This window comes from Felis catus, chromosome C2, assembly GCF_018350175.1.
Source record: "Felis catus isolate Fca126 chromosome C2, F.catus_Fca126_mat1.0, whole genome shotgun sequence".
Taxonomy (NCBI): Eukaryota; Metazoa; Chordata; class Mammalia; order Carnivora; family Felidae; genus Felis; species Felis catus.
Genome location: NC_058376.1, coordinates 138,988,336 through 139,060,424, shown reverse-complemented (window position 1 = coordinate 139,060,424; position 72,089 = coordinate 138,988,336). Strand labels below are relative to the sequence as shown.

At 37.4% G+C, this 72,089-nt stretch overlaps 1 long non-coding RNA gene across 1 annotated transcript; it reads left to right on the top strand.

Annotated features, from left to right (window-relative positions):
- Nucleotides 1-28,501: 28,501 nt before the first annotated feature.
- LOC123380150 lies at nucleotides 28,502-68,900 on the top strand. The gene is made up of 4 exons (XR_006585544.1): nucleotides 28,502-28,776; nucleotides 32,119-32,227; nucleotides 57,597-57,650; nucleotides 67,268-68,900. It is a non-coding gene; the product is annotated as an uncharacterized LOC123380150 (long non-coding RNA).
- The last annotated feature ends 3,189 nt before the right edge of the window (nucleotides 68,901-72,089 follow it).

The following is a 72,089-nucleotide window of genomic DNA, read 5'->3' as shown; positions in this document are numbered from 1 at the left end:
CCTTAGAGCACACATTTAAATTCTTCAAGACAGAGAAAAAAACTAGTTGGTTGACCAGTTGCCATCCAGGGAAATGGTCCCTATTTATTCATTTATTCATTTTCGTATTCATTTGCTGGTTTGACACAAGTTTATTGAGTAACTACAGAGAATCTGGCACTATGATAAATGCTAAAGCTACGGTGGTGAACAAAACCAAATGTGATCCTTACCTTCATAGGGTGTAGAGTTTCGTGGGCAGGATTCTAGTATCTGGACCTGTGCCTGAGGCACACACTGTTAAGAAGAAGATTGTGGATGAGGCTCAGGAACTGTAATGTCTCAGACATACCCTTAGCCTCTAGTAGGTGGCTTTTGTGGTCTTTCTATAACAGTGTGATCCTAGATATTTTGTATTGGTTTGGTATTTGCCTCACCCTGTCCCTTTCTCTCAAGTCTTCTTGTATGATTCCAATTTGCTCACTCTTCCCCACCCTCATTCCAGGAAGGATGGATGCTGTGAGTGTTGCCTTTGCTTTGCTTTAAAGCAGGGGTTACAATGTCACAAACCCAGGTAATCCTTCTGGAAGATTTGAAAACAAAACCATAAATAATTACTTTAAATGCACTTTTAGTCACCAAAGGGATAAAATGAGTTTGCATAACTTAGGGCTCTGTAATGGAGTTTTTCATATAATAGAGTTGAAACCAACAAAGAATTTTTTTTAAAGGATCATTATATACTGACAGCTTGGTGTGAAATGTGAATTATGTTAGTGATCGATGATAGAACAGTTGTGTTGTTTATGCTTTTTTTTTTTTTTTTTTTTTTGATAGTGGAGGTAGCCTCTCCATTATATAGCTTTTGGCTGTCTTATCAGTAAAACACACACGCGCACACACACACACACACACACACACACACACACACACGAAAATCAACTCTTACATCTAGAGACTGACTTTTCAGCCCAGTAAATGGATAGCTTGGTTCCTAGATATCTTTTACTAAAAGTTTTCAGTTATTTGTGCTTTAAATTGTGTGTCTACTCTTTTCTCTCAACACCAACATTGTTTACCTTTTTCTATGATTTTTTTTTTTGAGAAGGCGGTGGAGCATCAGAGTATATTCCAAATTTTTAACTAGAGGCATATTATTATGAGGAAACTTTATATTCCACACTTAAGAAAATTCTTCATTAAAATTGTGTTGCTCAGCATGAATGTATTTAATCCATGCTGAAAAGGTAATTTTTTTCTTCAAATTTTTATTTAAATTTTGTTAGTTAACATATAGAGTAATGTTGTTGTTGGGAGTAGAATTTAGTGATTCATCACTTACATGTAACACCCAGTGCTCATCACAATAAGTGCCCTCCTTTATACCCATCACCCATTTAGTCCATCCCTTGCCTACCTCCCTCCATCAACTCTCAGTTTGTTCTCTATCATAAAGAGTATCTTAACTTTGTTGTAAATTTAAAAAAAGTCTCTTAAGTTTGTTTTCCTCTCTCTCTCTCTTATTTTTCCCCTTCCCATATGTTTATCTGTTTTGTTTCTTACAGTCCGCATATGAGTGAAATCATACGGTATTTGTCTTTCTCTCATAATATTTGTCTTTCTCAAATTATAGCTCCATCCACATTGTTGCAAATGACAAGATTTCATTCCTTTTAATGGCTGAGGAATATTCTATTATATATACCACAACTTCTTTTTCCATTCTTCAGTCAATGGACACTTGAGCTCTTTCCATAGTTGGCTATTGTTGACAATGTTGCTATAAATATCAGGGTATATGTGCCCCTTTGAATCTGTATTTTTGTATCTTCTGGGTAAATGCCTAGTAATGTAATTGCTGTATTGTAGGGTATTTCTATATTTAACTTTCTGAGGGGCTTTCATACTAGTTGGCAGAGTGGCTGCACCAGTTTGCATTCCCACCAACAGTACAAGAGGGTTTGAAACGGTAATTCTTCTGAGTGAACTTAATTTGGAACTGGTAAGACAATGAAAGTCATTAATTTAATCTACATTTCAGGAAAAGTGTTTGAGTAAATAATTATCAAATTGTATCCAAATTGTATTCTAAACCAATCAGCAGGGTTTAATAACTGGCATAGCAGAATTTTTTTTTTAACAGAAAGGTGGGTCATACTAAATAGAAATCTTAAACGAATTATTTGTATGTGATACAGGGCACTGTGCATAGTCATGTTTCTAGAGTTTAAGAGAGTTTCCAAGCCAAGTAACTCTTGTTCAGTTTAGATTTCAATATCATTAACTTGGTATCATATTTCATAGTGAAAATGTGATTTAGATTGTTCTTACTAAGCCTAAATGACTAAGTGGTTATGGAACAACCTTTAATTAATCTATGTAAAACTTGCTTTTACTTTATAGGCTCACCTTTTATTAGGGCTGAAGGCTAGTCCTGATAATGCTACAGATCAGTTGTTTGACCTTGGGCAATTATTTTGGTTCTTTTGGGCCTCAGTTTCCCCATATGTCAAATGCATGTGCTGTACAGAGGAGTAGTTTTGAAATTCTGTTGAGAATAAGGATCATCTAGGGAGCTTGTTAGAATGCAGTTTGCTGGGTCCTCCTCCCACAGATCATAATCTACTAGATTTGACGGTATACCTCTGGTTTCTGACTAGTGTCTGTGCCCATAATGCTGCCCCCTCTGCTGAGAGTAGGGATAAACTGCTGGTGCAGCACCAATCCTCCCCTTGCACATGATGTTCTTATTATTTATTATCCACTCAAGGAAAGGGCTCCTGAAATTAAACTTATAACCCTCATGTACCATTATTTTCCCCTCCCTCTCCATACATTGATAGACACAACACACTAATATGTTCTTGTTTCTTGTATCTTAAAACGGTCCCTCCGGATTTCACTACCTTCTCATTACCAAACCATTTCTTTTCTTCCATTTTTTTTCTAATTTTTTGATGTTTTTTTAAAATTTATTATTTTGAGAAAGAGAGACAGAACATGAGTGGGGGAGGGGCAGAGAGAGAGGGAGACACAGAATCCAAAGTAGGCTTCAGGCTCTGAGCTGTCAGCACAGAGCCTGATGTGGTGGTTGAACCCACGAACCGTGAAATCATGACCTGAGCCAAAGTCAGACACTGAATCGACTGAGCCACCCAGTCACCCTGCTTTGCTTTCCTTTACTGCTATAATACATTCATCATAGATACTTCACTTCAGACCGTTTTTATTCTTTTTCTACCTTGAGAACTGCACCAAGAGTAATATTATTATATTTACATCTAATAATGGCAAGAATAGCTAATATGGATTGAGTGCTTGTTAGAGTCCAGGACTTTCTGACTGTCTGCCTCTGGCATTCCTTTAATGCACACAGCACTCTTAGGAAGTTAGTATTTTCCTTTGGCCTTTGACTCTTTAATTATGTCCTCAGGTTAATAGTTTAGTCTTGAAGATCAGCTTAAATACATTTTTTCAAGTTTCAAAATAAAATCCCATTGGAATTTAGACTGAGATTGTGCTAAACTCATTTATGTTGAGAGCAATGGCATCGTTATGATATCAAGTCTTACCACCCAAGAACCTCTATTAACCTAATTCTTATGTCCTTTTTAAAAAAAAAAAGGTTTCATTTTTTTCAAAGTAGTTCTAGGTTTACAGTAAAACTGAGCAGAAGGTACAGCTTCCCACACTATCTACATTAAAATACTACATTTTTTATGAATGATGAACCTATAGTGATACATCATTATCACCCAAAGTTCAGTATACATTAGGGTTTACTCTTGGTGTTTTTATTCTGTAGGTCTTAACAAATCTATAATGACATCTACGCACCATTAAATTATCATATGGAATAGTTTTACTGCCTAAAAAATCTTCTGTGCTCTTCTATTACTCCCTCCTTCCCTCCAGGTCCTGGCAACCACTTACACTTTTGCTGTCTCTGTAATTTGGCCTTTCCCAGAATTTATGTATTTGGAGTCATATGGTATGTAGCCTCTTCAAATAGCTTTCTTTCATTTAATGATAGGTATTTCAGTTTCCTCCATGACTTTTCATGGATTTTATAGTTCATTCCTTTTTAGTGTGGAATTATTTTCCATTGTCGGCATATACCACAGTTTATTTATCCATTCACTTCTGAAGGACATCTCTGTTGCTTCCAAGTTTATGGCAATTACAAATAAAGCTTCTATAAATATGTTTGCATGCTCGTGTGTGGACACATTTTTTCAACTTATTTGAGTATTTCCTTGGTATTTACTAAGGAGAATGATGACTGGATCATGTGGTTAGAATATGTTTAATTTTGTAAGAAACTGCCAAGCTATCTTCCAGAGTGGCTGTACCATCTTGCGTTCTCATGAGCAGTGAATGAGAGGTCCCTTCGCTTCATGTCTTCACCATCATTTGGTGGTGTTAGTTTTCTGGATTTGGCCATTCTAATAGGTGTGTGTAGTGATGCCACATTGTAGTTTTAATTTACAACTCCTTAATGACACATCATGTAGAACGTCTCTTCATACACTTACGAATCCCCATTTAATTACTTTTGTTAAGGCTATGTAGTTTTTTCCATGTTGGCTCTGCATAACTCCTATTATATTTTGTGGTTGACTGTTTTTCCAAAGATGGTTGCAATATTATATATTATACCATATACTTTTGTAAATCTGGCTGTTTCCCCATCAAGAGGTAGAGTCCAGTTTGGGTGGGTTTGTGGCTTACTTGTAACCAACAGAATGCAGTGGCAACGATGCTTGGTGACTTCTAAGGATAATCCATAAGAGGCTTTTCCTTTCCATGAAAGACTAGGCTGTGATGCACCTTTTTTTCCCTTCCTTTTTTTTTAAGCTGGAATACTCACTCGTAAGGCCTTCAGCTGCCTTGAGGCTGCCATTTTGTGACTCCAAAGTAGCATATGGAGAAACTGACTGTAGAAGCCCCCAGACTCTAACAAAAAGGTATCAACCCTCAGCTGCTTCCATGCCCTCATATGTCAGCTCCAGTCACTATCTGACTGCAGACTCAAGCGATATCCTGATTAAAACCTTCCATTTGGGATCTTTTTGAATGCCAGACCCTAAGACATCATGAAACATAGTAAAATAATTGTTCTTTTTGTAGGCCACCAAGTTTCAGGGTGATTTATTACATAGCAGTAGATACCTAGAACAAATTTATTCTTAAATTATTACCTTAAATTTTAAATTGCTATTGTGAAATTTTTAAAAATGAACCTTTCTATTTATTTTTGTCTCTATGGTCATTCTTGTAATTTTGTGTCTCATGCAACATGTGTATTTGTACATTAGAAGATGTAATACCTCCAAACTACTTTTTCATTTGCTGAATTTGGGCTTTCATCTCTCAACTAATGAACACATAATTTAAGCTATTATTTATGGTGACCTGTGTACTAACAGTTACTAGTTGAGTTTTGGTGGTTTGGATACTTTGGTGTCTATATTTGAATATTATTTTTTATAATAAATTTTATGTAAAAATGAATGGAAAAAATGAAAAATAAAAAAGCTAATACTTAAGATAAGAAGCACAGGTCTCCTAAAATTAGTTATAATCGAGGCAAAAGTGGAAATACTCAGTTGTGCCCAAAATCTCAAACAAGCTTCAAATGAGTATTCATTGTCCGTATGCAATTGCATTCAGTTGTGAAGGAAGTATCCAAAATTAAAACACATAAATGAAAGGTTGGAAAATGATATTAAAGATGGTGTTTAAAAGGTGGGTTGTAACTGGAGGTTTTATAATTATCTTATGGCTCTGGGCTCAGTAAAGCCATTATTATATTCATTTCTAACTAGTACTAGGTGAAGTTTTGGTGAAGGTTTTACCAAAGAAGCTTCTGAATCCCTTTGGAAAGAGAGCCCTCACTTGAGATAATGACACAATGATGAGAGAAATTGATGTACAAAAGGAACTAATGAACTTTGACACTGATGAAACCATACAGGAGCCAAGATTTCCTCAGGATCCAGAGGTAATGAGAAAAATAACTCAGGATCCAGAGGTAGTTTCTAGGGGTAACTGTGAAAATGCATGTAAGCGCTTCATTTTTTTTTTTTTAAACTTTATTAATTTTGATAGAGCAGAGCACATGTGTGTGAGTGCGCAAGTTGGGGGTGAGGGGTAGAGAAAGAAAGGGAGAGAGAATACCAAGGAAGCAGTGCACTTTCAGCATGGGTGGAGCCTGATTGGGCTCTAACTTACAACCTGGTAGGTCTTGTGCTGAGTCCAAGCCCGAAGTTTAACTGACTGAGCCATCCAGGCACCCCTAAGGGCTTTATTTAATTGCCTTACTTATAACCTAACTTACTAATGAAACACCTCTACTTACTTAATAGATTCATAAAGATTCTTATGTTCCACGTCTCTCTACTCTAGTGTAGATTCATTGTTTTACATTGGTAGTGTTTTTTAGAAGCACATTATGCAGAACTGTAGGAAAATGTCTGTGAAAGGTATTGATCTTGCATACTAATTTTGTAAACAATTTTTTTAAATTTTTTTTAACATTTATTTATTTTTGAGACAGAGAGAGGCAGAGCATGAACAGGGGAGGGGCAGAGAGAGAGGGAGACACAGAATCTGAAACAGGCTCCAGGCTCTGAGCTATCAGCACAGAGCCTGAAGCAGGGCTCGAACTCACGGACCGTGAGATCATGACCTGAGCCGAAGTCGGATGCTTAACCGACCAAGCCACCCAGGCGCCCCAACAATTTTTTTAAAGATACACCTTAATGTTTTAATTATTTTAAAATAGATAATCTTGGGTTTTCCAAATAAACAATCATATCATTCATAAATTAAAATTTTATTTCTTTGTTTTAATATTTATATTCTTATTTTTTAATTTCCTATCTAAGTGTGTTGGCTAGCATTACCGAAAATGCCAGTGGGGATGATGAGCATCTTTATCTTGTTCCTGATTTCATTTTCTAGGCATTCACAATTAATCATACATTATTTCTTAATTTTGAGAAATTTGAAAGCTGTATTTTACACAATCCTATTATAGAAGTAAACATGTATCCATTAACAAATAATTGAGGACATTGAGAAATGGAAGCTGAGTTTTATCAAATACCTTTTTTGGCATGGCATTGAAGTAGTCACAGTTGCTTTCTTTGAACTATTATGCATCAAGGCTTATATATTAAAGTAAAACAGAGATACAGATGATTTGCTAATTATTTTTTTGCTTTATAATTTTCATACTTGGAATTTAGCAATATTTAGCCATGTGAAATAAAGACTAGGCAGATGGCATTGCTTCATTTGATTGGTGAAGCCTCCTCCGTAGGCTAACACTTGATGGAAGACCCATCGAGTTGCTGCCCTTCCCAAGAATGGCTGTATAGATAAGGAAGGGATAAGGCTTGCAGGTAGGTCAGTATAGTAAAAGAAGCGTGAGCTGCTATTTGTCATTTGATTTTAGCTAATGCCAAGGATTTTAGTGCTCATTTAACAGACCAATGCCCATCATGAAAATATGAATTCCTTTAAAGTACCTTGGAATTTTGTCAAAAGTGGTTATTACGAAAACCCTAAAAAAAGGCAATAAATAAAAATGTGTAAATTATTCTTGATTTCCTCTCTAAGATGTCTGTGGAAGCAGAGTATCAAGGGCTAGGGAAAAAGAATAAATACAATTTGGGATAGGACAGTTGATGTAAGCTCTTAATGATGTGGGAGGAAGTCTGAGATCCAAAGATTCTACCATATTCAACTAAGTACTCTACATGAACTTCCAGGAATAATAATACATCTTTTGATTATGAGGCTAAATTTGTATCAAGACGAACAAAGAAGCGTTATTGAATAGATTTAATGTTGAACAACATAAATCCCAGAGAGGCTATGTTTTCTCTAAAACTGCCTCTAATAAGGATATGTTTGAAAATCTGAGTATAAGTATGCAAATAGATGTGTTTGCATTGTCAAGTGTGAATAACGCTAATGCCGAGGTGTTATCTCTAGCTGTAAAATTAATTGTTTGCAAATGTTAAGCCTATTAAGTGAGGTTTATTTACCTCAAATAATAGTGATTTTAAAAATGATGCAAGATTGCCTGACGGATAAAATGTATAACAGGCTATTTCTTTCCTGAATGAAAATGAATGGCCTTACAAAGTGGAAAGTTAAAAATTTTTAAAGAAAATAATTTCATATAATTTCTTGGAAGTAGACTCCAACAAGCAAAAAAAGAGACTAGAATAAAGTCCTGAGAAAATGATTTTAAAACTTGAGTAGGGAAGGAATGGAAAGTTCTTATAATCCTAAAAATTAAAATAGTCCCCCCCCCCCCATCAGCAGAGGATACATTTCAAGACCCCTAGTGGATGCCTAAAATCACAGAAGTACAGAACTCCTAGATACACTATGATTTTCCATTACATAATACCTGTGATAAAGTTTAATTTATAAATAAGGCACCATAAGAGATAAACAGTAGCTATTAGTAAAATAAAATAATTAAAATAATACCCCATACTAAAAATTACATGGATGTGATCGTTCTCTCAAAATATCTTAATGTACTATACTCTTTGTTTAAATTTTTAAAAAATGTTTGTTTAAATGTTTTTTTAAATGTTAGTTTAAATTTTTGTTTAAATGTTTGTTTATTTTTGAGACAGAGACAGAGCATGAGCATGGGAGGGGCAGAGAGAGAGGGAGACACAGAATCTGAAGCAGGCTCCAGGCTCTGAGCTGTCAACACAGAGCCCGACACGGGGCTTGAACTCAAGCACCGCGAGATCATGACCTGAGCTGAAGTCGGATGCCTAACCGACTGAGCTACCCAGGAGTCCCTGTACTCTTCTTGTAATGATATGAGATAATAAAATGTCTACATGATGAAATGAATTGAGGTAGATGACATAGCTATTGTGACTTAGTGTTAGGCTACAAATGACCTTCCGACTATTGTCTAAAAGAGGATCACCTGCTTCCAGACCACTGTTGACTGCAGGTAACTGAAATCATAAAAATAGAATTGTGGTTAAGGAAAAGCTATTGTACCTCTAAAAAGCTTTCAGGTCATGCTCATGCTCATGATGGGGAGACAGCACATTGAAAACTACTGGCCTGAACAATAAAGATGTTTTAAATTGCATGAAATTCTGGGACAGGGCAGCTCCAGGGATGCAGAATTAAGCAATTCAAAGATTCTCAAGTTAGCCTCACCAAGCAATCTGCTATCATGGTTACAGGATAGCTGCTATGGTACAATGTACTTGACGAAGAATGTTAGGGCGCTTGGGTGGCTCAGTCGTTTAAGTGTTGGACTTCAGCTGAAGACATGATCTCATGATTTGGTTAGTGAGTTCGAGCCCCACATTGAGTTCTCTGCTGTCAGAACAGAGCCTGCTTTGGATCCTCTGTCCCCTTCTCTCTGCCCTCCTGGACTCACTCTCTCAAAGATAAATAAACATTAAGAGAAAAAAAAAGTTAAGAATTCCCAGTGAAAGCAGAGGGACCATCTCTTCTGGTATGCTTTTCTTTTTAATTCATGGGAAAGCTTCCTCAACGTCCCTTGCAGAACACTGTTGACCACAAATGCATCATATATAACCAGCTCTTAGCCAGTCACTAGCAAGGGGAATGGGATTACTATACTAGATTTGGATGAATGAAGATTTAGCTCTGAGTGGAAGATGGGAGCTCATTGCCAAGTGGAGGACCGTGAATAGCCCAAACATAATCATGACTTGGTCAGCAAGGGAGATATGGATAAGGAGTTTGGATTGGCACTGACAGCATCTATTCCACTACACATTTAAGACCTTGTACAGCTTAGCTTCATAACCATGTAAGTGCAGTAACAAGAAATATGACCCTACGTGCTTCTATCTGCTACCTAGTAAGCATCTCAGTTTTGTGGAGTATTCCATCCTGCAGTGGTTCAATGTAAGTAGACTGTTCTTAGAAGGGTGTAACTGGCTCCAAAGAGGTACGTTGCCTTTCCTCAGGTGGAAATGGATCCCATTAGAAATGTTTAAAATGACATCCCGCCTAATTTGTTAGGACTAAGGATTCTAAGTGTTGATTTTCTTGCCAAACGAACGTTACAAGAGGTGCTGCTTGCTTGACAAACTGGGTGACAACACAGCCTTAAGAAGGACTCCTAGAGGCAAGACTGTCTATTCTACATCCTTTCCCCACCCTCTTTGGTTCTTTTCCTTGCCCTCTTTGTGTTTCCAGACATAACAAAAAGACTGTAAATTTGGATGTTAGGATCCGAGGAAATCCCAACCATACTTTGAAGGAGAAAATTAGAGACAAATTCAATATGTCTATTGCAGATCCGTTTGTCCATGAATTCCTACGACTGTCTTTGAGAGATGGGGGAACTGGTTTCCGTCTCTGTGCCAGGTGATGTGAAGCCCATAGTGGACAAAGCAAATAAATTCTGGGCCCTTAGAGATGATACCTTAGCCCTGGTGAATTAGTAAGCTGTAAAGAAATAATTAAGAATTAATGTATATCTATTCCATTATATCGATTACCTCTTTCTAGATAAAATTTAATTGTAAGTTTATATTATTTTTAATATAGGACATTGAACTGGCTCACAAATTTCCTGAGAGTGAGATCCAGCACACCACTGGGTACATGATACACAAGGAGGTAGGCCAGAGGTACAGCATCGACAGGACCTCCACTTGATTCAGGTTTCTGCTGCTGAAACGAGGGAGGGTTCTAAATGTATGTCAGTTCTACTCGCTGGAGCCCATGTCAGAAGGTCTGTTTCTGTCAGACCCCAGGCTGGCCCTGTGCTTCCATGGCTCTGAGTATCCTAAGTGAAATCAACTGTAACGCAAGTTCTAAAATTGCACGACAGGTGACCATATCAAACCCTCCTTAACCCCTCTCCCCAGTGTGTACACACTCCTCTGAGTCGAGGCCACACCACACAGTCTTGTGGTCCCATTTATTGGTCCTCGATCCTTTTCTGATGCAAGCCCAAGCTTCTCTCTTAATGTATGAGTGAAAACAGGAAGAGAAGAGGGATGAAGTCATTGGTTGGGTTGAGGGGCATCAGAGACTGGATATAGAACTACATTTTTTCCCATCCTGATCTCAAAAGAACTTAAAAAAACTATAAGATGCAGTCATTACTGGCAACTAGCTTTAAAAAAAAAAAAGGACTTCAGATTGTATCCCCTGCATCAATTATCATTGTTCTGTCTCTTGAGAGCCAGAGATTGAGAAGACATTTTGAAATTTGGCTTCTCATTATTTGACCTCTAAAGAAAGTCACTATGACTCTTGTCTGCTTCCTGTTGAGTTTCTAAAATGTATAAATTATGCAGGTAACTGGATATCATGGATGCGCTGGAGCACAGACTTGGAGAAGCCAGTGTGAGGTTTGGCAGCAATGCTATATATACATATACACGTATACATCCACATATACATCCACATATACATCCACATATACATCCACATATACATCCACATATACATCCACATATACATCCACATATACGCACACATATACACATATACGCACACATATACGCACACATATACGCACACATATACGCACACATATACGCACACATATACGCACACATACACACACACACACATACACACACACATACACACACACACATATACACACCCACATACACACCCACATACACACACACATACACACACACACATATACACACATATACACACATATACACACATATACACACATATACACACACACATACACACATACACACACACACATACACACACACACATACACACACACACATACACACACACACATACATACACATACACATACACATATATATACACATATATTTACATGCATATGTTATATGTAATATATATTTATATATACCTATATATGTACACCTATAATTTTTGATTTTCTAGTGTGTAGAAGCTTTATGAGGGAGAACTTGAAATGTGCCTTCCTTCACAGTTCAGTCTAATAAGGATTTTCCTAATAGACATTTGAAGAGAGGTAGAAATCCTATTGTAGGGAGGGACACCTCCTTAGCAAAGCACAACCATTGGGTACGGAGGAAATCTGGCATGGGGGCTTACACTGAGCTTTAGGATCTACAGATCAAGAAGGAGCAGTGGTTGTAAGTCGACCTGGCTCTATGGTCCTTTTGCCTCCTGGCTTTGCGAGGAAGAGAGCTGCATGTACTATGACAACAGGGTATCTATCAGACATATCTAAGCTCCTCTGGGAAACAGCTAGAGGTTTGTAGCAGTTGAGAGGCTTGGGAGGGAACAGGGCCCTGCTAATTCCTTGATTCTGGACTTCTGACCTCTGAAACTGAGGGAAAAATTTCCTACTGTGGTAAGCCATGCAGTTACATGATTTGTTAAGTGCTTTGTTACCATAGTCGTGGGAAACTAGTAGAAGGCTGAATGAGAAAATAAAAGGCTCTGCTTTGCTGGGGAGCCACCCAGGTCAGCCTGCGTGTCCTCAAGGGACAAACGTTGTCCACAACTCCTCATAGCTCATTAGACTTACTCTCCGGTGTCTTCTCAAATGTGAGCAAACACTGTTCCACTCCCATGATGCTGAATTTACTGTAGTCTCTCAACCTTCCGTGGTTTTTCTGACCTCCCTACATAAGTGCAAGGAATTCTTTCTGCCTAGAGCATACTTTGCTACCCTATCTCCTTCTTTACTTTGTCTCTTGTCCTTTATTCAGACTCCAAGCCTCGCTTCAAATGATTTCCCCTAATTCTGAGACCTGACTTGGGGTGCTGACACACGCTTTGTTTTGAATCATTTTCATAGCCAGTGTTTACTGAGTGCCTCCTGTGTATAAGGTCCTATACTAGACGCTATATAGGAATAACAAAATTATAAATGCAAAACAAGATCAACCCCCCTCAACCAACCCTTTCTTTGTGTCAACTACAAAAAGGACTGTAAAAAGAGCACAAATAAGTACAAGATTGTCTATGATCTAAGAAGAAGGAGGAGGAGAAACTTTGTGCCAGGGAAGAGGAGGAGGGAATGAGAGGTGCTTCATGGCAGATAACTACTGAGCTGGATCCACAAGTGTAGGAAGGATTTGAACAGAGCAAGTTGCAGGGAGAAGGCAGAGCATGGCAAGCTCATAGAGGCCGGAAGGCTCAGACTGAGTGTTTATTTGTACAACACCAAGCCCCTCAGCAGCTGGAACTTTTCCTGGGAAACCAGGGAACACAAATAATCAAGAAGCTGCTGTTTTTCTGACTTTGGAGACTTTATGGGAGCTGCCATCACCATGGCGGCAAGTGACGCTCTGCAAACATTAAGGTTTTGATGAGTGAGCACCCCATATTCTTTGAATTAGGTTTCAGGCTAAAATCACACAATAAAACTCCTATTTCATAATATGAGTAATCAAAAGTGGCGTCCTGAAAGAGAGAGGAGAAAATGTGCTGTTGTCACCTTGACCATGGTCTGGAAATGTTTTCCCTTTGAGCTCTCATTAGTGGCTTTATCACCCCCTGGTGGGCGCTTGGCATTTTCTGATGTATAGTACCTTTCCATGAGTGTGGAAAAATCCTCCCAGGTAGATTTAACTGCTCCTCTCACTGTGGGACAAAGGCTCTTTCTCAGATCTCTGTGTGTACTTTCTGTTTCCTATAATGCCAAGACCACTTCAATTCTAAGCATTCCAGCTCAAACCACCTAAGAGGACCCGAATCTTGAACAGACACCTCACAGTTCTCTAAGACAAAAAAGAAGGCAGACTGTAGAGAAAAATGGGATTTGTTTCTGGAGGAAGAGCTAGTGGTAAACAGCTGCCAAATTTAAACATCACCTTGAGCTGGGTACCCATAATAGCTCATCCCTGTTTTGTTTATGTTCCACTCTTTCCTGTGCCCTCCCCCAATATGGTAGAACAGTGGGTAGGCCATAATGACTGAAATACAGGGTGTGTGTCCACGAATTAGGGGAGATCAGGCAGAAAAAGCAATTTGTGTAATGTTGTGGAGAGCCTTAAATATAAAATTCAGAAGTCTCAATTTTATTTGGTATGTAACTGGGAGTTGCCCCAAGTTTTTGATAGGAGGAAATTATATTGTCAAAGGGATATATTACCAGGTAGACTGATCTAGAAGCTAATCAATCAGGTATGTTGGAGTTAGGATGGTAGGGCTGAGGAGAAGTTTTAGGAAGGCATTTTCATGATTGTGTGAGAGATAGAAGTCTCCAGAAGGCTAACAGCAGTGAGAAAGGAGAGGAAAGATAAATGAGAATAACTTTTGAAGAAATTATAATCCTTTGGTTAGCCATATTCTCTTTACTTTATCTAGGCTACTGAGGTATTTTAGCATATCAGTATGATTACTTTTTTTTTTTAATTTTTTTTTTCAACGTTTATTTTTGGGACAGAGAGAGACAGAGCATGAACGGGGGAGGGGCAGAGAGAGAGGGAGACACAGAATCGGAAGCAGGCTCCAGGCTCCGAGCCATCAGCCCAGAGCCCGAAGTGGGGCTCGAACTCACGGACCGCGAGATCGTGACCTGGCTGAAGTCGGACGCTTAACCAACTGCGCCACCCAGGCGCCCCTGATTACTTTTTAGAATATGAAAAATAACTCCCATTTATTTTAGTGCTTGTGACCCCCCCCCCTTTTTAAAAAAGATTCTATTCTTTTTTTTTTTTGTTAAATATTTAATCTCTACACCCAATGTCAGGCTTGAACTCACAACCCCAAGATCAAGAGTTGCATGCTCTTCCAACTGAGCCAGCAAAGCACTCTTATTTTAGTACTTCCTATGTGTATGATGATTTACATATATTTGATAACCATCATAAACAAGCTATCGAAGTTAGTCACTATTATTCCCATACTACAGATGAGAAAACTGAGACTCTCTTAAGTAATACACCAAATATTTCATGTTAAGTAAATGATACAGTCAGGAGTTGAACCCATGTCTACCTAACATCAAATCTACATGCTTTTCATAGTACAGAAAGTTGATCTTTCTGTGAACAAAGTATATTGCAACTTTTCCTAAAAGTAGTATTTTGTGGAAGGACTTGAAGATATCCTTTGCTTAAAGAATATGGAGTAAAACAATTTGACTAAGTCTATGCAGATGTTTCTTTTGTCCAATAGTCTGGCACATTTTCTAATTATGGACTACATTGTCCAGATTTTAAGACTAGACAGTATTGTGCACAAATGGAAATTCAAAGGCTGTACCTTCTTTAATGCATGCTTAAGTTCTGGGGTAAATCTTTATATGGTTGGCTAAAATCAAGTGAATGCTTAAATAGTTTTATTCTACTAACTTCTTTACAAATAAGATTTCTAATACAGCATGTCTGCTTAAATCAAGACGTTGGTACTAAAATAGAGTCAATTTCATTGGGACAGTATATCTTTAAGTGAATATTTGTAGGATTGCTCATTGCCAGCACTGAGATTCATTTTACAGTATTGTCTAGATGTTAAAGGCAAACTTTTGATCATAAACATAATGTAGTAAGAAAGCTGATTAAAAAGGGTTGCATCTTTGCATCAACCACATGATGATTTTTCTTATTAAGTTTCAAGGAAAAAAAATCAATACAGGGAACACATTGGAAAATTCTGTTTAAATGTTTTCAGGAGACTGGGTTTGGAGAGACTGTAAATAAGGTTCTCCATATTAATTAGAATGCAGTGTCCTGAGTCCTTGATAGGAATACAATCCTAGTATTTCCTTATTTTCTTTTCCTTTTTTGTTTTGTTTGTGTTTTTGTTTGGAGGGCATTAGAATAATGGGAGTGCATTGTCAATCTTGAATGGTGATGGATATAATTGGCCCACATTCCCTAATCCTTTATTATGGTTCCTGGGGGCCAACCTCCCACAGATGTGACCCTGAAGTCCCCTGGTAACACAGTAGATAACAGAGATCATTTGACGAGAAATATCTCTGTATATTTTCTGGACACGTGAGGTGCATTGTGTTTTGGGCATCAGCCAATTCCCTGTCTCTTCCTGGCTCCTAAATTTAATGAAACCCTACATCTTCTCCTAATTTGCATTTCACTTAATCCTTCTAATGTTACTGTATGGGACAGATGGAGACTCTTTATGATCCCTTCTGGCCCAGGGGTCATGACTAAGCTCAGTAGCCTATTTCATAGTGAAAATACTAAATTGTTTAAATTTTGCAGACTACTTCAAGGAATTGTATATATATATATATATATATATATATATATATATATATACACACACACATATATATATGTATATATGTATGTATATGTATGTATGTATGTATATGTATATATATATACATATATATATATGTGTGTATGTATATGTATATATATATACATATATATATGTGTGTATATATATATTTTTTACTTTGCTCAGTCATTTCTTGGCTCACCAAGTGTTATAACCAATCCCAAGTAGAGAAGCTCCCAGATCATAACAGTGCTGTTCTAACTAACCCAATTAGCCAAGACAACAAAACAGAGAAACAATGGCAACAACTAAGAAAAAAATGCCGTTGAGCACCTCACTTTTATGTTTCTATAATTTACTTATTTAGAAGATTTTTATTGAGAGCCTTCTGTGTTTCAGGAACTATTTTAGGCACTTGGGATGCAGCAGTGATAGAAATCTCTGCCTTTGTGAGTTTCCATTCTAACAGGCAGTCAAGGGTAGGAGATTTGAGAGTTTTAAGTCCTAAGTGTGGTGGCTAAAAAAATAAAAGCAAAGGGACTCAAGACAAAGGGGGGATCTGGAGTCTGAGGATAATTGCAATTTTAAATAGGTGTTCAGAGTAGGTCTCAGCAAGAAGTGAGAACTGATCTGATTTCAAGTGGCTAAGGGAGGAAGCCATGGGGATATTGAAGGCAAGTGTTACAGCAGCGGGTAAAGCCAGCTCAAAGGGTCCAAAGCAGGAACAGGCCTTGTGTGTGTGTGTGTGTTTGAAGAAGTGTATACAGACTAGGGTGACTCTAGCAAGGTGAGCAAAGGGGAAATAGAAGGTGATGCGCAAGGGATACAGAGGACTAGAGTTAAGTAGGCCCTCGTACGGCACACTAAGGTCTTCATTCAGATGTTATCCCAAGTGAAATGGGATCCATCGCAGGTTTTGGGCAAAGGAGTAGCAAGATCTGTTTCATGTTTAAAATGATCACTGTGGCTGCTGACTTGAGAAATAACTTGAAACAGGGAGACCATTATTGTAGTAATCCAGGTGAGAGATGATGGTGTAGCTCAGGAGGTGGCTGCCTGTGGAAGTGGTAAGAAGTGGTTGGATTCTAGATTCCTTTTGAGAGTGGAGCAAGGAGGAATTAGAAACAGATTGGAGAGGAATTTTGAGAGAAAAAGTAGAGTCAAGGATGATAAAAACTTTTTGAGTTTGCATTTTTCACTGTAGGAACACCTTTATCTATTTCACAACGTTATTGTGACAATCAGATAACTATGCATGCATAAACACTTGGTAAAAGGCAAATTTACAATTTTTTTTGTCGATGTACTGTCTTTCGATTTCTAAATCACATTTTAACATTTTTAAAGTGAACAGAACATAGAAAAAGTTCAACTAACTGGAACCCTCTCAGTGGCAGTCACTTCTACATTTGATTTTAACTGGAAGAGGCAAATAGAAAATAAACTAAGATCAGAGGTTTGGTAACCATATAGTAGATTCCAGGAGAGGAGTTTGGATTGTTTTTATGCCTAAGAAATAACACTATGATAATTGACATTCATAGTGGTGACTTCAAATATATATTCACTCCAAGGGCTGTATATAATAATCTAGTACCTGGAAGGGATTTATATTCAAACCTAAGGCCATCAGAAATTTAATAAAGCAGAACACTCCCTGACTGAGACAATCCAGTTATTGAGGTCTTTTGGTTCTTGTGTGCAGTTTTTACTCAAATTTATTCATTACTAGGAGTTCACAAAAAGCAATGATGCTTGGTCACAAGTCTTTTCTTACTATTCTAGTGCTTGCAAATATTTTAAGGTAAATCATCTTGGGAATTTACTCAAAGAAGGAAACCACAAAAATTTGATATTTACTTACTTTGTTATTAGCAATTTCTCCCCCTTTTTTATATACCAACTACAGCAATCCTGACTTTTTTAAGAATTCACTTTTTTAAAGTTTATTTTTGAGAGAGAGAGAGAGAGAGAGAGAGAGAGAGAGAGAGAGAGAGAGAGAACGAGCAGGGGAGGGGCAGAGAGAGAAGGAAAGGGAGAGAATCCCAAGTAGGCTCCATGCTGCCAGTGCAGAACCCGACATGGCGCTCGATCCCACCAACCATGAGATCACGACCTGAGCCAAAACCAAGACTCAGCCCCTTAAATGACTGAGCCACTGCCGGAAGCCAAGCTATCCAACCAGCCTGATGACAGGGCCTAGGCGGTGGACAGATTGGGACTATGTGGCAACCCACCTACAGTGAAACTTCTTGTACTTCTGCTTTTATGTAATTTGTCCTTAGCGTTGGTTGGGGCAGCCCCCCTACCAGTGAAAGTACCTGGGGAATTGTCTGCTGGGGAACTGCCCACGACAGACCCCTGGGAAAAGAACCACTGGGGAAAGAAGGAAGATTCTGCAGAGAAATTATGCGGCCCTACCTCCAGCCCTTGCCACCCCCCTGTAAAGACTCCTCTACCTAAAGGAAAGATAGCCCCATATATTTCCCAGCTGAGGAGGGGACAAATGGGTTTGAAAGCCCCACTCCAGCAACAAAGGAATGTATCTATACATTGCAATGTTGCAACTATAGGTACAAGTTACTCCAACCCCTAGGCCCGCTTGGCCCCCAGGAGTCATTCCAGATGATGATTGCGCCTGGTAGGTTAAGGTACAGAATAGTTCATTAGTTCCTAGGTACACATTGTCTCTCTGGGAATGCATAAGGCATGTGTTCCGAGAGCTCTCTTGGCTCCCTCCCAGCACCCCAGACCAAAGGGAATATTTTTGTTCCTTATACCGCAAATGGTTCAAAGAAACAATTAAGAAGTCATGTCCCTGTAAACGTTCCACTTGAGTTGTTGAGAGATAGATGACCTTTCAAGAAAATAGCAAAGCAAATGCTTTATAGACTATAGACAAACGTAGATACATAATGAAAATAATATGAAGAAATTAATCAACAAGCAAAAGGGCAGGAGGGAAAGTTACAAGAAAATAACTATATTGTTCCTTAATGGGTGATTACACAAAGGAACGTTTTTAGAATTGGTAATGCCGAGAAACATAGATGATGCACTCTACAAGGAAATTGCTAACAAATATAATGCCATGCTTGCCACAATAAAGTGGCTAGTCTAACACACTGCTGTTGTCTGTGTCCATTTGTTACTTTTTAAAAAAAATTTTTTTAACGTTTATTTATTTTTAAGACAGAGAGAGACAGAGCATGAATGGGGGAGGGTTAGAGAGAGAGGGAGACACAGAATCGGAAGCAGGCTCCAGGCTCTGAGCCATCAGCCCAGAGCCGGACGCGGGGCTCGAACTCACGGATCGTGAGATCGTGACCTGAGCTAAAGTTGGATGCTTAACCGACTGAGCCACCCAGGTGCCCCTCCGTTTGTTACTTTTTGCCGATGTCATTCATCCTTTGGGAACCCCTGGACCTGCTGGGGCTGGACCCCAACAAGCCACCCGGGTGCCCCAAGTATTCACTTTTAACATACTCTCCAAAAAGAATCGTTGACAATGATAGATGCTTGAGTGTCCTTGTAGTCAGTTATCTCTTCTTGGTATTAGATTTCACTTTTCCATGTGTAACATATTCACAGGTAACTAGCTGCATAGATATTCTCTGAGGGCAAGTGCTGATTTAGCAAATTCTTGATAATTTTTTTGTTTTTGTAGGCAAAAATTCTCAATAAAGCAATTTTTTGAGGTTCCATACTCTCCACAGAGCAAGTCAATAGATAACAGTAAACTATTAAGCCTCCACTTCTCTTGATGATAACGGCATTTCATGTTACCTGTGGCATTTTGGACAAGCCATGATGGACTTCCTCTCATAGATGAGAGGAACCATGAAGACTGCACGTGCCTAAAAGCAGGAGCCTGGGGTATTCCCCGTGGGCCTAGTGATTGTGTGTCTTGAGTATTTTCTTCAGAGTTGACTGCTATGATCAACACTGTCTTTTCTTATGAAACAGCATAATAAATTGATGAGTCTGGACATAATAATAGAAATGTCCCATCTGCTGTTATGTGCCCTTTTTACTTTATTTTTCATCATCAACAAAATGCTGTAACAGCATTGCCAACTGGGAAGAATGACTCTTGAAAAAATTCTCTTCTTTGCATTTCCCTTCAAGAATGCATTTTACATCTGTATCTTTTACTTGCTCTTCTTGGGCTCATCAAGTTTCAGCATTAAGTATTTTATCAACTCTGATCTGAATTTCTAATTCATAGATACTGGAGCCCTCCTTGGTTTATATTTTAAGGATCAGTGCCAGCAAATAGTCTTTCCTCTTTCCTTAATGAATAACTTAATACATTCACCTCCAATCTATGTAGATTACTTGGGAGAATAATCATGTACTGTTTTATTCAAAGAGCAGTCCTTAGTCACTTGTTAAACTTTCTTTAACAAGTTATCTTTCTGAACTGTGCAAATTTTGAGAAAATAGATTGTGATGCTATTTCATTATGAATAATTTTATAATAACTATTGGCCCAGAGTAATATATATACATATATACGTGTATATATATATATGTATATGTGTATATATATACACATATATGTATATGTATACATATATATACACATATATGTATATATATACACATATATGTATATATATACACATATACGTATATATATACACATATACACATATATATACACATATACACATATATATACACATATACACATATATATACACATATACACATATATATACACATATATATACACATATATATACACATATACATACACATATATACACATATATGTGTATATATATACACATATTATTTTATAGTGAGAATTGTAGAGAATTCAAAGCTGTTGATGTACTTTTTGCTTGAAGATAATTCCTGGTTATTTGAAAGGTTATTTTTTTTTTTAATTTTTTTTTCAACATTCTTTATTTATTTTTGGGACAGAGAGAGACAGAGCATGAATGGGGGAGGGGCAGAGAGAGAGGGAGACACAGAATCAGAAACAGGCTCCAGGCTCCGAGCCATCAGCCCAGAGCCTGACGCGGGGCTGGAACTCAGGGACCGCGAGATCGTGACCTGGCTGAAGTCGGACGCTTAACCGACTGTGCCACCCAGGCGCCCCTGAAAGGTTATTTTAAAATAGCTTCTTTGAGTTAATTTGTAGACACAAGTTCAATATAAAAATTGAAAAACAAATAAGGAAAATAGATTTTTTTTTTTTTTACTAATCACTTGAAGGCAAAACTGACAATTGATGTGCTTTGAGATGCTACATTTTACTGGGAAAAGCAGTAATAAGAAGACCTAATGTGTTCAGCTCCACATTGGCAACAGTTTCATGACCACACCAATGCACTTAACTGTTGTGGGCTTCATTGTCACCAAAAGTCTTTCTGGGTGGAAGTCTGTTCTTTTATTCACTGGTTTTTGTTGTTGTTCTTTTTTTTTTTTTTTTTTCAGCTCACAGTTTTTTATTACTGTGAGATTTACTCAACATTTTCTTCTTCTGAGCCCTTCTTTAAATTATGCTTCCCACTGGCTTCTATTGTAATGACTGTTCTGGTTGTCTGTTATGCATGATTATTTTGACTAAGTAATTAAATCTTTAACCAACTTTAGTTGTTTTATTCTTCTTTACTTTCAAGGATACCAACTGGAGGATAACAATGCTGCATTCATGGTAACTCTTAGAATTCTTTATAAAATGAACCCTTCCTATTGGATCTAATACTGGCTCAAAGCACTAGTGATTATTGTGTAAATCGGTTGCCTCACTGGGGAGATGCCAGTCACTCTAAGATCATCCTACCATCTCGTGCTTCTGTGAGTTGCCCCCCCACCCCCTCCCCAGCATCAATCACACACAGTTCAGTAAGCTACTGGAGAAACTATCCTCTGGGGAGATTCTAAAACTTAAAGTTAAGTGCTTAAGACTGTAACTTGAACTAATTACCTACCTGTTTCTAAATGATTGCTAGGACACATCCCTTCTGCCTCACATCTTTCTTTGTCTCAGCTGTCCTGAGTAATAGTATTCTTGGTTAAAACTCACTGTGCAGACCCTTATCCCCATCCTGCTGTGTTCATTGCCTAGTCCAATATTTCCCAACCATTTTCTATTATCATTTCCCTAAGGAAGGAGGCTTTTTGGATATTGTTTTCCTTAACTGCTCTCCCCATCCCCCCAACAACGTGGAATTTTAATGTCTTCAGATACACTATATATCTGTTAATATATGTATACAGTATATATGTGTTTTAGATAAAAAGAGTTAAATTTTTTTTCACCAGTCAAGAATCAATTCTCACCCCTGTTGAGAATGTGCCATGTAACCTGACTCTATTTTCCTCTCCTTTGGCTTCCCAAACCTTTCCTTTGTGTGAATATTTGACTCTTCTAGATTCATTCTGTGGATGCTGGGCAATTGGGTTATTTCAACTTTTGGTTAATAAATGTTTCTATGTGCATTTATATATATGTGTGTGTGTGTATATGTGTGCGTGTGTATATATATATATATATACACACACACACACATATACACACATATACACACATATACATTTACACCCATATATATATATATTTACACACATATACACACACACGTATATATACATATACATATATATATAACCTGGCACATAGGTATGAGTTGCTCTATTATATATTTATGTATCCGGATGAGTGGAATTGCAGGGTCGTAGGGTATTTGTGTTCTTAATTTTTCTAGATAATGTCTAAGTGTTTTTCAAAATGCTCGCACCAATTTATAATCTTATTATCAATTTATGAATTTCTTTTGTTTTACATCCTTAGCACTATTTGGGTAGTCTTTATTTTTAATATTGTATGAATAATGATACCTTAGTGTTCTTAAATTTGCATTTTCTTAATTGCTAATTAGGTAAAGCAGCGTTTAAGTCAATTTACTGGTCTTTTTTCTGGTGTGTGTGTGTGCGCACGTGTGTGTGTGTGTGTGTGTGTGTGTGTGTGTGTGTGTGTGTGTGAAATGCCTATTCAAGTGTTTTGCTCATTTTAAAATCTCATTTTCTATTTTTTTCCTGTTGATTTTTAGGAATTCTTCATGTATTCTAAGTGCAGGTTCTTTGGATATATGTGCTACAAACATTCTCCTGCTGTATCCCCTGACTTTTTACTCCTTTTATGATGTCTTTGGTTAGTTCTTAATTTTAAGTTAATTTATCTTTTCCTTTATGTTCAGTGCTCTTTATGTCTTGTTGTTTATGTCCTATCAAGATGACAGGAATGTACCTTCCTATAATGTCTTCTATTAGTGTTTTGATTCATTTTTTCACATTTATTGAAAAGGTGCTTCTTTTCCTAACACTCTTGAGAGCCATGCCTACCGTATTTCAAGAGTCCAAATAAGTATAGGTCTATTTTTCAGCAATCTATGGTGTTCCACTGATCTGTTAACTGTCATTGTATAGTATGCACTGACTTAATTACTGTAGCCTTTTACAACAAGCCTTGATATCTTGAAGAACAAGACTTCTTATTTTCTTGAAGTTGTCAAGAAGTGTGTTGGGTAGCCTTGGCCCTTTTTACCTCCATATCAATTTTAGATTCAGCTTGTTTGTTTCCACAAAGCAAATGGGGAATTTGATGGAGATTCTGTTGAATTTCTAAATCATTTTGGAAACTTTAAATCTTTGAATCTTCCACACCATGAACATAGCATGTTCAGCTTTTATTGAGTTTTTTCTATAATGTCTGTCAGTAAAGTTTTATGGTTTTCTCTGAAAAATTGCTACACATCTTGTTAGGGTTATTCTTGGATATTTAATATTTTTCTGTTAATGTAAATAGAATATTAAGACATACTTAAATTTAATTTCTAACTATTGATATATAAAAATACAATTGTTTTTTGTTTACATATTTTTATTCCCCCACCTTGGTAAATTCTCTTATTTAATCTATCTGTAGAGCTTTTTTTTAACGTTTTTTTAACGTTTATTTATTTTTGAGACAGAGAGAGACAGAGCATGAACAGGGGAAGGGCAGAGAGAGAGGGAGACACAGAATCTGAAACAGGCTCCAGGCTCTGAGCTGTCAGCACAGAGCTCGATGCGGGGCTCGAACTCACGGACCGTGAGATCATGACCTGAGCTGAAGTCGGACACTTAACCGACCAAGCCACCCAGGCGCCCCTATCTGTAGAACTTTTTAAAATGTCCCAAGGACAAAATTATATGATATACAGATAATAATAGTTGTGCTTCTTCCTTTATCATTTTTACATATTTTAATTTGTTTTCTTAATTTTGCTAAGGATTTCCAGAACAATGTTGAATGTTGTTCAAAATATCATAAGGAAATATTTCCGAATTGCACAATTTTATAAGGTGTTTGTATACTTTTTGCAGTTACCCTTTTTTCCCTTCAAAATAACAAATGGAGCTGTTTGTGTTTTGTGGTTATTATCATTGCTTTCAGTCCACCTGGCTATGTGGTTTCTTGGAAACCTCCATTCTTTGAGATACTCAAGAGAAGTTAGGATTTTATAGTTTATTCAGATTTTTCTCATTGTTAGGATGGGGGCAGCACTCTTGGTGTGTGTGTGTGTGTGTGTGTGTGTGTGTGTGTGTGTGTGTGTTTGCAAGAGGGCATGCTGCTGGCTGGACTGGGATGCAAATCCTCACTCTCTACTTTTCTTCTTTGATATCACCCTGGAGTAGAGAGGGGCATGGTCATTATACTTGGGCAAGGGTGGAAATCTAGACTCCTATCTGGGCCTTTGCTGACAGAGTGGGTGTGGAGCCATATTCCTCTCCCATAGTATTTAGGTCTAATGGGGAGGTTATTGTTTAAAAGTTCTCTGTTTTGCTAGGTTGCTCCCTCCTAATCCTTTGGCAGACTTTACGTAGAGATTTTAGGTCTCCCCATTGGTTTCTACTGGCCTTTTTGGTTGGAGACTTCTGATTGTTTGAGCTTTATTTAGTCCCCTTCTCCTTTCCTGGTTTGCAAAGAATTTTTCCTTCTTGTATTTCAGTAGTTACCCTCAAATACCTGACTAATTCTAAAATATATCAATACTTTACATATCCTACCAGAGATCCTAGAATGACTGAAAGCCTGGAGGTGGAGGGTGGGAGGATCTGGCGAAGAGTTAGGCAGACTTGGGTTTGATTCGCAGCCCTGTTACCTAGATTCTGTGCAAACTTAGGAACTTACTTAGCCATGCTGAGCCTCAATTGCCTCATCTGTAAAGCAAGGATAACTAGTTAGTAGGGCTGGTGAAAACTAAATAAATGTTTGTAAAGGAAGTAGCAAATTGCCTAGAACAGAGAAGGCACATAAACGATAACTAATGTTAATAATTATTATTACATTGTATACCTGAAATTAATATAACACTGTATGTTAATTATTATTGAATAAAAAATGTCCTGAATCCAGTTTCTTACACATTATTTTTGTCAAGTATTTTAGTTCCAGCTCATTTGTAAATTCTCTCCAATTTTACTTGTTATTACAAGCCCTATTGACACTCAGTACTTACTTTAACAGTAATGTTTACCAATTTCTTTATTCAGCATTTTCCTTGCTTCCTATCCCTCCCTTCCTGCTTCAATTATATTCTTGATAAAATACATGCTTAATAGCTTTTTTATTGAGAGTAAGCGGTGACAGTCATTTTTATTTTTCCTTTGAGTCTAATGAAGTAAGCCTTAATGTTTCTCTCAGCTTCACAAACTTTAGACATGTTACTTTCAGACTGTAGGCCCCTCCACCTCCTTTTTTAAAGAGCATTTACTTTGGAAACGTGGTCATGTCAGATTCCTTCTCTGCTCCTTTAAATGTCTTTGTCACCCAGCCTCTCGCCAGTTTTACAACCCAGGATGGGAGCCCACTGGCCATGCAATCATCAAGAGTGATAATGCCCCTACACTTGAGGTGAGCATAGCATAACAAGTGTTAGAGAGTCATCAGGTCACTATGTTGTACACATGAAACTAGTCTAACACTGTGTATCAACTATACTTCAATAAAAAAAGAAGTGGCCTATTTTACCAATATTTGTGGGAGGGTAGGAGCCTAACTTCCAGAAGCAATTGTCAAACACAGATGACCTAATCACAATGATCAGCCTCTTGGCTAAGTATCTCTGAGTACTTTCCCACAAACTTAGCCCAGCACTTGAAATTCTTCCTGCTTTTTGTTTTAATGGAGTTGGGTTCAGTCTTTCTCCCCTATTGGAATAGTCTTGAATGAAGTCTTCTTTGCTCATTTAATTCCATCCATCTGGTACAGTTGTTCTTTGACAACTCACCTCTCCTGAGCGATAGTTTTAACTAGAAGAAAACCAATGGTTATTTTTCTTTCTGTACCTTAAAGACATGATTATAGATAACAGTACATTCTAATGATTTCAATTGCTTTTGAAGCAGACATCTTCAAGGACACCTATCTTTAAAACATTTGTAATATTGTGGGAAAATGTACATAACAGAAAAATTTCCAATTTAGCCAGTTTTAAGTGTGCGGTCCTGTGTATATTGACATGGCACAACTATCACCACCATAATCTCTAGAACTTTTTCGTCTTCCCAGACTGAACCTATGTACCTATTAAACTAAAACTCCCTTTCCTGCTCTCTCCTAGCCCCTGGAAACCACCATTGTGCTTTATGTTCCTATGAATTTTTCTATTCTAGGTACCTCATATAAGTGGAATCATTCATTATTTGTTCTTTTGTGTTTGGCATATTTAACTTACCACAGTGTCTTCAAGCTCATTCATGTGTGGCATGTGTCAGAATTTCATTTCTTTAAAGCTGAATAATATGACATTGTATGCATATACCATATTTTATTTATGCATTCATCCATGAATGGACATTTGGGTTGTTTCCCAGTTTTGACTACCAGAAATAATGTACAAAGATCTCTTTGAGACGCTGCTTTCCATTCTTTTGGGGTATATATATCCACAAATGGAGTTGTTTGATTACATGATAATTCTGTTTAATTTTTTAAGGAATTGGCATAATACTTCCACAGTAGCTGCATTATCTTACATTTTCAACAGCAATGTAAAAGAGTTCCAATTTTTCTACATTCTTGCCAATACTTGTAATTTTTTATTCTTAATTTTTAAATAATAGTCATCCTGATGAGTATGCAGCGGTATCTCATTGTGGTTTTGATTTACATTTCCGTAATGACGCATGATATTGAGCATCTTTTTATTTTATTTTTATTTTTTTTTTAAGATTATTTATTTTTGACAGAGAGAGAGCGAGCGCGAGCAGGGGAGGAGCAGAGAGAGAGACCCACGCACACAGAATCCGAAGCAGGCTCCAGGCTCTGAGCCTTCAGCACAGAGAGAGCCTAAGGTGGGGCTCAAGCTCACAAATCCTGAGATCATGACCTGAGTCGAAGTCAGACACTTAAGCGATGGAGCCACCCAGGCACCCCTTCAGCATCTTTTTATATGCTTATTGACTATTTGTGTATCTTTGAAGAAATGTCTATTCAGGTCATTTGTACATTTTTGAATTGGGTTGTTAGATTTTTTTATCGTTGAGTTGTAAGAGTTATTTATATATTCTGAATATTAACCCTTACCAGATACATTATTTGCAAATATATTCTCATGATTTTTAAAATTTTTACAGACCTCTGATAGAAACCTCTTGAGAAGAGCCATATATATTCAAAATAAATTGCCCTGATATTATTTCAACATGTAAAAGTTATTTTAGAGCATGCTGTACATGTATGACAAGTCCTATGGCAGGAATCATTGATTGATTAATTAATTCATTTACTCATTCAACATTTCCTAAATATGTATCATATTCCTAATGTTAAATGTCTGGTGATACAGAGATGCGGGACAGAGTTCCTACCTCTAAACATCTCACAGTGCAGCAGCAATGGGATGACAATGCATAAAAGGATATTAAGTTTTATATATGTGTACAAGGTTGGCACCTACCTACTTCTGGAGTCTGATCTTCCTCTGAATTTCTATTTCCAACTATGCTCTTGTTGTTTTCTGGCCTCTGCATATCCCCTATAGCTGGAATATTTTGTCATTTTTTTCTCTTAACCTCATCCCCAAGAGCTAATTTCTAATCATTTTTCAAGTTCGAGTTTAAAAGTAATTTCCTCACTGATTCCTCTGCTGACCTAGTTCTTCTAGTTACAGGTCTTCCCAGCAGATCTTATAACCCTCGTTTTGACATCCATCACACTGATTACTTCCTCAATGTCTGTCTTCCCCACTTGATTCTAGATTATTTAAGGTCGGGGAATCTGCTTACTATTATTTTTGCCCAGTCGCATCTCCCTGCTCTCTTCCAGAACATATGTAATGGCTTTGTGAGGTACCAGAATTCCCTTTCTAGTATATTTGTCTTTCCAGCGAGCTGTAAAGGATATTGTCTCTCAGAGAGAAGAGTGGGAGACTGCAAAGGAGATTGCCGCCATTTTGCAGTATATATGTGTTGTTGCTGCTGACCTACTGACTCGCCTCTGATGTGAAGCCGCAGCTGGGCCAGATGCATGTGATACAGCCAGCAAGAGTCCTGCTTTTACAGGATTCTCTTGTCATCAAGGTCAGAGGCAATAAGAATGGACATGGGTTTCATTCTCTCCTAGTGGGATTCTAGCCTGATCTTCATCTTCCTTTCCTGACTGCCTGTTGTGTGAACTCTAAGCCCCAGCCTCAGAATTGTGATAGCCTATATATCTCCTACTGGTTCTGCTTTCTGGTCAAATCTTTCTGAGATGGAGAAGATCGTTCTTTTCCTTCATAGCTGATATAAATAGCATATTTGTTTGTGAACTTACTTATTGGCTGCTTCTTACACTAGATGAAACATAACACAAATTCAGAAAAAAGTGGTTATGCTTGAATTCTGGCTCTACCACTTACTAGCTATGATTTGGTTCCTTCATCTGTAAAATGGGAATATTTATAATGCCTACCTGATATGTTAGGAAAATGAAAAGATGTATTATTTTTATAAATCCATGTGTGGCACATATACGCAGTATATATCTATTTGATAAATAAAAACAGTGAAAACAGTGGGCTGTAAAGCTTTTCAGGACAACACAGGTATCTTTTCTCTTTTGCTTAGCACCTAGATCCTAGCACCCTGAAGAATGCACAGCACATAGTAGGTACTCAAGACTTGAATTGAATTCCTGTGTAAAACAATTTCAAGGATTGACAGGTTTTTTTAGTGTTTCATTTTTTTTAAGGAATGATCATTTTTTAATGTTTATTTATTTTTGAGAGACAGAGACAGCACGTGAGCTGAGGAGGGGCAGAGAGAGAGGGAGACACAGAATCTGAAGCAGGCTCCAGGTTCCAAGCTGTCAGCACAGAGCCTGATACGGGGCTCAGACCCACAAACTGTGAGATAATGACTTGAGCTGAAGTCGGCCGCCTAACTGACCATCCAATATATCAGAGAAATATGCCATACATCTCTCAGTAATAGTGGGCTGCTAAGGCAATGATTCTCACTGTGTGGAAGTGATGGTGCAGAATCCTGGGACCCTGGGGTAGGAAAAGATCAGGTGAAAAATCTTCATAGGTGATACCAAGGACCTCTTGTGTGACTGTGTCCTCAAGAGTGGTTTCTCTGGGCCAGAGTCAATGGTATTAGACTTTCCACAAAGATGTAAGCATTGTAAAAATAATAACCCAATTTATTAAATACAAATACATTGTCTTTAATACTCACTGGAATGCTCAGAGATTATAAAATAAAGACACAGAGGCTTACCTTATTTAATATTATTGTAAATACAAAGTGATTTATTTATTCAAGAACTCTTCTCCCTGAAAATCTCTTCTTGCCTTTTTTCTTTTTTTTTCTTTTTTTTTTTTTTTTTTTTTTTAATTTTTTTTTTTTCAACATTTATTTATTTTTGGGACAGAGAGAGACAGAGCATGAACGGGGGAGGGGCAGAGAGAGAGGGAGACACAGAATCGGAAACAGGCTCCAGGCTCTGAGCCATCAGCCCAGAGCCCGACGCGGGGCTCGAACTCACGGACCGCGAGATCGTGACCTGGCTGAAGTCGGACGCTTAACCGACTGCGCCACCCAGGCGCCCCTCTTCTTGCCTTTTTTCTGAAAATCTTTAGCTTCTCAAAGTTTGTTTTGAGTTTGTTTCCTGATTACAAAACAAAACAACATGTTGACACCTGAATTTCTCAAAATTAACAAGACTCAGCCACCTCTGTCCTGCTGGTAGCCTACTTTCATCCAAAGATTCGTTTATTTCTAATTAAGCATGCTAAATCAATTATTTTCTGAAACAGTTTTTCCAGTCTTGTAATTGAGTTTAAAAATGACAGACTTTAACTTAACGATATCCAGTATGGAGAATCTAATTTCAATTTCAGTGTTCCATCGTAAGCCAAAATGTCATCTAAACAAATAAAATAACTTGACCACAGTAAGTCATGCAAAATAGTTTCTCATTAACCTTTTAAAAATTACTATCAGTTTTATACCCAAGAAATATATAAGTCAGATTTTTTATTTGTAGTCTAGTACTATCTTTAAAATTTTTTCTGATGGAATAACTAGGAAGCTGCTCTCGGGAAATTTCCATTCCTGTTAGCAGTTCCTGATGGGAAGGGGATATATTGGGTATCCAGAGTCACCAAGTCATTTCTTTGCTCCTGGGGTTATGAAGTAGTCCTAACCAAATTCTAATCTAATGACAAATGTCATTATTTCTAGCACTTAAATTACTTGGATTCACTTCTTGCCAGTCCACATGAAGCAAACCTGCTTGATCCACTGGCTATCATATCCTCAGACCTTTACTGTATAGTGTGTTTCTAACTGTGTTCTTCTTAGCCCTAGCTGATGGGTACTCAGGGAAGGGAGTCTCACTTGTATATTTGCCTAAAGCAGAGACAAATGGGAAAATGAACCTGCTTAACTGAAACAAGTATAAATTATTTTTGGATAGTCTTTTGGTTTAGGTATGTATGGCCTTCCTTCCCTCTATTAGCCCAGCTAATTAAATGTACTTGGTTAAGGTCTTATTGGATCTTATATTCATCTGTGCAATTCTCAGTTCTATTCATTAGAAACTAAAGGAGACACGTTTACCTTGCTTTTGTCTTCAAATGGAAGATTTCTTATTTACTGGATACTTGAAAGGGAGAGATAAAGGATAGAGGAAACTAGGCCAAGAGAGTATCTTTTCTTTGTACAGAACAAATTCTAAGTAGTTTTCAATATGTTTCTGAGGGATAATACAGAATTTGGCGCTGATGACTCCTCAAAGCTGCCATGAATCCCCCAAGGCTTCTGCTGAATCTACAAATATTAGCTACTTCCTTTGTGGTTCCTCCCTTTTGAATCCCAACATTTTAGGTCAAGTTTCCTAGCAGATCATAAGATAAGGTTTTGTGTGCAACTGATTTATTGTAGAAATCTCTAAGGGGAACTCAAAAAAGACTGGTGCTTGGGACAGAAAGAGGAAGAAGCTGGAGATGAGGGTGAGTTCTTGGGCCACAATTCCACAGAGGGTGTCTGTGCCTCCACCCTTATATAGAGTGTTGAGGTATAAGATGCACTTCAGAGTTGTCAGAAACCAAAGCAAGGTAACTGGGCAAGGGAATAATTCCCATACATGTTAGTCACTGGCTAAAGTCTGATTCAGGTAAACATAAACTGCCAAATGCTTATCTCTGTGTCTGCAGCCAAGTGACTCTAATGGCCTCAGGGCAGTCCTCTTAAAGAGCTACAGGTCCTGCCCGTTGAAAACTCTAAATCTGGATGTGGGGGTGCATGAAAATGGTATAATAGAGATACAGGGGCATCTAGGTGAAGCACTGATGTTGTCTCTTATTCCAGGATAATGCAGCGTGGGCTTGAGGCATGACCCCTGACATAATCTTCTATCAATTTTTGTTATTACAGAGAAATCCCTTTCTGGAGGGAACAAAAAGGGACAAAATTTTACCAGGATGTTCATATAGTTTTCCTGAACTTGGTTCCCTGTGGTCCTCACTTCCATCTGCTAAGCAAGGTAGGCCTATGTGGGAGTCCATTTTTCTGTATCCCAGGTATGAGGTAAATCAGTTCTGACCTCAATCATAATTACAAATATCTGCTACATAAAATAGGCTTCCTTTCATAGCTGTCAAGATGCTGAACTCCACAGAGGTTCTTGAGGAATAGGTACATAGTCTCTGACTAAAAAGCTCCAAATACCATGACATTCCCATTCAAACTTCAGGAACTGGAGGCTGGTAGAGGCTTTTGGCTTAGAAGATCTGCATAATGATGACAGTTGCACCTGGATGATATGATTGGTTCTTTACCTTAGCACAGAATCCCATCCTCTGATTCCTATAGCCTGAGCTCATAGGTACCTGGAGAACTTCTGCACCTTCACCCTGATATGAACAGAGAGCAGGGTTGATACCAGCTGGTATGAATTGGTTCAGAATTGTGGCTAACTTCTTTTCTAATTATTTGGTATCTCTGTGATGCTCAGTGTACATTTTGAATCAAATTGTTAAATATTTTGATGATTTCTTCTGGTCCAGAGTGACTTTTCACTCCTTTTGAAATTGATTGCTCTTTCTGAATTATTAGAAAAAAATCGTTTCTCTGTGTCAGAATATTGTGGCCCTAAGCAGAATAAAATAACACAATGGTGGGACTTTCCACTTCATACCCTGGTAAGACTTTGCTCAGGATACCACTCCTTTGCAGGGAAAAGTCACTATAATGAGACAGCCCCAAGAAGCTGGGAACTGGGTATTAGAGGGATTTATGATGTATTTCAGAGACGAGAAGCTTTTCCCTGTCACAGTCCCTCTTATTTTGGACTTGTAAGCAAGATATTAACAACGGTTGTGTTTGACTCATTATATTTTTTGTATTATAACAGCTAGCATTGTCCCAATAAATAGGCAATGCCTTTTTTCTCTTCCTTTTTATGAGAAATGACTCATATGACTTAAGAAAATGACTCATGTCACCATCTGCTTAAGTATCCCTAAGTATGCCATCCAAGTTATGTAACATTGTCTATGCAGAACACACAGATGACAGGCAATACATTTTTGATTGGCTTCCTGTCCTTTTTTACTCTTAGCTACTGGAAACTTATTCAGCAACTCAGTGGTATGTTTCAGCCAAAATGAAAAAGTTTCCTTGCAGAAGCTGGCACAATGTACTGCAGTATTTAGAATTTTATGTTCCCACAGGAAGCTCGATGAACCTTTCTGCGCCCTCTGCTCCAGTATAATGATTGTCTTCCCATGTTACAATCCCAGGCGTGGGTCTTCAGAAGTCACCTCCTACTTCAGTCATTAGGTCACATTATATTAGGTCCTCCTCTTTTCCTAGATAAAGGGTCAAATCTCTTTTCTTTCATGTTGGGGGTTAGTTGAATATGGAGTCTTTCTGAGAATACTATCTATTCGGTATTAATATTCTGCTAAGGTTGGGAAGCTTGGCTTTAAAATATTATAGTTCATTTGTATCTTTCTCAAAAGAAATGACCTCTGATAGACTTTTTATACCAATGAGTGAGGAGAACACAAGATTTTTTACCAGGGTCGTTGGCAAAATGCTAGTAAGTACTGCTTAGTCCACAGAGTAGACAGCTGCTACACCAGAGTTTTCAATTCTCCCGGACGTGCGTTGCACTTGGCAGACCTTGAAGATGACAGGGCAGTTCCATGTGTTGCCGTACCCTTAGTGTTTTGTGTCCCTGATCTAGTCTTCCTTTTAAGTTGCTATTGCTCATACCACATGGGCTGAAAATTACTGCAGCTACCCTGGCCAGCATTGATTAGAAAAGGGATTAGACACTCAACTGATTATGTGGTTGGAACGAGGTCTTCTGAACTGACTTTTCAAACTGTCTGGTAATGTCTTCCATATTGCCATATACAGGTGCATTGACACAGTCAAAGTCTTCATATGGGATGTATAAATGACAGGTTAGAAAAGAGCATGTGGGTCACTACACCTCCTGGTGTATTCTAGCAGACTCTGAGCAACTGATTCGGTTCTCCACGAAGTCTCTATATTTGTCAGCCTAGAACCTAGAGTGACTGTGTCAGTGAAGAGATACTATCTTCTATGAAACCTTGACAAACTTCAATTTCCGAGAGCCATAGGATCTTCACTCATTGTTTGTTTTAATGATCTTGGTTAAAAGAAACTCCCTAAACACAACCTGTGTTTCCTCCTGATCCACTAGCCAAAGAAGAAAACTGAGCCCTGGGAAGGGAGGAGAATGGTATTATGACAAGTATGAATGTTTACACCCATTGCTTCTCTGTACCGTCCTCAGAACTATATCCCAAAAGATGTGTGCTGATGACCAATTCTGTTGACTGTAATAACACATCTCTTTTTCAATCCTGCTTGGGTGCCCTGAAAAACAATTTTTTTTAGAAAGTGCTCTGATGCCTTCAAGCCACACAGAGGTGGAGTGATGCTGCGTTGTCACTCTACAGAAACATATCCTGATGATGCTCTCAACCATCAATGCAACATCCTCTTTTATTCTTTTTCTGGTCCACGAGGAGCCTGTTCTGACCTGCCTTTAAACCTGCTCTAGCTGTTTGATTCTCCAGAGAAATCTCCAAGTGAGAAAGAGTGCCTCATGTTCCAGTAGTGCTGACCTCTGTCTTATAGACCACAAAGCTGTGTGGCTTTTTGTCCTTAATATCTTAAATAGAATTTGTGAAAAAACACTTTGAGTATTTCCTCAAAGCCTCTCTCCTAGGACTCACGCATGAAAGCAGAGTCTGGGGTGGGAGATCTTCTAAGTGACCAGCATTCTGGACTTTGTCTTTGTTCATAGATTTCCAACCCCTGTAACACCGAGAGGATTCTTTTGTATCATAGCTTTGACTCTGGATTCACTTTCATCCCTGAGGTTGTAGTCTTGCCTAGAATAGGATCTTCATGCAAGGAGTCACCTATTGAGCTCCCCTTATTGCCATCCATAGATTCCAAACAAAACAGAATTTTATGTGAACTTCATTCCAGGTTGGGATTACTATGGGTCAGGATTCTGACAGAAAACAGAATCTACTCTAGCTGGTTAAACCTGAAAGGGATTTTTAAGGGATATCAGGTAGCCAGTAGTCTATATCTCTAGCTTTCTAATGCTCCTTGAGGGAAATTTCCAGGAACAGTTTCTAGAACAACACCACTGAGACAAGGTCGCTGCTACCTTTGGCCTACCTAGAGACACGCTGTGTCTGTCATGTCTTGGGAACTCTGCAAGTATCAATGCCAGCATCTTTGTCTCTTTCTGCTGATTTCAAAATCAGGCTTTGCATCATTAAAATGTGCACCTTGCCCACAGCTTCTTTCCTATCGTTGTTCAAGCTCATTTCTGAATCTTTGACTCTCATGGGTGTATCTGATTGGTGGAATGTAGACTGCATGTCTACATCATAACTGTAAGAAGTCTCGGGTTATATCATATCTTGTACACCAAAGTGAAAGAGACAGTACTTGCAATGTGGGTACTGTCATAGTTAGGAGAGGGAGTTCAAATGATACGGGATGACTACAAATAAAGGATGTTCAGCACAGATCACAAACAATCATATTTTGGGGAGTTTGAGTAGTAATAGTATTAACACAAGTAAAACTTAATAGCATTTATTAAAGACTTGTTATTGCTAAACACTCTGGTAAATGCTTTACACACTTTATCTCCTTTTATACTTAAAACAACACTGAGTGTCTTACTTATTTTCTAAAGCTTATTTAGAGAGAGTGCACATGTGCATGAGTGCATGCCCACGCAAGTATATAAATGGGGGAGGAGCTGAGAGAAAGGGAGAGAGAGAGAATCCCAATCACCCACTACTAGTACAGAGGCTGATTCAGGGCTCCCATGAACCATGATATCATGACCTGAGCCAAAATCAAGAGTCTGATGCTTAACTGACTGAGCCACCCAGGTACCTCAACACCAATTGTTTTAAAATTCATTTTATTTTATTTTTGAGGGAGAGCGAGAAAGAGAGACAGAGCATGAGTGGCGGAGGGGGGCAGAGAGAGAGGGAGACACAGACTCTGAAGCAGGCTCCAGGCTCTGAGCTGTCCGCATAGACCTGGAGGTGGGGCTCGAACTCACAAACTGTGAGATCACGACCTGAGCCCAAGTCTGATGCCTAACTGAATGAGCCACCCAAGCACACCTGAAATTCATTTTTAAAAGTAGAGAACCAAAACCCAGGGAGATTAAGAAATGTATCAAAGTCAATCAATTAGGAACTGGTGTAAACTAGCTTTAAAGTCAGGTCTTTTAGATTCCAACTTTTATGCCATGCTGCCTCCTTAACTCATATCTTTCTTTCAAAGCAATATTTCTATGTAGAAAACATTGTGCAGAAGTTTCTTTAAAAAACAAGAACTCCAATAAAACATATGGTCTATTTAGACATCATTTGGCTCATTAAGACTATGCAGAAACACATACCTAATAGTCTTTATGCTTTCTGCACTACATTTATCTTAAAGTTTTTAATATTAATTTATTGCTTTGGAAAAACTATCATTCAACCTTTTTTCTTTCAGAAGGATATGGTAGGTTTTCTGTTTCATACCTAACTTTCCAAGTAGCTTTTTCCTCTTACTTGTCTTTTATCACCTTCTAGACTGTTGATACATTCTATTAGTTTCCATGAGAAGGTTTAAATTCTTCTGCTGTCATTCTTTGAACATTTTCACATAGGGGTATGCCACATTTTCATTCATTTTTCTTTGCCTTGTTGCTTTCCTGTACATGTTTTTTATGTTGCTTGAACAACACATTATTTTATCATTGTCACCTCCAACCTGTATGCAACCTTGGTAGCCATTTCACTCATCTTTTTTCAGAATTAATTTTTTCAAGTGTATCCAAAGGTGAAAGATACTTTTAAAACCATCACAACTCCTGTTACCACCCCCCAAACTTTAGTCTTTGGAAACATAATATCATGAAACTTGTCAATTTTTAAAATTAGAGAAACAAGTATTAGTGCTAAGAAAATCATTTCTTTCAACTTCATATCTAATATGTGGGAGGAATTTGCTCAAAATTATATTCCTTTGCTATATTTTTTAATTTTAAATTCTCCTTTGCTCAAACAGGTAGAGGAAACATACAACATATTTTTTTAGCTTTTAGAGATGACATTTTAGGAAAGGTAACTTCCAGCTAATGCCAGGACACACACACACACACACAGACACACACACAGACACACAAACACACACACACACACACACACACACACACACACACACACGCCTTTCCCCACAACTGCTAACTGCTATTCACTGGATCAAATATTGCACCATTAGAGATGAGGAATATAGGAGAGGGAAAAAGCATGAATACCTCTGAGATCCTAGGTTGGTTGACTGGATTGGATAGTGGTGCCACAACCTGAGGTAGAATTAGTCTTATTAGATGCGAAAGATTATTATGAATTCAGTTTTATTTATGTTGGTTTGAGATGTGTGTGAGACATCTGGCTAGAGCTATTCAGGCAGTGTAAAGCTCAGAGTCTGTAAGAAAACACAGATTTGCTAGTTTCCAACATATAGAGGTATATATCAGTTATCCATTGCCATTATAACGGTATGTAACAAACAACAGTAAAACTTCAGAAGCATACAATTATGAGCATTTATTTATTGACATCTATAAAACTTGTCAGGGCTAGCTTCCTCTGTTGTGTTTCTCTTTGTGACAGCTGATAAAGAATGCTTTTGGCTGAGACAGCTAGGGAATCTTAGCTCTGTAGTCATGCTCTCCTTCTCTATAGGTACAATGTTCTTATTCTCAGGGCAATGAGAGAGGAACAACAGCTTACAAGTCCTTTCATAACATGCTTTCTAGTTTCTGTGCCCATCACATTTTCTAACATCTCATTGGCAGGTTGTATAGCCAGGCCCAGTGTCACAGTGGTAGGATATTACAAACTTAAATGACAAAGGGTGCAAGCATAATGATGGGTAAAGAATCAGGGCTATTATGTGTAGTCAACCTACCACAAGATGGTTGTTGGAAACAAGAGTGCATGGAATTGTTTAAGAAGACTGTATATAATTAACTTGGAAATAACCAAGAGTAGAATTCTAGCAGAAAGTAATAATTAAGCTGTAAGTACAGAAGAGCATAAAGAAAGATGAAAGGTCAGACAAGGTGTAAAGGGACCAAAATATGATACCTAGAATCTAGGAGATAGAGAAATTCAATCAGGTCATGATAAGCAAAGACAAGTACATGAAGTCCGATAAGACTAGGATTAACAAATATGCATTGAGTTAAAAGTATGAGGTAATTAATGACATTTGTGAGAGAAGATTCACCTGAGTAATTGTGTTTAGAGAGAAGAAACTATATTTCAGTGTGTTGAAGAAGGAATGGAAGATAGAAGGATATAGGCAGCAAGAAGAATACAGGAAGAAGACAGAGTAACGATATGCTCAAGGGAAAGAGAATTTACTTATTTACTTTTCTTATGGGAGAAATGAGCTTGATAAATTAATGCAAAGGGTACCAATAGAAAGAAGTTGAAGATAGAGGAGAATAAGGGGGGAAAAACTAGTGGGGAATATCAAATAGAATGGAAGGAGATACGTCTTGGGTACAGGTGGGAGATTACCATAAACAAGGAGGTAGAACATACCATTTATGTTTGGAGGGAAGAAAGCAAGAATTGAATGAAGATGAACACATTTTGTGAGTATGTGGGGTGATGAGTCAGTATTCAGGCAGGTGGTACATTATTATTATTTGCATCCTTATCCTTTAAGAGTTTTATTGAAGTATAATTTATATACCATAATATTGACCCATTTCTAAGTATACAATTTTTTTTATTTTTTTAATGCTTTTATTTATTTTTGAGGCAGAGAGAGACAGAGCATGAGCAGGGGAGGGGCAGAGAGAGGGGGAGACACAGAATCTGAAGCAGGGTCCAGGCTCTGAACTGGCAGCACAGAGCCCGATGTGGGGCCTGAACTCATGGACTGTGAGATCATGACCTGAGCTGAAGTCCGACGCTTAACCAACTGAGCCACCCAGGCGCCCCTCTAAGTATACAATTTAGCAATTTGTAGTAAGTTTATGGGATTGTGCAAACATTACCAGAATCCAGCTTTAGAATATTTCTATTACCTCCCAAATATCTGTCTTGCTTATTTGCAATCAGTTCCCATTATACCTCTGACCACAGGTAACCACTAATATGCTTTAGGATCTGCCTTTTTCTGGATGTAACATAAGTAGTGTTTTGTATCTGACTTCTTTCACTTAGTATAATGGTTTTTTCAAGTTATCGATGTTGTAGTGTGCATCAGTACTTTATTATTGCTGGTTAGTATTCTATTGCATGAATGTATCACTTTGTATTTTGCTTTTTTTAGATCATGGATATTTAGAACGTTTATAGTTGTGGGCTATTTTGAATAATATATCTAGAACTTTGAATACACTCTTTTTCTTAAAAATTTTTTTAACGTTTATTTATTTTTGAGACAGAGAGAGACAGAGCATGAATGGGGGAGGGGCAGAGAGAGAGGGAGACACAGAATCTGAAGCAGGCTCCAGGCTCTGAGCCATCAGCCCAGAGCCCCACGTGGGGCTCGAACTCACAGACCGCGAGATCGTGACCTGAGTTGAAGCCGGACGCTTAACCGACTGAACCACCCAGGTGCCCCTGAATACACTCTTTTATGTGGACATGTATTTATTTCCACTGGGTAGATACCTGGGTCAAATTGCTGGGTCATATGGTAAATTTAGGTTTAACCTTTTATTTTCTCTTCTCATTGCATTAGCTAGTTCTTCCAGTGTGATGTTGAAAATTAGTGGTAAAAGGTGACATCTTTGCTTTATTCCTTATATTAGGAGGAAGGTATTTTCTCACCATTAAGTATGGTGTTAGGTGTAAGTTTTTTTGTGGATACTCTTTATAATGTTGAAGACGATCCCTATTATTCATAGTTTACTGGGAATTGTTATGAATTGGTGTTAGATTTTGTGAAGTTTTTTCTGCCTATAATAATATAGTCATATAATTTTTCTTGTTTGGCCTGTTGGCATGATGAATTATACAAATTAATTTTCCAATGTTGAACCAGTCTTGTATACTTTGGTCATGGTGTTAAATTCTTTGTATATATTTTTGGATTTGAATTGCTAATAATTTGTTGAAGGTTTTTTATATCTATGATAAATAATGGTCTGTAGTACTCCATTCTTGTAATGTCTTTATCTGATTTTGCTAAAACATGAATTAGGAAGTGTTCACTGTTTTTATTTTTTTGGAAGAGATTGTAGAGAATTCACATAATTTCTTCTTACATGTGATAAAATTCACCAATGAAACCGTGTGGGCCTGGTGCTTTCTTTTTTTGGAAGGCTATTAATTACTTATTCTATTTATTTAGTAAATATAGGCTCTTCAGATTATCTATATCTGTGTGAATTTCAGTAAATTTCTGTCTTCTAAGGAATTGGTCCAGTTCATCTAAATTATTACATTTGTGAGCATAGAATTATACAAAATTATTTTTTTATTACCCTTTTAATGTCAACGGGGTCAGAAATAATTGTCTATGTTTCATTTTTGATATTAGTAACTTGTGTCTTTTCTCTTTACTTCTTAGTTTGCCTGACTAAAATTATTAATTTTAGATGAATAAATCATCTTTTCAATGAACAAGTTTCTTATTTCATTGATTTTTCGCTATTATTTTCTGATTTTAAGTTCCATTGTTTTCTGTGCCCATTTTTATTATTTTGACTGTTTGCTTTAAGTTTATATTGCTGTTATTTCTCCAACTGGTGGCAGCTTGAATTATTAATTTTATATTTCTTCTTTTCTATTATATGCATTCACTTTGATAATTTCCTTCTAAGACTGCTTTTATTGCATTCTACAAATTTGGATAAGTTGTATTTTAATTTTCATTGTGTTCAAACTATTTAAAAAAGTTTTTTTGAGATTTCTTCTGTGACTCATGTGTTAAAAGTGTGTTTTTTAGTCTGTAACTATTTTGTGATTTTTTTTCCAGATATCTTCCTGTTACTGATTTCTAGTCCAATTCCACTGCAGTCAAAATAATAATTTCTGTGATTCTTTTAAGCAAAAATTTTTAAGTGTGTTTTTTGGTGTGAAATGTGGTCCATCTTGGTGAATGTCCCATGTGAGCCTGAGATGAATATGTATTCTGCTCTTGTTGGAAGAAGTAATCTACAAACGTCAATTAAATCAAGTTGGTTGATAATGCTGTTTATGTAAATGTTAACTAGTGAGGTGAAAGAACTATATTCTGAAAACTATAAGACATTGATGAGAGACACTGAAGATGACACAAATAGATAGACTGTGCTCACAGATTGGAAGAATTAATATTGTTAAAATGTTCATTCTACACAAAGGAATCTACAGATTCAATGCAATCACTATCAAAATACTAGTAACATTTCTCACAGAATTAGAATAAATAATCCTAAAATTTGTTTAAAACCACAAAATACTTGAATGGCCAAAGCAATTTTGAGAAAGAAGAATGAAGCTGGAGATAACACAATTCACATTTCAAGATATACTACAAAGCTATAGTAATCAAAACAATATGGGACTGGCACAAAATAGACACATAGATCAATGAAACAAGATAGAGAACCCAGAAATAAACCCATGATCATATGGTTAATCTATAACAAAAATGGCAAGAAAATACAATGGAGAAAAGACAGTCTTTTCTATGGTATTGGGAAAACTGGACAGGTTCATGTAAAAGAATGAAACTAGGCTACTTTCATATACAAAAATAAACTCAAAATGGATTAACAACCTCAATGTGAGACCTGAAATCATAAAAATCCTAAAAGAAAACATAGACAGTTACCTCCTGCACATCAGCCTTAAAAACATATTTATAGATCTGTCTCCTTAGGCAGAAACAAAAACAAAAATAAACTATTGGGACTGTACTAAAATGAAAAACTTTTGCACAGTGAAGGAAACCATTAATAAAGGAACAAGGTAACCTAGTGAATGAGAGAAGATTATTGGATATATCCAATAAGAGGTTAATATCCAAAATGTATAAAGACTTAAAAAACTCAACACCAAAACCTAAATAATCTTACTAAAAATGGACAAAGAACCTGAATAGACATTTTCCCAAAGAAGATATATAGATGGCCAATAGACATATGAAAAGGTGCCCAATGCTATTCATCAGGGAAATGCAAATCAAAACCATGAGATATAATCTCACACCTGTCAGAATGGCTAGTATCAAAAAGATAAGAAATAACAAGTGCTGGCAAGGACATGGAGAAAAAGAAACCTATGTGCACTCTTGGTGGGACTGTACATTGGTACAACAATTGTGGAAAACAGCATGGAGATTGCTCAAAAAATAGAAAATAGAGCTACCTATGATCCAGTAATTCCACTATTGGGTGTTTATCCAAAGAAAACAAAAACTAATAGAAAAAAACTCACTAACTGGAAAAGATATATGTACCCTTATGTTTATTGCAGCATTATTTACAATGGCCAAAATATTGAAGCAACCCAAGTATCCGCTGATAGATGAATGGATAAAGAAGATGTGGTATATATATATATATATGGAATATTACTCAGCCATAAAAAGAATGAGATATTGTCATTTGTAAAACATGAATAGACCTAGAGGTATTATACCAAGTAAAATAAATTATACAGAGGAAGACAAAGACCATATGATCTCACTTACATGTGGAATCTAAAAAAAACCAAAATGAATAAGGAGAAAAAGGGTCTTAAATATAGAGAAGAAACTGATAGTTCCTGGGGGTAGGGGAAGATGGGCAAAATAGGTGAAAGGGATTAAGAGGTACAAACTTCCAGTTATAAATCAAATAAATCATGGAGATAGAACGTTTAACAGAGAATATAGTCAATGAAAAAAAATTAAAGTATGCTTTATGGGCCGGAATGTGGTCTATCTTGGTGAATGTTCCATATGAGCTTGAGAAGAATGTGTTTTCTACTATTGTTGGATGAAGTATTCTATAAATGTCAATTAAATCATGTTGACTGATGGTGCTGTTCAGTTCAACTGTATTTTTTACTGACTTTCTGTCCTTTGGTTATGTCAATTATTGATTGAGATATATTGAAGTCTCAACAATATTTGTGAACATAATCTTTTTCTCCTTGTAGTTCTGATTTTGCTTCACATATTTTGATGCTCTGTTGTTAAACATATATACATTAGTGATTCTTAGAGAATTGACCTCTTTATCATTACATAATACTCTTTTTAAAATATGTAATTTTCCTTTTTTGAAGTCTGGTATTTCTGAAACAATATAATTACCCTGGCATTCTTTTAATCAGTGTTACTATAGTTTATCTTTCTCTTGGTATATAAGTATACCCTTATAGTGTATCTTTAAAAGTCAGAAAGAGGGGCACCTGGGTGGCTCAGTCGGTTAAGCATCCGACTTCAGCTCAGGTCACGATCTCGTGGTCCGTGAGTTCGAGCCCCGCATTGGGCTCTGGGCTGATGGCTCAGAGCCTGGAGCCTGCTTCCGATTCTGTGTCTCCCTCTCTCTCTGCCCCTCCCCCGTTCATGCTCTGTCTCTCTCTGTCTCAAAAATAAACATTAAAAAAAATAAAAAAAAGTCAGAAAGATTTGTAATCTTATCTTTTTATTTATTTATTCATTCATTCATTCATTCATTCATTCATTCACATTTATTTATTTTTGAAAGACAGAGAGAGACAGAACTTGAACAGGGGAAGGGCAGAGAGAGAGGGAGACACAGAATCGGAAGCAGGCTTCAGGCCCTGAGCTGTCAGCACAGAGCCTGTTGCAGGGCTCAAACTCACGAACTGCAAGATTATGACCTGAGCCAAAGTTGGACACTTAACTGACTGAACCACCCAGGCACCCCTAATCTCATCTTTAGTAGTTGGTAGTTGGGTCTTTTAAAAAATTCTACTCTGGGGGCGCCTGGGTGGTGCAGTTGGTTAAGCGTCCGACTTCAGCCAGGTCACGATCTCGCGGTCCGTGAGTTCGAGCCCCGCGTCGGGCTCTGGGCTGATGGCTCAGAGCCTGGAGCTTGTTTCTGATTCTGTGTCTCCCTCTCTCTCTCTGCCCCTCCCCTGTTCATGCTCTGTCTCTCTCTGTCCCAAAAATAAATAAACGTTGAAAAATTCTACTCTGTCAGTCTTTTTTTTTTGTAATTGGTATATTTTATTTCTAGCTGTATTCCATTTATTCCATTTATTCTTTTTTATCTTCGCTACCTCTTCTGCCTTGTCTGGTTTTAATCAAGCAGTTTATGTACTATTCCATTTTATCTCATCTCTTAGCATACCAGTTACACTTAAAAAATTTTTTTTGGTAGTTTAGTACATTTAAAATTACTCCAAGTCCACTTTCAAAAAAGCCTTACACTATTGTATTGGGGAGCCTGGGTGGCCCAGTTGGTTAAGCATCTGACTTTAGCTTATGATCTCATGATCTCACAGTTCATGAATTCAAGCCCCATGTCACACTCTGTGCTGACAGCTCAGAGCCTGGAGTCTGCTTCAGATTCTGTGTCTCCCTCTCTCTGCCCCTCTCCTGCTTGTGCTCTGTGTGTGTGTCTCTCTCTCTCTCAAAAATAAACATTAAAAAAAAATGAAAATACCTATACTATTCTATGAGTAATACAGGTATCTTATACAGAGTATTTCCAATTGCTTCCTCCCATTCCTTACAATATTACTCTCATTCATTTCACTAATATGCTGTAACCACTCAATTAACTGTTGCTAGTATTTTGAACTGTTGTCTATTAGCTCAGTTAAATGTAAGGAAAATAAAATGTTTAATTCATTTATTCTTCCTCTAATGCTCCCCTTTATGTAGATCTGAGTTTCTTATTTATGTTATTTTCCTTTTTTTGAAGTTTATTTTATTTTATTTTAAATTTTTAATGATTCTTGTGATGCAGAACTACGAAAGACAAATTCCCCCAGTTTTTGTTTCCATGAAGTCTTTATTTCTCCTTCTCTTTTGAGTGATCATTTGGCTGGGTACAAAATTGTAGGATGATGATTTTTTTTTCCTTTCATTATGTTAAAGTTTTCAGTGCATCCTCTTTTTGCTAGCATGACTTTTTTTTTTCTTAGTTCATTTCTCTCAATTTTATTATTTTTATTATTTTTTAATATGAAATTTATTGTCAAATTGGTTTCCATACAACACCCATTGCTCACCCCAACAGGTGCCCTCCTCAATGCCCATCACCCACTTTGTCCTCCCTCCCACCCTCCATCAACCCTCAGTTTGTTCTCAGTTTTTAAGAGTCTCTTATTGTTTGCCTCCTTCCCTCTCTGTAGCTTTTTTTCCCCCCCTTCCCCTCCCCCATGGTCTTCTGTTAAGTTTCTCAGGATCCATGTAAGAGTGAAAACATATGGTATCTGTCTTTCTCTGTATGACTTACTTCACTTAGCATAACACTCTCCAGTTCCATCCATGTTGCTACCAAAGGCCATATTTGATTCTTATTGCCAAGCAGTATTCCATTGTATATATAAACCACAACTTCTTTATCCATTCGTCAGTTGATGGACATTTACGCTCTTTCCATAATTTGGCTTGTTGAAAGTGCTGCTATAAACAGTGGGATACAAGTGTCCCTATGCATCACCACTCCTATATCCCTTGGGTAAATTCCTAGCAGTGCTATTGCTGGGTCATAGGGTAGGTCTATTTTTAATTTTTTGAGGAATCTCCACACTGTTTTCCAGAGCGGCTGCACCAGTTTGCATTCCCACCAACAGTGTAAGAGGGTTCCCATTTCTCCACATCCTCTCTAGCATCTATACTCTGCTGATTTGTTCATTTTAGCCACTCTGACTGGTGTGAGGTGATATCTCAGTGTGGTTTTGATTTGTATTTCCCTAATGAGGAGCGATGTTGAGCATCTTTTCATGTGCCTGTTGGCCATCTGGATGTCTTCTTTAGAGAAGTGTCTATTCATGTGTTCTGCCCATTTCTTCACTGGATTATTTGTTTTTCAGGTGTGGAGTTTGATGAGTTCTCTATAGGTTTTTGGATACTAGCCCATTGCCTGATATGTCATTTGCAAATATCTTTTCCCATTCCATAGGAATGCCTTTTAGTTTTGTTGATTGTTTTCTTTGCAATGCAGAAGGTTTTTATCCTCATGAGGTCCCAATAGTTCATTTTTGCTTTTAATTCCCTTGCCTTTGGAGATGTGTCAAGTAAGAAATTGCTGTGGCTGAGGTCAGAGAGGTTTTTTCCTCCTTTCTTATCTAGGGTTTTGATGGTTTCCTGTCTCACATTCAGGTCTTTCATCCATTTTGAGTTTATTTTTGTGAATGGAGTAACAAAGTGGTCTAGTTTCAATCTTCTGCATGTTGCTGTCCAGTTCTCCCAGCACCATTTGTTAAAGAGACTGCCTTTTTTTCCATTGAATATTCTTTCCTGCTTTGTCAAAAATTAGTTGACCATACTTCTGTGGGTCCAATTATGGAGTCTCTATTCTATTCCATTGGTCTATGTGTCTGTTTCTGTGCCAATACCATGCTGTCTTGATGATTACAGCTTTGTAGTAGAGGCTAAAGTCTGGTATTGTGTTGCCTCCCACTTCGGTCTTTTTCTTCAATATTACTTTGGCTCTTCGGGGTCTTGTGTGGTTCCATTCAAATTTTAGGATTGCTTGTTGTAGCTTCGAGAAGAATGTTGGTGCAATTTTGATTGGGATTGCATTGAATGTGTAGATACCTTTGGGTAGTATTGAAATTTTAACAATATTCTTCAAGTCTGCGAGCACGGAATGTTTTTCCATTCCTTTGTATCTTCTTCAATTTGCTTCATAAGCTTTCTATAGTTTTCAGCATACAGATATTTTATATCTTTGGTTGGGTTTATTCCTAGGTATTTTATGCTTCTTGGTGCAATTGTGAATGGGATCAGTTTCTTTATTTGTCTTTCTGTTGCTTCATTATTAGTGTATAAGAATGCAACTGATTTCTGTACATTGATTTTGTATCCTGCGACTTCACTGAATTCATGTATCAGTTCTAGCAGACTTTTGGTGGAGTCTATCAGGTTTTCCATGTATAATATCATGTCATCTGCAAAAAGTGAAAGCTTGACTTCATCTTTGCCAATTTTGATGCCTTTGATTTCCTTTTGTTGTCTGCTGATGCTAGCACTTCCAACACTATGTTAAACAACAGCAGTGAGACTGGACATCCCTGTCGTGTTCCTGATCTCAGGGGGAAAGCTCTCAGTTTTTCCCCATTGAGGATGATATTAGCTGTGGGCTTTTCATAAATGGCTTTTATGATGTTTAAGTATGTTCCTTCTATCCCGACTTCCTCGAGGGCTTTTATTAAGAAAGGATGCTGGATTTTGTCACGTGCTTTTTCTGCATCAATTGAGAGGATCATATGGTTCTTATCTTTTATTTTATTAATGTGACATATCACATTGATTGATTTGCAAATATTGAACCAGCCCTGCATCCCAGGAGTGAATCCCACTTGATCATGGTGAATAATTCTTTTTATATACTATTGAATTCAATTTGCTAGTATCTTGTCGAGAATTTTTGCATCCATATTCATCAGGGATATTGGCCTGTAGTTCTCCTTTTTTGCTGGGTCTCTGTATGGTTTGGGAATCAAAGGAATGCTGACTTCATAGAATGAGTCTCAAAGTATTCCTTCCCTTTCCACTCTTTGGAATAGCTTGAGAAGGATAAGTATTATTTCTGCTTTAAATGTCTGGTAGAATTCTCCAGGGAAGCCATCTGGTTCTGGACTCTTAATTGTTGGGAGATTTTTGATAACTGATTCAATTTCTTCACTGGTTATGGGTCTTAGCATGATTTCTGAAGAGATGTCCAATTAATTCTTATCCTTTTTCCCCTTCTGGCTTTTTTAAAGATTTTCTCTATTTTATTTTCTGCACTTTTTAAAGTTTATTTTTTTATTTTGAGAGAAAGAGTCAGCACGGAGGGGCAGAGAGAGTGTGAACGAGAATCCAAGCAGGCTCCACATTATGAGCACAGAGCCAGATGCTGGGATCAAACTCAGGAACTATGAGATCATGACCTGAGCCGAAATCAAGAGTCAAACACTAAGCTGAATGACCCACCTAGCTGCCCCTGTTTTCTGTGCCTGTTTTTGAATATGTTATATCTCAGTGCGGTTTTTCCCCCCTGTATTTATCTTGCTGGGTGTCCTTTGAGTTTCCTGGATCTGTGGTTTGATGACTGTCATTAATTTTGGATATTTTGCAACCATTATTCAAATGCTTTTTCTGCTCTTTTCTGTATTCTATTTCTGGTATTCTTATTACATATGTAGTATACCTTTTTTCCAAATTTTCCTGAAGCTCTTGGATTTTGTGTGTGTGTGTGTGTGTGTGTGTGTGTGTGTGTGTGTGTGTGTGTGTTTTATTCTTACATTTCAGCTTGGATACCCCGAGTGACTTATCTTCAAATTCACGGATTTTTTTTTCATCAGCCATGTTGAATCTCTGATGAGCCCACCAAAGACATTGTTCATTTCTCAGTGTTTTAAATTTCTAGCATTTCCTTTGGGTTCTTTCTTAGAGTCATCTCTTTGCTTATATAACTATATGTTCTTGCATGTTGTCCACTTTTCCCATTAGAACTCTTAAAATATTTTAACTTCATGATTTTAAGTGATTTTAAGTTCTTGATCTGATAATTTAAAAATCTCTACCATATCTGAGTTAGTTTCTGATATTTGCTTTGTGTCTTCATTGTGCTTTTTTCTTTGCTTTTTAGTATACCTTGTAATTTTTTTGTTGAAATCCAGACATGATGTATTTGGAACTGAGGTCTTGAGTGTGACCTCAGTTTTATGTTTCTCTGTCTAGGAGTTAGGCTGCATTTAATGTTTGCATTAGCTGTAGCTGTCAGATGCTTCAGTTTACTCTAGTATCCTTGTTTTTATCTCTCCTGTAGGCTTTGGGTTTCCCTAGAAACTCCCTCTTAAGTAGAGTTCATGTCTTGCTGCTCAGTTAATTGTATTTTCCTATTAGTATACTGGAGCCTTGTTGATGTTGTATTTTGTAGGGGAAGCATTCTATAATCTTAGGAATAAATGTCCATTTATTTTTTTAAAAAGGGCTGGAGTCTTTGGACTGTGACCTTCAGAAGAGTTTCTTTTCTTTTCTTTCTTTCTTTCTTTCTTTCTTTCTTTCTTTCTTTCTTTCTTTCTTTCTTTCTTTCTTTCTTTCTTTCTTGAACTGCCCATATGTGAGACAGAAGGCTACAGGGGGCTAGAGTTGGCTCATTGTCCTTCCTTAGGTCAGATAAGGTTCTACTGAAGTACTTTTCCTTGAGGTAGGCCTTTGTTTTGGAGAACAGAATGCTCATGATGTATTTCAGAATGTTTACTTTTCCTTTTCTCCTTCACAGAGAACATGGCCATTTTTCTCCAGTCTTCACAAGTGGGAATCTGGTGAGGTACTTAGAGGTAAAGCTCATGAATATACAGTTTCTCTAAAACTGGTCCCTCAGGAGCTTTAACTCCAAAGCTAGTCCACATTCAATCTCCAGATATTGTCAATTACAGTTTTTAGAGTTCCTACCAGTTTGAGGCTCTAGTGGTATCTGCCTCTGGTAAGCTGTGATTCTCTGTGTTCTCGTGTCTCCCCAGGTTTCAAGGCAGTGATTTGCTCTGTGACCTCAGTTGTCTGAAGAATCTAGGAAGAATTGTTGAGTTTGAGTTTTTCAGTTTTCTTCTTATTTTGAGGGTGGGAGTTATGACTTCAAAGTAACTTATATTTCGAGTGGAAAATGGAAGTGACAATTATTTGCATTATAGTTTTCAACTCAAGAATTTCCTTTTTTTTCCTTTTTACAATTTTTACCTCTTTCTTGATAGTCTCTATTTGATGAATCACCATTACCATATTTCCCTTTAATTTATAAGTATGGTTTTCTTTTCTTCCTTGAATCCATTTGTAATAGCTTCTTTCAGGTCTTTGAGTGTTAAGTGCAACATTTGGTCACCTATTATAGTCAGGTTTCTCTTGACTGCTTTTTTCCTTGTGTGTGGGCAACAGTTTTGTGTTTCTTTGCATGTATTATAAGTTTTTGTTGAAAACTGGACATTTTAAATAATGTAGCAAATGTGAATTTGAATCTTCTCTGGTTGTCATTTGAGTTTTTATGCTTATTGGTTAAGGATTTATTTGGACAAATTCTCTGGAATCTGGCTACCCCAGAGTGTGTGAAGATGTGTTTAATGTTTCTACTATCATTTTTTCTTTTTCATTATCACTTTTATGTGTAGCTTGACTTCATGGGCTTGGTCTCATGCCAGAATTGCTAGTGTTCCCTCACTAATTACAAGTTTTACTCATCTACCTTGAGCCAGTAAGGCGTCTGCCTTTGTTTATGGATTTATGCATGAGTTGGGGGACATATTTGAAGTTCAGACAGTTTACTCATTGTTCCTGGCTTTAGCTTTCTGCTAGCACAGTCCTCACATTCATCCAGGGATAAGTAGATATGTGCCTTCTCCAGTCTCTCTTGAGAATATGTGCAACCTTGTACATGCACACCATCTTTTTTTTTAAATTTTTTTTCAACGTTTTTTATTTATTTTTGGGACAGAGAGAGACATAGCATGAACGGGGTAGGGGCAGAGAGAGAGGGAGACACAGAATCGGAAACAGGCTCCAGGCTCCGAGCCATCAGCCCAGAGCCTGATGCGGGGCTCGAACTCACGGACCGTGAGATCGTGACCTGGCTGAAGTCGGACGCTTAACCGACTGCGCCACCCAGGCGCCCCTGCACACCATCTTTAAGACCCCAGAAATATGTGGGAGCCCACCAAGGCTTACTCTTGCAATCTATCTCCTGTTAAATTTATGCCTATTCTGTTTCCCTGTTTTGTTGGCCCCAACTAGGATCACAGTCTCAGGCTAACTGACATTGGCCTTTCTTATTTGTCACTAAAATTGCTACTGTGACTATCAATGCCCAGGAGTATGAGGATTTTGTGTTCTGGCAAACATTGGCCCATATCTCTCCTCGTTGAGAGGCTGCTGGTTTTCATGGCTTTCATCATCGTACTACATAGAGGGGCATCTAGTACATAGATAGATGGCAGGGGAAGAATGGTAGAACCCCAGGCTAAAATACCACAGAAAAGTGTTTGTCTGAACTACTTTAGTGGTTTCTCTTACATAGATCCCCCTCAAAATGCTTTGTGCCTTTGTTCTGTTTTCAGAATCTTGAAATTTTTCTTTTTGACAATTTTATCCAATTTTATCATTGATTTTGGGGGAAAGCTTTGCTGAACTCTTCATTCCACCATTCCAGAAATGTTGCCCAACCATACATAATTCCTTTGGTTTCCTTAACGCAGATTGCTGTGGTTGAGGAAAGATGTTGAGAAAGTGAGCAGCACTGCAGTGGTAATTGAGAGGGATGGGAATGGAAACTGACCAAGGGATGTGTGGTAGAACTGGTTGATGGTTCTTATGTCCTAGCTGAAGTTCTAGGATGGGAATTTAGCAAGGTAGCATTTGACATGCTATTCTGAATATCTAGTACAGCACCACCCAGATTGGAGCTAAAGGACTATCGATAACAGCCAAAGTATAGAAAGAGCCCAAGTGTCCATTGACAGATGAATGGATAAAGAAGATATGGAATATATACACAATGTAATATTAATCAGTGATCAAAAATAATAAAATCTTGCCATTTGCAACAACGTGGATGGAACTAGAGTGTATTATGCTAAGCAAATAAGTCAGAGAAAGACAAGTATCATATGATTAAACTCATATGTGGAATTTAAGAAACAGAACAGATGAACATAGGGGAAGGAAGGAAAAAATAAGATAAAAATAGGAAGGCAAACCATAAGAGACTCTTAAATACAGAGAACAACATGAGTGTTGCTGGCAGGGTGTTGGGTGGAGGGATGGACTAAATGGGTGACGGGCATTAAGGAGGGCACTTGTTTGGATGAACACTGGGTGTTATATTTAAAGATGAATCACTAAATTCTATGCCTGAAATCATTATTACACTATATGTTAACTTGGGTTTAAATAAAAAAAAAAGATTAGGGCTAGAGGCCTGGAGGAATTTAGCTGGTGTTGGACTTCACTTAGGTGGTTTCTCAGAAGGTGATGGGCAGAAGAGAGTGAAGGATGCTGGTGAGAGATTAGTTCATATGGTTAACCTTGAGGTATACACACTATGAAAGGGAAAGAAGCAATGATAGTGCCTATGGTCTAGAAGAACTTGAAGGAGTCACGGCACTGAAAACATTGGTAAGTTTGAAGTAAAAAAAAGTATTTGTCTTGAAGTCATGAGTGAGTTGGAAGTCATTAAAAATTTGGGGTCAGAAGCTAAGATGGAGTAGATGGACCAGAAGCTTCCAGTAGTGGAACCAGTTATTTGCTACCAAACCTTACTAGCACTTTCAGATATGGGATAATGAAGAACATTCAGTTTAATGGATTATAGGGGAAACTGGAATATCCATATGATTAAGAAGAGTCATAACAGACAGTGGAATCAAGTTCTAGAATTTGATTACTTAGGTTTTACTTCCTGTTTTCCTTTCACAAGTTGGTAAAAATTACAAAAACAAATAAACAGCCAAACAGTTTATTCTCCAGCCTCATAGTTAACTGTATAGTCTTCCTCTTTGACCTATCAGGGAGGATGCAATGGCCTATTGCACCCCTTGGGATCTATTTCTTTGACCCCCATGGCTCTTACTTGCAGTGGGCACCCTGGAAATGAGAAACTGTGAAAATAAGATTTGGACCATGATGAAATGATTAATCTTGTTAGGAATTTTGGCAAGATAGCCATTTAAAAAAGTAAAATGTCTTAGAACAGCATAACTTGAAGAGATTATTTTAGTATTCCGCCCCTCAAAAGTGTTTCTTTTTTAAAAGCTGGCTCATTGTAAGTAGTATTTGGCATCCAAATAAGTAGTTAATTTAATCCATTTGACTCAATTGTTTATCATCAAGACCTCTCCCCTGACTCTATTTTTTATCATTCAACAAGCTGTCATAGCATGAATAGGTATAGCTGTGGAGGGGGGGGCAGATAGGTCTCCTGTACTATATACTTGGTGTTTAATTCATTTTCTACACTTGTTGTTGATTCTTCTAGCCAAGGGAATCTGTAAGAAGGTATATGAAGCAAAGTTGTAGAACTAACAGGTGATTTTTTTTCCTTAGAAAAAATACTTGGTTTGTCATTTACAAGCTTGATCAATGGCTCCATAATGAATTCATGCTTTAGAAATTTTGATTCTGATTATTGAGTTTTTAGAAAAAAATTTTAAAAAATTTAAATTAAAAATTTTTAAATCTGCTTTTTAAATGATTTTTATGGCAACTAGTTTAATTATGGATCATTAATTACCTCACTTCCATTCTAGTTTCATCAGAGTTTCTTTATTTTTCAACTGGGAAATTTTCAAATGGAACAAATGTCTCTTGAGAGATTCTCACTCTACTCATCATGGCTTCTGATGGTGGGACTGAAGACTAACCAGAAAAGCTGACCATGAAGTGTCAATTATTTATTTACTTACTTATTTATTCATCTCTTTACCTATTTAACAACTGATGGAATAGTTTCATAAAAAAGTATGTTTTCTAAGGCATCCATTTAAAAATAATTAAATTACTTATTATTTACACACCCGAGCACGCACACGCACACACACACGCACACACACCATAAAAGTCATGGATGTTTTGTAAGAGAATAATTAAAATTTTCATTTTGTTAGTTTGAAGCATGTATTTGCAAGACTGCAGTGAAAATGGAGTTTCAAAAGTGTGTGTGTTTGTGTACATTTAATTGACACTTAGAGTTATATGAACCATATCCTTCCATCCTTAAGGAGAAGATTTCTTAATCATCTTCATCTCAGAAACATCATTTCTTAGTTCATTATCATGTGGAATTTTGATGCCATTTGCTTACCTCCATAATTGCCAGATTCAAGGATAACATTTCTTCCTAGTGTTAGAAATTCAAATGCACATGTACTAGCAGTTCAAACTTCTATTTTTGTGATAAAGAAGTAATTCTCTATTTCATAAGCTCCATGGCTTGGTGCAGTCAGCCCCAGGACCATCGTTGGTGATCCTTACCCCAGGAAGCCCTTAGTAATGGACCTGCCAATCTGCCCTACACGTGCTAGCCCAAGGATTGTGGAAGGCAACATCAATATCTTGCCCTTGAAATCATCTTCCCTCAGTCTCTTCCCAGATCTTTTTAATTAATGTGTAAACTTCTTATTTTGTGCTGTGCCCTATAAATCTTGGAATGATTTACAACTTCCCCATGTAATTTTCATTGTGGTTCTTTCCAGCAGTGAAATTCCCGTCTCTCCTTAGGGAAACAACTTCTCCATTCCTCATTTTTAACCTTGAGAAATGTACTGACTTCTATATGCTTTTGCTGTGTTTGAGGAGAGCTGTCTCATAGTTTTCATACTTTCTTAACCTGATTGAATGCATTTCAGTTCTATTTTATTCTGTAAGCGTAATCGGGGGGTACCAACAGGATGCAGGGTATGGAGAGAATCTTTCTCACTGATATGTTTCACTGTGGACAATGAGACTTTTAAATGTACATAGATAACTTATTTTATTTAGAAGATTTATTTTTCAGGATATTCACAGTGACTGTGGTAGATAAATATTCCCTTCAGGATAGTGTGTCTCTGTACTTTGTGTGGAGCTTCAAGGAGAGATAAAGATGGGTTATTCCTATCATTAACAAAGAAAGGCCCCTTCCGTAGAGTGCTAAGTAAGAATACCGGGATTCGATTTGAGAGAAATGCATATTACCTAGTTCAGATTACCAGAAGAAAACAAACATGTTGCCTAAGATTTTTCTTCAGTCAAGAGCTCTTTCTTCTGCAAAATAGCGGGATTGGATTTGATCCATGATTTTTTTTTTAAATTTTGTTTTGGACTTTGGAACCATTTCCTAAATGTAAATACTCTCCTTGAACTTAATGGGTATGTGGAAGTTTTAAAATATTGCCTCAAATTCTTTGATAATGTTTTCATTAAGGTTAGGGTCTCTGTTCCTTCCCCTTGGGTCTAGGTAGGTTTGTGACTGTTTCAGCTGATAGGGTATAGTGGAATAGACACTAACTTCTAAGGTTGAGTTGTAAAAGGCCATAAAACTTCTGCCTTGTCTGGAACACTTACTCTGAAGGCTGGGAACTTACCAAAGTAAGCAGTTTGACTACCCCGAAGCCACCAGACTGAGGGAAAGTCCGAACCACATGGAGAGGCCATGTATCAAGATTCTGGTCAACAGTCTCAGTCAGATATCCCAGTCCAAACTCTGGGATTTCATTCCTCATCCACTTGAATTGCCCTCTAGCTGTGTGAGACTTCTCAGCAGAGGCTTCAAACGTCAGAGACCAGAGACAAACCATGCCTTCTATGCCTTATCTGAATTTCTGAGACTCACAGAATTTGTGAGAATAATAAAATGCGTGCTTAAAAATACCATTGGGGTTTGGAGTAGGTAGTTAAGCAACAATATATGACCAGAACAAAATTATAAAGAGAATATTGGAGTTACTTAAGCTGAAGTAAAGGATCTATGGAATTCTGGCAATTACCATTCTGAAAACAGCTTATGATACCTGGCAAGCATAAGAAATAGTGGGCCAATAATGGTCTTTTGCCGATGAGAGACATACTGCAAATATTTCAAAATGTTGATTCTTAATAGTAAACACTCCATGGAAATATAGCGTGGCTGTAAAAGACCTTTGATGAGAAAGGTCACCATTTAAAATTACTTCCTGTGATCTGAGGTTATGGAGGATCCACTTCTGAAAATGACATTTCTTTTGAAAATGTGGGTGTTATGAACCAGGTGGATACCGATTATTTTATTTTATATAAAAATTCAAGGTAGTAGCTCCATGCAGACACAATCTGAAAATTTGTGTGGCACTTTTCCTTTAGCTATGTATTTCACGATCAAGAGCATTCTTCCCAGGTAATTAAAAAAAAATGGTTATGCTTCTTCCTAACTAATTATATTTTGAAAGTTAAGTCATCGATTTAAAAATTCAGTACAGACAAAGTTTTAAATTTTTAGTTTCGAAGATAATTCAAAGTGGCAGATACCATCCTTGGATGGACTATCAAAGGAATATTTACCCAATAACATCTTCCAATGTGGTAAAATTATAAGCTTACATAAAGGTTTGTAGATCATAGAAATAGTGTTCTGAACCAGTGTAATTTTTCTTCCTCAAAGAAGGTGAGGTGTGTTTGACAATTGTGATTGATAGAATATGAATGGATAGCATTTGAAAAGTAGTTATATTTCATAGATGCTTATTTTTTTTTCTGAAACACAATGATTAAAGGGATGTGAAATAGGATTTTGATAATCTAATTTCCAGAAAAGTTAGTATGCATGCTAGCAAAATAATGTTTTTTTGGTTTATTATTTTTCGTGAATCTACACATGCATGCACTGCATATAATCTTTGTAACAGGAGGTGGAAGGAGAATGATTAAAAAAATTAAATGTCTGAAATGTCTGGGGTGTTGAGCAACAAATGAGTCCCACAGCTAACCTGCTTTCTGAAATAATCTCATGTAGTTAAGCAAGGCTCTAATTAATAGTTACAGATGTTTTTGATGTCTTTGAACTCTCTTTCAGAGACACAGTTACAGCCCATTAATAATGTACCTGTAGATAAAAATATTTTAGATAGTTATCTGTGTAGTGTGACAAGTTGGGGAAAGGGACAAATTGGTTTAAGAACTGATGCTGCGTTACATCTCCAGCTGTGACTCTAAGGCTAATCTCACACTTTATTACTGAAAAGAGAAGGGAAGTAATAGGGTTCACAAAAGGCTGCCACACAGGATGCCGATGGCCACAGAATCACCACCAATAGGCATCTGCCCTAACATTGCCCTGCAGCAGGTAGCAGGGGGATTAATGGGATAATGTATGTAGAGGGCTTTGATTCTTTGGGAGAAGTGGCTGTACAAACCCAAAGCTTTATATTATTGTTATGACTTTTCCTCTAACCTATGATTTTTCCACATTATGCAGGCTTGTCAGTTACCCACCTGTGCCCTGTTCATGCCACCATGATTTTATTTCTCATTTTTAAGGTTTATGATTCTAATTGAGAGACATTGATGTTTCCATATTCATCCTGGCAGATTAATACCCAGCAAGAAAGACCTGCTGTCAATGGGCATTTTGAATTATGTGTTTAAAATTGCTTTTGATAGCAAGGATGTCAAATTATGTGCTTCACTAAAACGGTTTTGTGCTTCTTTGCTAGGTATGTGATTGAAAATCGCAGATGTTTGATATCACATTTTACTGCATTTGTTTGGTAAGTGAAATCTTAAACATATTATACTTCTTTGAAATCCATCTTCTGATGCCATTTAGAGAACATTAAGAGAAAATTAAAAAATAAAAGACTTCATATCTCTGACATTTAGCTTCTAGAAAAGTCAACCTTTTAAGACCCATTCTGTTTTGGAGTACTTGTTTAGGATGCAGAACATTCCAATGTCATAGCAGGAGCAGAAGACAGAGTGGAGCTGTATCATGCATTCGTGGGGAGTCCTTTACCCCCTCAAGCACTCATTTTAGTGAAAAGGTTTACCAGATGATGAATCAGATCAGAAGCTCCCAATAGAACACACAGCGTTTTTATTTCTGGGGTTATTAATGACTTCAAAAATGAAAGTCTGCCTGTTTCTTGAGTTTCTTTTTAGAAATGGCTAGAATGGTTCAGTGGATAATGGTCTTTGATGAAGAATGTTCCAGTGTTAATTTCTTACTACGGATTATTCAGTTTTAGATGCAGATGTAACAGGCATACCTTTCACAGTTCTCTCCGCTTATGGAAAAGCAATAGGGACAAAGAAGTAAGAATGAATAAATACCTGGAACTGTCAGATCTGGATTCAAGGAACATACTTGAAATGTGAATTGCTCTGGGTCATAGTCTTCTGTATGCATTTTCCTCTTGAAACTCTTGATATCTCTGAGGCAGGGTTATTATCCCAGCATCAAATGAGGAGAGAGGTGCTAATAGTAAGTGATCTACATTCACACAGTAATGAATGATGAAGCTTCAGTTCAAATTCTTAGATCTTCCAACTTAGAAATCTAGGACATTTAACAATGTAACATAGCTATTAGAAAAACTGGTATTTAACACTGTATTCTGGCTGTTTATTTCTGTATAACCACCCCAGAATTCTGTGGCTTAAAACAACAGTAACAGTTTTGTTCATAATTCTCCAATTTGGGTTGAGTTAGTTTGGTGGGAACAATCTGTTTCTCCTCCATTCAGCATCACTTGAGCTTCAATCATCTAGACTCCTTCACTAACATGTCTCATGATGGGTTCTTGCTGCTGGCTGACATCTCAGCTAGGACTGTTAGCTGGGACACCTACACATGGCCTCTCTGACTCTATGACTTTGGAGAGTCAGTAGACACACACACACACACACACACACACACACACACACACACGTGTGCAGTTAGGGGGTGGGTCTCCATCTGGAAGGGAGTTACATCACCTTTCCTCCTAAACTAGCCTTGGAAGTCCTCAGAGTCCCTTGTGTGACATTATTTTTTATTAGAACTGAGTCACTGTGATAGAAGCATATTCAAGAGGAGAGGAATTAGACTTGACCTTTTGATGGAAGATACTATGGATTGAATGTTTGTGATCTCTCAAAACTCCTATGTTGAGATCCTAACCCCCATTGCAATGGGTTTTGGAGATTGGGCCTTCAGGAGGTGATTTAATGAGCGAGGCTTTCATGAACGATTTTGCACTCTTATTAAAGAGATACCAGAGAGTTCTCTCACCCTTCTACCATGCGAGGACACAGTGAAAAGATGCTGCCTATGAACCAAGAAGCAGGCTTTCACTAGACACTGAATATGCCAGCCCCTTGATCTTGGATTTTCGAGGCTTTTTCTGCGGGTGTAGCATGTTTTAATTTTCAAATATTTAGATACATGGTACACAGCCCTTCATTTGTGTGCTTACTTTGGACTCCACATGCTAAATGTGAGCCTGATGTAAAACAAAACCACACCCAAGAGGAATCCAATGGAACTATTCTAGCCATAGAAGTTTAGGTTTATCACTAACTCTGTAGTAATGGGGAACTGAAGATTTGAGTCCTGCTGCATATTCTTTAGAATTTGTTAGAAATACTTCATACTTCAAACTTGTCCTCAATACAAAATAAATAATTCTCAATTAATGGTTTTTTAATGTGAATTCCCAAGGTAAATAACCCCTCTAGGTATTGTTATGCTTTCATGCTTTTGGATCACACCTGACTATTAAAGTTAGTATCTTAAATCTTGAAGTAGGAGAAACCAGACAAGTAAATTCATTGCAAAAAAAAAAAAAAAAAAAAAAAAAAACCACAGTGCCTCCAAAAGGCACAATGATATTCCCGTGTCTGAATATCCTATGCTTTATAGTAATTTCTACCAAGTGTTTACTCATGCAATGATGGAGAGACCTGTCTACAATACTGCTTCTTACTGATTATGTGGAAACATTTTTCATATCAAAATTTCTTATAGTGTTCTTCAGTGAAAAGCCTACTTCATGATAACAAAGCAAAACAAAATGAAAACAAGTTTTCAGGAAATGCTTTGATAAGAAATTCTGAACGAATAGCTTCAAGCAGATACTTCTCTGACGTCTTGTGTGTTATCTTAAAAAATATTGAATATTTTTGATCTATCCAATAAAATAACTGTGGTTGATAGATATATGTATGTATATTAATATACATATGATATACATTGATATATATATCAGAGTATGTACATGATATACATATGTATATATATTGATACATATATGTTATGTATGTATATCAATATATGTATGTATAGTGATATATATTGATATACAATTAAATATATACTAAAATATACTTATATTTTATATTTATGTAAAAACATTTATATTTATAAAATATATCTATATTTTATTATAGATGTATATTATATGATCTTCTATGTTAAATATATTTATTACATAAATATATTGGATATGTGACATGCATATAATAAATATATATTTATTATATATATAAATAAATAAAATAACAAAATAGAAGTATTAGCTCAGGAGTTAGACTCTCAGGGTTAAATTCCATTTTTGCCATCTACCATTGTGAAGAGAAAGTTTCAAAGTCGCTCTTTGCCTCAGTTTCCTATCTTGAAATAGAATAAATGTATTTACCTCATGGGTTTTTGAAAGAATTAAGTGAATTAACACAAGAAATTTTCTTTAAACATTACCTGGCACATGAATATTATATGCTTGATAAATAAAATATGTACTCAATATTATTATAGCTCAATAAATATTAGCTTTTAGCTACTGCTGTGTAACAAGGCACTGCAAAACCTAGTGACTTAGAATAACAACCACCATTTCACTTTCTCACATAGTTTCTGTAGGCCATGGATTTGGGAAGGGTTCGGTTGATTGGTTCTGGTTTGAGGGGTTGTAGCTGAAACAATAAAGGGCTGGAGTAAACTGGGAGTTGACTGGACAGTTCTTTTCAAGAAGTCATGAGTTGTCCTTTTGTTCTCACGTGTGGACTATTTTGGGCTTCCTCACAGCATGGCTGCTTCAGGGCAGTTAGCTTACAAGCATGGAGACTCAGGGCTCCAAGTGTGATTATTCAGCAGCAAGGTGGAAACTAAATTGTCCTTCATTACCTGGTCTCCAAAGTCAGGCAGCATCACTTCCACTGTACTCTTTTTGTTGAACCTGTCACAAAAGCCCAGCTGGTTTCAAAGGGAAGGGTTATAAATTTTACCTTTCAATAGATAAAGTTGCATTGTAAAAGGATTATGTGGGTTAGGAGACACTATCTAGGCCATCTTTAGAAGACACAATCTGCCACAGCTATTACTATTATCTAGTGCTTTCTTGACAGTCACAAACCTCAAGAGGCTATAAACAATTGAAGAAACATAGTTCGAGCATATTTCTCTCATGAAATGAAATGAAAATTGCCTCAATAAGGCTATTGCCTGATGCTAAGGAGCAGTCAACTCCGTGGAATTTTCTCACAAATGGAGATAATTCTATGTTGTTGTTGAAAGAAGATAACATAGTTTGTCGATATCAGATGCAAATGTGTCCTACTTCATATTCTGGTAATATTGGAGTCTAATGTGAATTATTGTTTAAAAGGAGAGTCATTTTTCCTTCTTAAGATGGTACGCTCTGGAAATGTCTTTGGACATTATATTCATCTACAAAGAAGGAAATGCATTTTCTTCCAAGATTAAAGACCCAAGACTGTCATTTCTTCTGGATGCCAGACATTCAAGAAATCTGGCACTTTTAACCCAAGAAATCTCTCTATAGAATGAAGTTACTAGTTTTCCCAAAGTCAACTGAAGAATCTGAACACAGACATTATTCATGAATACTGAGCACAAAGAAATTTCTAGGGAAAAAAAATTTCTATACATTGTCATGTCTTTCTAATTCTCCTCTTTCCAAGCTCGGATAAGTGATACCGTTTTGAGGCAGTAAAGGTTTATTAGTGCTCTGATAATTTTTGTTGCCAATAAGCTGTTGATGACTGTCAATATAAGAGCTTTGCCCTTTCACCATTATTTTTTCTTAATTAAAGGCTATTGGGAAACAGTTGACCTTGAACAATATAGGTTTGAACTGTGCAGGTTCCAGTTAGATGCAGATTTTTTTCCATATAGACAGTACAGTACTGTAAATGTATTTTCTCTTCCTTATGATTTTCTTAATATTTTTTCTCTAGTTTACCTTATAAAAATACAGTAGATAACATACAAAATATGTGTTAATTGGCTGTTCTGGTAAACAGTAGGCTACTAGTAGTTAAGTTTTGCGGGAGTCAAAAGTTATACACTTAATTCTGACTGCACAGGAGGTTCGTCTCCCAACCTCCATGTTCAAGGATCAACTGTAGTTAAAACAGAAATGTGAGGGGCGCCTGGGTGGCGCAGTCGGTTAAGCGTCCGACTTCAGCCAGGTCACGATCTCGCGGTCCGTGGGTTCGAGCCCCGCATCGGGCTCTGGGCTGATGGCTCAGAGCCTGGAGCCTGCTTCCGATTCTGTGTCTCCCTCTCTCTCTGCCCCTTCCCCGTTCATGCTCTGTCTCTCTCTGTCTCAAAAATAAATAAACGTTAAAAAAAAATTAAAAAAAAAAAACAGAAATGTGAAAAATAAGTATTCATGTAATGAAAATGCCTCAGAATCAAAGAAATGAGAAACTGCTCTGTGGGAAAAATAGTCTTCTGTGTCTTGTAAACTCTTGTCGTTATATAGTATGCTTAAATCAAAGGACGGAAGTAGTTGGTGACACATTCTTGTTGCTAGAGGAGAAATCTTCTAAATTTGAACTTAACAAAAAGAAAACACATATGTAAAAACTAAATCCCTTGATAGTCAGTAATAGCATATTTGTTTCCTCAAAAATGAATTATATGGATTGCAAAATAACATATACAACTGACTCCCATCATATTCAAATATAGAAAATGGCACACATGCACAAACACAAAGATTGCATAGAAAACTCTGGAGGGCTAAAACATAGGAAGTTGAAATGTCCTCAGTAGTTGCCTTTGGGAGAGGAAGTAGAATTGCAGTCATGAAAGAATCATGAAAGGGAAGTTTTCACTTTTCATTTTCCCGTATAAGTTGACCCTTTTGTGGGGGAGGGGTGTCAAAATATTATTCATGTTTTATTTTAAAAATAGTAAGAATTTTGTGTGTATTACAACTTTGGTTTGTGTCAAGATCAGGGCATATTTGAGGCACCTGGGTGGCTCACTCACCTGGTTGAGCATTCCACTCTTGGTTTCACCTCAGGTCATGATCTCAAGATTTGATTTGTGAGTTTCAGCCCTGTGTTGAGCTACGTGCTTGGATTCTCTCTCATTCCACCCCTCTCTCTGCCCTCCCCCTGTGTGTGCTCTCTCTCTCTCTGTCTCTCTCTCTCAAAATGAATAAATAAACTTTTAAAAATCAGGGTATATTGTTACTAGGTAAAGATGTCTATTTGGCATTTATTTCACAGGAGAACACAATACTATCTTAAAAGGGTAAAAGGATATAATTATTTCTAATTGGAATTCCACAACCGAAAGCAAAACAATGAAACCATTACTTCTCAAGCTATTTCCTCCTCCAAACTCCTTTGTTTTTCTTTCTTTCGTTCTTTCATTCTTTTTCTTTCTTTCTCTTTCTTTCTTTCCTTCCTTCCTTCCTTCCTTCCATGAAAATTCCAGTGTATCATTTATCTTTTCCTGTGTAAGAACAACTCTCCCCACTCCTCCTGCCCCAGATACTTAGTGGCTGATAATGATAATAAGTTATTTATTATTTGTGATGCATCTGTGAGTTGACTGGACAGTTCTTCTGCTCCACATGGTATTAGCTGGGTCACTCACATGGCTGCATTTTGCTGGCACATGGGTTGGGTTGTGAGAAGGTAACTGCCTCACCAAGGCCTGTAGACCATGGTCACTTGAGTCTTTTCCCATGTCGTCTTTCTCCCCTTGGTATCTCATCTTGGAGAAGGCATCTCCAATTGGCCTCTGTCTGTAGCAGGACAGCCTGTACTTCATTACAGAGTGGCCACTGGGTTTTATGAAGCAAGATCAAGGCTGTCTGGGCTTTTAAGGGCTACTTTTAGGACTGCTCAAGGTTCCCCCTGGATTCCATTGGTCAAAACAAATCACAGGACCAACCAGATTCAAGAAGGTGGAGGGGGATGGGTGGGGAATAAACCTCTTCTTGAAGGGAAGAATAGCTTGTGCACACAGGAAGCAGAAGAACAATTGATGATTGTCTTTGGAGCTATCTGCCACCTCCTCCATATCATCATTGCCTTGCAGGAACAAGCATCACTATGAATCCTGTGAGGGGTACTTTGATATAAAACTTAAGTTCCTTAAGGTAGTTCTTGCTGTTGTAATAAGTTCACCAAATCTTAGAGGCTTAAAACAATGAATTTATTTTTTTGTTTACATAACAAGACCTGGTCAAGACAGCTTTTTATTTACTTGGTAATTCAGGAATCCAGACTCCTTTGGTCTTATCACTTTTTCATCTTCAACATGTTTCCAAGTGAGCTGTGCTTGCGGGCAGTGATAGATGAAAAGATAAAGAACATGGAGATTCACACAGGCACGTTTTTATGGGCCAGGGTCAGAAATGGTTCCCTTGATTTCTACTCACATTTCACTGGCTACAGCTTAGTCACATGGCTGCACCTAGTCCCACAAGGGAGCCTGAGAAATGGGCTGGTGGCTATGTGTCCAAAAGAAGAGGAAAGTGGCTTGGCGATTAGCTAGCATTCTCTACCACAAACTGCTTCCCTACCTCTAAACAAAGGATAGAAAGAAAGAATAAACTTTTTTGTTTATTTTTATTTATTTTGAGAGAGAGAGAGAGAGAGAGAGAGAGAGAGAGAGAGAACGAACGAACATGGAGAAGGGCAGGGAGAGAATCCCAAGCAGTCTCCACACTGCCAGAGTGGAGCCTGATATGGGGCTCGGACCCACAAGCTTTGAGATCATGACCTAAGCTGAAACCAAAAGTCAGATGCTCAACTGACTGAGCCACTCAGGCGCCCGAACAAAGAACTTCTTTCTGGTTATCAGTCATATTTGCCTCAGCATTGGGAGAAACTTGTTCTTTTATTGGAATTTTAAAATAAACTGAACATGCTTTTTGAATGTTACGAGGCAAGGTGTCTGTGTTAGAGATCAGGGAGATTGGTACAATGGTGTTGAACTTGAATGAAAGCTGAATAAATAGAAATCTGAGTTTACCAAACATAAATTAGGGCATAAATACAGGCAAAAAAGATGGTTCTCTTGTTTGATTTATGTATTTATCCAGTGATTTTAAAATGTGCTTGTTGACAAAAATATATAGCTGTCACAATTTTATTTTGTGGAGAGTACAAGTGTAGGGCACAGCTGTCTGAGCAGCAGGCACCAGAGTGGGATTCAATGAGAAGAGACTTACTGAGGAAAGTGCCAGTGAGGGAATGTGTGAGATAACCAGAGGTACCCGAAGGGCTTTCACATTCTGATGTAGGTCTGACCCCCCTGAGGGTGAGAGGGATAGAAAGAAAGGGAGGATAGAAGGAAGGAAGAAGGAAGGTATTAGACTGCAGTGCAGTTTTAAGAGTTTCAGCAAGGCCGACAGGGAGCCCTCTGGCCAAAGTACTCCCAGCAGTGAATTTGCAGGAATGGGTTCAGGCAGCGGCTGAAGTGTGGCCCCATCACAGACTCAGTGAGGGACTTCAGAATGCAGCACCCTGGGCTGTTGCTAATTACGCTCCTAAGTTGGAGATCTGAGAGGTGCATGTTCATGGTTGCCATAGTATGTCTTTATGCCTTTATTCCTGTGGCCCAATTAGAAATTAGAGAGTGGTATCAAAGCTATTTAGCAGTTATTACAAAAGACATTTATGTTCACTTACTCCTTATCTATTTCCTGACTGGACCAGAGCAATAGTTTCAAAAATTCTAGTCGGGCGTGATTAAATTAATTTTTGTTTTTAGCCTAGCAGCATGCTTCTTTTTTTTTTTTTTTTTTTCAACGTTTATTTATTTTTGGGACAGAGAGAGACAGAGCATGAACGGGGGAGGGGCAGAGAGAGAGGGAGACACAGAATCAGAAACAGGCTCCAGGCTCCGAGCCATCAGCCCAGAGCCTGACGTGGGGCTCGAGCTCACTGACCGTGAGATTGTGACCTGGCTGAAGTCGGACGCTCAACCGACTGCGCCACCCAGGCGCCCCTAGCAGCATGCTTCTATACTGTTGGTGCTATAGGAGAATGTCTGATGTTCACCTCACTTCAAAAGTATTAAGAGAAAAACACCCTAAATTTGCATCTGTCCCTTTCCATTCTCTGCTTAACCACTGTCAACACCAGTATCCTAATTTGATAGGAAAAGCCTCATTTCTCAGACTAAGCTTCAACTCTACCTTCCTTTGCCTCTTTCATATTTTTGTTGTTTGTTTCATCACAACAGGGTGCTGGCAGTAACAAATATTCTCAAACATAAATGATAGTTTCTTACCAGAAATCATTAAAGGACATGGAAAATTAAGCTACATTTTGAGCAATGGCACATGTAAAAGTGCTCAGTGACTTTGGGCTAATATGCTGTTTTCTTTTGAATTGTTTTAGAACAGGCTATTGAGGAGGGAAAATTCAGAACGCTGTGTCCTTGAATTACAGTCTTATTCAATTTTATTTTAATTCACGCGATGCAAAAGAATTTGAAATTAAAAAATATAGAAAAGGTTTTGGTATGTCTTTTCAAATGGATATTTCTTTTTTTCCCCTTAAACTATTGGATGGATAGAGGTAATGATCATAATCCAATCTGATTAACAGATAAACCTCTGCAGCGATTTGGATCTTAAGCAAATATATAATTGATTATAGGGTAGACTTATGGTAAAATTGTACTGTAGAATCAGTTGGCTGCCTCTGTGTAAGTGAGCTGCCTTTCCTAATTTAATGTATTGGTCTGTCACTCCATCATCCTTTATGCAGAAGAAAAGCACAGTGCACTTAGTAATCTTAGAGAATTTGAGGTAGATCAGTTTGCCTGCTATTATTACTTATCTTCCCAGTCATCTTTGTGCTCATGACAGAGATGATAAATGGATTTAGTAGGAACACATTGGCAGTAGGGGGAAAATAGCTCACTTAAAATGTCAAATGTAACAGCTATCTCTGTATGTGAAGACTGGTGTTCTCGTATAGGCTGAGAAGAAATGGAGAACACATCACTGATTCAGCATAAAGAATGCAAGATTCCATGAAAGTAGATGGGGAAGAAATGAACATAAAATGCAGTAGTGCTAAAACATATTATTTGATCATTCATTCATTCATTTGGCTTTTGCTATTCCAGGTGCTGGACAGATAGCAGAGAACACATAGAAAGATAAAGGTTTCAGGGAGAAAAAAATTGTATTCTTGATATCCAGGCATATATGGTTTCATCGTAATATACACTTAAAAACTGAATTCCTGAAAAGTCAAGATGGTAATGACAACAACAGTGACCATTTTGAAGGCTCTGTGCTAAACATTTATGTAGATGATTTTGACAATGACTTTATTCAGTAAGGAGTTGTGGTTACTCTCATTTTACTGGCTGAAGAGATTGGAGCTTTGAGACGTCTGAAGACATTTCCAGTTCCATTTGCTTTCAGACAACGTCATGCTTATTGCTACTGGTCTTCATTCTGAGTTAGAAAGAACGTGCCTTTGGTGAACTCTTACTCATGTTTATTTGAAGAGCCAATTCAAATGTCTTTGGCACCTTGCTTTGGCCAGCCCTTAGTGTCCAGACCCTTTTATTCAGATCTTCAGAGATTTATCAGCAATAAATGGTCTTAGACTGAAAGTTAAGGAGCTCTGTCTCCTTCAGAACAGAACTCAGTAAATGTGGTGAGTTCTAGATAGACACCACAGTTCTCATTTTGTCCAATCTGCATCTGTGGTATGCAGAGCTGCAAGTTCTGAGGCTCTGTAGGGAGTCATTTCTGGTTTCCCATCAAGATACCATTGGAAAAGAGAGGACAGAAAAGTGGGACGACGTCAATGCAGGAGTTCTATGCGGTGGAAGCATGGCTAGGACTTTCAAAGTAAAATATGTAAACAGAACTGTTTGAAGAAGACTACCAAGTGATGCTGAACAAGTCGCACATGGTATTTGGTTCTCTGCGGCTACGAAAACCAAGTCCAGTCTTTGAGAATCCCTGGGGTAAATGTTCACAGGGAGAACACAGAAATCCCTTTTACTTACATGATGAGATCCCATTACCTGCTGCCTAAGGCCACGGTTACAGGGATGAAGGTTACTAAGGAGTACATCAGCCTTTTATTCATAGTTGATGTAAAAACAACAACAGCAATAACCCGTCATCACGTCTGAGTTAACATATTAAAGGGAAGAATATATGGAGATTTAGGGGAAAAATTATATATATATATATATATATATATATATATAGAGAGAGAGAGAGAGAGAGAGAGAGAGAGAGAGAGAGATGTTAATTTAATTATCATGTATGGACTTAAAGTTTAAAAAAGAAGAGCAAAATGTGAGTAGATATGTATATGTGAGCAGTATGCATACTGAGCTTATAAAGGAATTTCTTTGCTTAGGGAATTAGAATTCAATGCTGTTGGTGAGATGACAATAAAGGTGTTTACATATACATATGTGTTGATTGTGATTGTTTTAAGGATAAACTCTTGTACTCACTACATAATAAAAGAAAAAAATATATATAAAATTATTTCACAAGTAAGGTAGTAGCCCAAGATGTATTTAGTTTTGGGTGGTTAAATAATTTGCAGATTATGCATTTTGGCATCCTCCCCAGTGGTGGTTTTTTTTTCTTGTGAGCAGTTTTATTTTATATAGTAATTGTCGGGGGTCTTTAGTGCCATGATTGATAGCTTGGGGTAAAAAAAAGAAGCTGTTTCTGAATGACAGAAAGTAACATTAAATATGATGAAAACTTCTCTGAATATTAGTAAATAGGGTACCAGTGAAATGACATTTTTGAAAATATTTTGATTTCAAGTCAATTAAGGATAATGCTAATCTACATAAAATAAATGAATTAAATTTTGATTATAAAAATTATTGCTCGATATGTCATTTAATGTATCTTGCCATATTTTATCTGAAATAAAATGCATCCAAGATGTAGGCTGGTAATTTCAGACATCTAATTAGTTTAAACACCTATTTGGCCATATAATGGTTGATTATTAGAGCATCTTTGAATGGCTCATTTAGCTGAGCACATTAATAGATACTCTAATTCCATTTCAAAGTGCCTGATGATAAGGAAATGGTGTAAGACAGATTCTGTGTTAGGTGTTCATTTTTTTTAATGTTTATTTATTTTTGAGAGACAGAGAGAGAGAGAGAGAGAGAGAGAGAGAGAGAGAGAGATCAAGTGGGGGAGGGGCAGAGAGAGAGGGAGACATAGAATATAAAGCAGGCTCCAGGCTCTGAGCTGTGAGCACAGAACAGACTTGGGGCTCAAACCCACAAACCATGAGATCGTGACCGGAGCCGAAGCTGGATGCCTAACCAACTGAGCCACTCAGGTGCCCCTGGGTGTTCATTTTTTGAAAATCTGCAATTTCGGGAGACTTCTATGCTCTACAGTTGGCATAGTCAGTTGGAGGATCACCTTCTATTTAGTGGGTATTGATTTGTCTGGATAAGTAGTATTAAAAGATTCACTTTCTTCCTTCCATTAATAAAACATTAATAAATGTTTTCATAATTCTAGTGTTTGAACAGTGTAGAAGTTTTGGTATTCTGAATAAAGTTATATGTGCCTTAGGAGGGCCATTTCATGTTTGCTTAAAATTCTTACAGAACAGTTTATGAAAATGTGGGAGAAAGGAATTAATACCCTGACATTAATTTTCCTCTCCTGAAGTTGCTTAATGACCAGAAAGATTCCCAAACACTTAGAATTTGAGCTCGGGACTTTTGTTTTTTTGACACAACTATTTGTAAATATTTAAAAATAATTTTTTGCATGATTAATAAAGTATTCTTTGGGTTTCTACTATGATCAAGGCACTTTGTATTATATGGACATCCACAAAACAAAGAGATGTGGTTCAAACATTAATATTCTCTTGGAGATTATTAGTTAATTGGGTGTCTTATGTTTTCTCTTTAAGTAGGTATGTTTAAAATAATTTATAACTCAAGAATTAGTAAAATTAGGAACAAATTTTTAATTAATACCATTCTAGTCTTTTTCTTAATTGAACGGACTAATTTTCTTGATGAGTCTAATGTGAAAGGGGGAGAAGTTTTGGGAAAGCTGATTAGGTGTAAGAGTAAAAATGTTTAGAGCTTTAATCTTAGATCCTGCAGTGGCTATAAGTAGTAACCATCATGCATTGTAAAATGGTAATACAAACTGATTGATGAATTATAGTTTCAGGTATGTTCAGACATACAACAATGGAAATTGCCAAGGCATGTGAAAGCATTACTATTCTGTAATTTTGTGCCTCATTCTTTTAAGGATATTTTATTATTTTTCAAGGTTATGTTTTTGAGGGAGATCTGAATATAACATAAATGAGACGTGTAGATGGGTACTCTAACCAGAGAGGCAAGGATTGAGTTGGGATTGAAAAGAGATAAGGCACAACTATAGGATTTTGTTCAGTTTGATGTCTCCTTTGCTCTCTCTTTGTGATCAGATGCTTTGGGCCTTCAGTGATATTCTGAAAAAAACACGATTCACAAAAATTGGCCACTATAACTCATGTGGACAGAGAACCAATGACAAATGTTAAAAGTCTCCAAAAGGGTAATTGAAAGAAGAAAAGATGTAAAGATAGGAAGCAAGATACAGAGAGATTAAGATCCTGGAATTTGGAGCCATATATACTCATTTCTTAGCTTTATCATTTATAAACGTGACCTTGGCTAACTTATTTAACCTCTTTGAACTTGGTTTTATTATTTGTAATCTGTGGCTAATAATAGTAATGACTTTATTGTGAGGATTAAATTAAATAATCCAGAGACTGTGTAGCACATAGTAATCACTAGATATATGCAAAATGTTATTACTATTTATTATTATGTACTTAAAGGATGGCAGAAGAATAAGGGAAGGCTGGTAAAAGCAGGAAGAAGAAGGGAAATTGAAATGAGAGGTAGCACTATATACCTTGGAGCCATTTTTGAAAGTGTAGTCAGGTTAGAAAGTTATTATTGACTCCTTGCTGTTCCATAGGAATTGTTTTGTAAGCAATACTTAGAGTGTTTGTCCTGTGGGCCTTAAGGTTATTAATGGATTTCACTGCCTGTCGCCTGTTCTTTTGTACTAAAGAGCTCTTGAGGCATAAATGGCTTCTCTGCCCTTGTGCCATGGATATAGATCTTTGTCTATTTCATTGATAATGGGAATCAGGATCCCCAGAGGAGTAAATATTTTGACATAAGGAAGACTGAGGGGGAATATTTGGGGACAGTTCCCTGCAGCTTTAATTAAAGATTTTTGAAAAACATTCCAAAAGCATGCTCTAGGATAGATCTAAGGAGAAGGAAGAGAGAAAGCAGATCTGAAGAGGGACTACCTGATAAGGGGGAAGGCCATGGCCCTTGACAAGGACAAGATGAAAGAAGAGGAAATAAGATAGTGGAGCTGAGACAGAGGAAGTTGATTATGTATTATATTTGGACCTCAGAGAAGATTTTTCTTTAGAGTGTCCAAAGGCCAGTACCTTCTTTTTAAATCAACCTTTCATTTTAGAATAGTTGTGGATTTACAGAAAAGTTGCAGATGTGAAACAGGGGGTTCCTATACACTCCTCACTGAGCCTTCCCTATCGTTTGCATGTTACATTACTATGCAACCTTTGTCACGACTAAGAAACCAATATTGGTACATTACTGTTAACAACACTTGTGTTCAGATATCACCAGTCTGTTTTCTGCTCCAGGATCCCGTACAGGATGTCACATTACATTTACTTGTTATATCTCCTGAGACTCCTCTGGTCTGTGACAGTTTCTCAGAGTTTCTTGGTTTTGAGGACTTTCACAATTTTGAGGGGGTATTGGTCAGGAATTTTGTAATCTCCTTCAGTGGGGATTTATTTGAAGTTTTTCTCCTGATTAGACTGGGGTTATATGTTTTGGGGAGGAAAATCATGAGGTAAACTGG